Genomic DNA, 72089 nt, shown 5'->3' with positions numbered 1-72089 from the left:
CTTTATTTCTTTATTTATTACTTTAACAGTATTTTAAAGTAAGATTAAAATTATTTTAGGTCACCTTTAAGAGTAATTGTTCAGCTTGGAAAAAAGGAGGATAAGGGGAGACATGATAGAGGGGTACAAAGTTACACGTGGTGTGGAGAATGTGGAGAGGGAGAGATTTCTCTCTCTCTCCCATAATACTAGAACCACGGTCATCCCATGAAGCTGATTGGTGGGAGATTCAGGACATATAAAAAGGAAGTACTTCTTCACACAGTGCATAGTTAAACTGGAATTCACTTCCACAAGTTGTAGTGGTGGCCACCAATTTGGTTGGCTTTAAAAGGGGGTTGGATAAATTCCTGGAGGAGAAGGCTATCAGTGGCTACTAGTCCTGATGGCTGAGTGAAACCTCCAGTATCAGAGGCAGTAAGCCTGTATACACTATTTGTTGGAGAATATGGGTGGGAGGGTGCTATGGCATCATATCCTGCTTGTGGGTCCCTGGCCGACAGCTGGTTGGCCACTGTGTGAACAGAGTGCTGGACTAGACGCACCCTTGGTCTGATCTAACAGGGCTCTTCTTATGTTCTTAAGATCCTTAAAAAAAACCCTGTGTGGTCTAGTGAACCATAAATGGCGTTCAAGGCAGCTTAACAGCAATAAATGTGGTACATCGTACAAAGACCTGATTTTGTACATACACAAGGGGTTTATAAACAAAACCAAGAAAGGATAATATGATGCACCAGAATAGAAACCACAAAAAAGAGAGGGGGGGGGGGGAGAAGAATAGAATCACAGACCTGAAAAAGTCCACCAATGCACTGAAAATGAATTTGATAATCTTTTCTGCATCTGTTGACAACCTTTATATCTGCAAAGAATACAACACTCCCTTCAGGCCTAGTGAATGAAGCACGGCCCCTTCCAGCTACATCGCTTACGTCATGGAGGTGGCGGCAGCCCACAAGACACAGAGAGCCCTTTTGCAGTCCACACCTGAGAACTGGACCATGTTACATTCTCCACAGGAACTGGCACTTTCTCAGTAGTTTCCCCATCCCTTGGCTATGTCATTCAGGAGGCCTCCCCATGGAAATCCTCATATCATAACTTGTTGGCTGTGGTACAGGGATAGGGCTCCTGGGATTTAGTCAGGGTCAGTACCAAAGGCAAGGTTATTAGGCAGTTCAAACACAAGAAATTCCAGAGACCAGCCAGGCTAGGACAACATCTGAGAACTAGTGAACAAACAGTGCTCCACCATTCTGTGCCTGGAATGGAAGGCTTTTAAGCCTGTGCCTGCAAAACCTCACCCAGAGCAGAGTGTCACACCATCAGTTTCACCGGAGGAATGGGTTACTCATAAGCAGGGTCTTACTCACAAGGTGGGCACCTGGCCAAGCCTGATCTTTTCAGATCAGGCTCGGGACTCTTTGAGACTAGGTGGCCACTTAGCATCTGCTTCTGAGTCTGGAAGGCGGGTAACTCCATCTTAAATGGAAGGGGCATGGCCATCTCTGCTGAGTGCCCAGGATCCCCTAGATCTGCCCCAAGGTTCCAGACACAGGTATCTTCTTTGTAATGTTTGGCTTGGGCTTGGGCTTGGGAGGTCAACTTCTGAGGAGACCAGAGGGGACATGACATGTAGCGAGTTTCTCCCTCCCTGCCAATAGCTGCCAATGATATGGAGTGAAGTACCAAACTCTTTGATGGATTTCACAAAGTAGGAACTCCTAAACCTGCTGTGCCCAATCTGGGGCTCTACAGATGTTTTAGACAACAACTCCCATCACTCCTGACAACATTCAAGGTGCTGGTTTTAATCTATAAAGCCTTACATGGCTTGGGACCACAATACCTGATGCAACGCCTTTCCTGACATGAACCTACCCATACGCTACTCTCATCATCTAAGGTCCTCCTCCGAGTGCCTACTCCAAGGGAAGCTTGGAGGATGGCAACAAGAGAGAGGGCCTTTTCAGTGGTGGCCCACCAATTATGGAATGATTTCCCCAATGAGGCTTGCTTGGTGCCAACATTGTTATCTTTTCGGTGCCGGGTCAAGACTTTTTCTTCTCCCAGGCATTTAACAGCATTTAACAACATATGCTAAGTTTGTTTGTTTTTTAATGGACCCCAGAACTGTTGTTGTTTAAATGGATACTGTTGTTTTTATATTTTTGATGGTTTTAAATTTTGTATACTTTTTAATGTTCACTTTTTTAACTTTTGTAAATCGCCCAGAGAGCTTTGGCTATGGGGCAGTATATAAAATAAATAAATAAATAAATAAATAAATAAATAAATAAATAACATGACTATTGGCCATGTGTAATGGGACTTGTAGTCCAACACTTCTGGAAGGCACCAGGTTGTCCAAGGCTGCCCTAAAGAATATGGCAGGGTAAACTGCCCCAGGAAGGACATTCCTTGTGGTGGTTGTAACACGAAGCCCAGGGTAGAATCTTATGGGGTTGTACCAGGAAGTAATTTGGTATTAAGAACAGGAATGTCCGGGTTTTGTGAAATCTGTCACACAAGAGTTTCATGGATTGTGCAGTGTCATTCGTTCCATCGTCCATTTACAGATGGATTTGATTTTTTCCCCATTGTGCGGAAAAACACACAAATCATTCTGTAAGAAAGCTCACAACAATTCACATCATTGAATTGTTAGTACGTAACATTTAGTGTATTGTCCCCCCATTCCATTCAACTTCTCCCCGCATATATTCCTCAGCTGGGCATATGTCTCAGCAGAAACGTGCGCACGTTCGTAAATTTCATAAATTTTGGAAAAAATAAAATTTGCCTAAATTTTGGGAAAGCAGAAACAAAACAAAAAAAATCTGTGCACTTTGCACAGCTTTGGAAGGCTGGTCCACAGTGAATTCTTTTGCAGGTTGGCTTCTTAGAAACCTGAACTCATTTTAGCCTGTCTCAAATTTCTCTGGCATCCCTACTTAGCAACATTGTTGTTTCTTTATGTTTCATTTTGGTATTTTACTATAATGTTCTTTTGGTAGGCAACAGTCCCCTTCCCCTCCTCCTTTTGTTTGTTTTGATCCTCACCCTTTAAACACGTAAGAAAAAGCACATTTCTTTCTTGAAAAAGAAAAGAATGATTCACCAAGGAAAATATTCCAATAACCCCTGAGTTTGATCGAACAGCACTTCCACTTGGCAGGTTGCATATACAATTTACTTGTAATAATAAACTCTTTCCCCAATAAGTGCAGTTGTGGCACCCCCTGCTATTAGCGCTGCTATTTCATGCACCTAATGATAGCTAAGCAATGGAAATAATAAGGCAATTTACAAATACTAAAAACAAAATAAGAGAAGTCGGTGTGTTTCTCCCCATCTGTAGGGTCTGTTCTGATCCATTTAGGTTTCTACTGAATTCTGCTGAAGCATGAAAAGGGTTGTAAATCATATTTGACATACATCCCATGGGTCAGCCACCACTCTTCTAAGATAACTGAATGGAATGGGAATAGCCATGTGGGAGACAGGCTATGAAAGAAAGAAAAGGAGAAAAGGAAGAGTGATGTACTGTATAAGGTAGAAGGGGAAAAAAACCTTCCCGTCACTGAAGGTGGGAAAAAGCAATTAGCAGTGATACAATTAAGCGGTGGCATTTTTCTTTCCCACTTTATGGCATGATACAGTGGGGCTACATGGTGATGCTCCTAAATGAACCTTAAGCATGTTCACGGAAGAGGCTAAAACAGTTAGCTTTAGAATAAATGTGTCAGGATATATCTATTCTCATAAAATTGTTCTCAGAAATTCCTATATTGGGGCAGTATCCAATACTGCCTCTGCACCTCTGGTCAGTCTGTTGGGCCTGCAGGACCGACCACCATTTCAACAGGAAACTAATGCTTTATAAAGCAACACCCCAAAATGATGTGAAATGTTCATTTCTGGAATGGGAGAGGGCTGTGGAGCTTCCTTCTGTGAGATCCCCTGGCCTGCCCTGTTCCGGAAACGAACCATGTGGCTCGTATCCGGTTGCTTTAGGAGCCAATAGCTACCCTTTGCACTAGTGGTGGGTCTTGCTGGCTTGTGGGAAGTGTTGGACACTGTCTTTGGGAAATGTTTCAAGCACGGTCACCCATTAAATGTGGTAAATGTTGGTAAATGTGCTCTGTCCTTGGTAAATTTTTAGTAAATGTTGGTAAATGAACCCTGTACTTGGCAAATGTTTGGTACGTGTTGGTAAATAGGCTCTGTCCTTGGTAAATATTGGTAAATGCACCCTGTCTTTGGTAAATGTTTGGTAATGTTGGTAAATGTGCTCTGTTAGCAGGTAAGGAGACCGGTGGAGGTGGCGTCTTTGAAGTGCTGAGGCGGCCCGAAGCTTCGGAGCCAACTGGCTTCGTGCTGCCTCGGCCTTTGCCCGAACCGCCTCGGATCCGGATCGGAAGGGTTCGAATCACCCTGATCCGCTTTGGATTCGGGGTTCGGATCCGAGGCAGTGCACAGCCCTAGATATCACTATGCTGGTGACTTCTAGCTTTATGTTGCCCTTTCATCTATTTCATTGCGAAGATTAATATTCTGAACAGGTCCTTGTGGCCCATAATGGCTGGGATAGGGTTAACAAACTGAAAATCCATCTGGACAAGATGGAGATGCTGGTATTCAGACTCTTCTGGGTGGGATTTCACTCCTCGTTAAAGATCAGGTTTGCAGCTTAGTGGCATCTGTGAGTGTTTTTTTAAAAGAGTACCCCTTTCATTATCCTTGGTTGGTGCACCATCTATATCCTCTGCTGGTGAATGAAGATGTTGTCACCACCATCCATGTCTTGGTAACTTCTAGATTAAACTACTGCAATGTCCTTTACATGAGGTTGCCTTTGGAAAATGCTCCAAAACTATAGCTGGTTGAGAATGTGGTAGCCAATTCTTTGACTGGGGCACTCTCCATTGACCATAATGCATCTGTGCTTTCACTGTCTCCCAGTTGTTTTTTGTGCACAATTCAAAGTACTCTTGTTGATCTTCTGGGACAAAGATACTTGAAGGAAAACCTACCCGAGCCTGATTGTATGTTAAGAACATCATTGAAGGCCTGTTCTGCATCTGCCCATCAGAACTGGAGCAAGGGGCAATGATGAGCAAAGCATTTTCTATAGCGCAGCTAGATTTTGGATTACCCTTCCCAGAGAAGTCAGCCTAGGCTCCTATTAAATAGCACCATTTTAAGGTGTTTGTGGGTATGTTGTTGTTACTTTTTAAAAGCAGACCAGTCTAGCTTTATTCTACTGTATTATTCTCAAGTCCTTGAATGAATTGAATTACCCTGCCATGCCAATCAGAGGTAGGGATGGATAAGAAATTTGTTCAGTTAGAATCTTTCTACGAAGTTATGCAATTTGTGACTCCTGAACTTACATGTGAATCAGAACACACTTGCTCTCTGAATTCTGCACTTTACAGAATTTTGTGATGCAATCTACAACTCAGAAAATGTGCACAAAATGTGTATATTAAGGAAAAGTGACCACACACACAAAAAACAAAAATTAGGGCAACATACGCACGGAAATAGAGTATATTAGGGCAGAATTGCTTTAAAAAAAATGAGCACGCCACGAAATGTGCATATAAAATTACATATTAGAAGAAATGTGCACTAAAATGCACAAGAATGTTAGTGTGGACTTTTTTCTTCTTCGTAAAGTAATGTGAAAATGGGCGAAAATGAAGTTATGGTTGGGAATATGAGAAACTGAATGAAACTGAAATTGACAGATTCACCATCTGTAATCTGAGCTGTAGTATTGTTTACATTGTCAATTACACTAACTCTGTTTAGGGATTTTATTATATTAAGTGGTATATAAATATTGCTAATAAATAAATATGATGGAAATAAAGACATAGGCAGTACAAAGTCCTTTAACAGCTGAATCTCAATTCTGTCCCTCAAATTGACAGCAGATTAAACAAGTTATGTCTAGGGACAGCACTCGTGAAAACTAATCCTTATGATCAGACTTCATTTCTGATGAGGTTTATAATTTTGAAGCTTTACTAAATAACTTAAAAACTCCTAGTATGCTTTACATTGGGGATAGAATTGTCTTGCAGAATAAGGTAATTAGAATAGTCACATTCATTTTGTATACAAAAAAAAAATGGGTGGCAGGTTCTTGGTTTTTATTATTCTTGTGCTGGAAAGGATGAGGTAGCATGAAATCCTGACAAAAGTCCCAGCCATTGGAACATGATGATCTTCCATATGCTAACTGTAGAAGCATATGACAAATGTGTTCTCACGTAACAAATCAGACATTTTATGACACGCAGAGCCAATTTTAAATGGCTTGGAAGTGGTGTTCACCAGCTCACTTGCCTTAGCTGCCTTTTCCTATTTAGATGAAGTTCCATCCATGCTGACTCTTACACAGGAAAGAAAAGCAGAATAGTTTTCAGGTTCACCCAGAAGTCCCTTATTCAACCAACCCACTACAAGCCAACTCCCCCAAAATCTAATCCGGTTTGGCATCTGGTGAATTGAAGAAAACCTTTGAGATGGTTACAAGATGTAGCTTCTTCTTCTTCTTCTTCTTCTTCTTCTTCTTCTTCTTCTTCTTCTTCTTCTTCTTCTTCTACTACTACTACTACTACTACTACTACTACTACTACTATGAAGCATTAATACAATTGTAGATGAAGGGTAATCACCAATGTCATGACGTCACAGGGGGGCCATAATTGCCCATCAATCTATAGGCTCTTTGCCTTGATCTGCAAGTTCTCATTACTGGCAATAACGTTGCTGGTGTAATCATGCATATACTTGGTATTCCTCTGGCCAGGATGAAGCTGTAGGAGCTAATGTATTCTGAGTCAGACCAACTGCCGCTCATGAAGGGGGAAAAAGAGAGAGAGAGAGAGACTTGCTTGAGTAACCGTAATAATTGGAAAATTATTTTGATAGCCTGAAACAATCTAATATATTACAGAATTTTATTAAAATAATATCAAATCAAATTAACTGCTATTCCATAATGAATTAGGTAACAAGGTAGGCAGATATTAATCGGCCTTGGCTTCCAGGCAGGGGAGCCAGGAATTTATTAGCTCTTGCAGGTTGTAGGAAGGCGAAATCAGGAATCAGTATCACAGGCAGTGAAGGAAACCCCTGAGACAGGCAAGCTTCTCTTTCTCTCTCTCTCCCTCCCTCCCCCCTCTCCCTCTTCTTTCCTAACTTCCACTTTATAATCCATCATTAAACACTTGTATTCCTTTTATGTAAGGCCTGATGCATTTCTTTTAATAAATTAATTGCTTTGCGATTTAATCATTGTACAGTTTAATAGTTGTATATATTTTGCAGGAAGATCATGCTGGTATTGGAGGCAATACTACTCTACTGCCCACTTATGATTAATCTCTAGGAATCTCCCTCCTCCCCCTGCTAGTGTGATTAGCAGGAAGATGATTGTTGCCAAGATAATAAACTAGAGCAGTAGAGAATGAGGAGGTGCATCAAGCTGACTATGCCAAGGGGTGTCTGAAATGTATGCTAACAGCGCAATCCTAGGAGTGTCGGCTCAAAAGTTTGGGAACTTAGGAAATGGTCTTGTGCCATACTTTTAGTCCAGTCTTGTGAGGTTCTCATGCATAGATCTTCTCCATCAGGTCCTCTTTGACTGGAGATGCCAGGAATCGAACTTTCTGGATGCTAAGGATATTCTCTACCAGTCCTTTCCTTTGTTGCAATGGGCATTACTGCCATGTAAGAGTGCATAGATTCGCAGCTCTGGATTTTTTGATTTTTTTTTAAGATTAGCACTTTTGTGGTATATCTGCCCAAACTGAAAACAAAACTTAACTTGACAGCCAGTGTGGTGTAGTGGTTAGAGTATTGGACTGGGAGTTGGGAGACCAGGGTTCTAGGCCCCGCTCGGTCATGAAGCTTTATTTATTTATTTATTTATTTATTTATTACATTTTTATACCGCCCAATAGCCGAAGCTCTCTGGGCGGTCCACAAAAATCAAAACCACAGTAAAACACCCAACAGGTTAAAACACAATTATGAAATACAATATAAAAAGCGCAACCAGGATAAAACCACACAGCAAAGTTGATATAAGATTAAAATACAGAGTTAAAACAGTAAAATTTAAATTTAAGTTAAAATTAAGTGTTAAAATACTGAGTGAATAAAAAGGTCTTCAGCTGGCGACGAAAGCAGTACAGTGTAGGCGCCAGGCGGACCTCTCTGGGGAGCTCGTTCCACAACCGGGGTGCCACAGTGGAGAAAGCCCTCCTCCTAGTAGCCACCTGCCTCACTTCCTTTGGCAGGGGCTCACGGAGAAGGGCCCCTGTAGATGATCTTAAGGTCCGGGTAGGTACATATGGGAGGAGGCGTTCCTTCAGATAACCTGGCCCCAAACCGTTTAGGGCTTTAAATGTCAATACCAGCACTTTGAATCGGGCCCGGACCTGGACTGGCAGCCAATGAAGTTGTAAAAGGACTGGCGTAATGTGATCTCGCCGGCCAGTCCCTGTTAATAACCTTGCTGCCCTGTTTTGCACCAATTGAAGTTTCCGGACCGTTTTCAAGCTTGGTGACTTTGGGCTAGTAGTTACTGACCTTCAGCCTAAACTATTTTACAGCATTGTTGTGAGGATAAAATAGAGAAGAGGAGGACTATGTAAGTTGCCTTGGGGTCGCTGCAAGAGGAAAAAGGCAGAATATTAAATTTCGTAATAAATAAATAAATAATAACAGCAAGCACTTCAAAATCAGCGATCCCTTGGAATTCAGAATCTTTGATTCTTTTGCACTCATGGAACTCTCTTGCCTGGGTAACTTTTCCTTTTGCTCTGAATTTGGACCTGGTGGGTGCATGGTTGGTACGTTGTGCTGGCCAATAGGGTTACTGTGACTTTTCACAAATAGAGACGCTGAATTTGATGCATAGAAAATAGATACAATGAAAAAGAATGCTGTCCAAGTAGAGCTGGATCCCAATGCATTTTGAGAAAACTCTTTATCAAGGGAAAATGATGATTGTTCCTTAATAATAATAATAATAATAATAATAATAATAATAATAATTTTAAAAGTGTGTGGGACAAATTTTCTGCTCCAGTTCAACTAACCAGACTTGATAAAGGCATGCTTCGAAACAAATTGGGAATCATATCTACTTGTGCAGCTGTCTTTTTTTGTTCCTCCCATGACCCTTCCTATGCATGATTTCTAGCAGGGCAGCAAGTCTTAGGGCACATCTGCATGCATGGCAATTTTGTACGGGTTGGCCAGATGGATGGGAAAAGTGTCTTGCTGGAGAGCAAATCAATGTTGTGCATTTTTGTCAGTTCAGTCTGATTAATTTCACAGATGCCACTAGAGTAAATTCTTATTTGGGTATTTTCTAATTGTTATCTTTCATTTTGGTCAAAGGAAACATACTTAGGTTGGATTTGCCAGCTTGAACAGGCTAGATTGGTATAGAAAACCTGGAATGCATTACGTTGCATACTGTGAATTTGAATAGAGAATTTATTAAACGGGGAAAAGAGATTTGAAAATGTTGAAAACACTATTAATTTCAGGATTATATTCATTTTTTTGTGTAATTCCCAAATTATATCGTATATTAATGGAACTGTGATTATTTATACAAATTTCCAATTCAGAAATATAAATGTTTATAGTTAGTTGGCACAACATTTGGGGTGCCTTTTAATGCTTAGAGTGTTAATTTATCCAAAATGAAGCTAAACTGCTCCATGGTAGATGACTACTTTACATAGAATGATCTTTTATTAAGTACTGTTGCTAGAGACAACCACAAAGTTCTTCAATCAGAAACAAGCAAAGGTAATAACATGCTAAATTGGTTTTTGGCATGTTTTTAGAAGAAATATCACTGTTAAAAATCACACAGGAGTTGGGTTATGCTGGGCCATTCAAAAGCAAAACTGAAACAATCAATTTTACCAGTATGACAATTCAAATTCTAGCTTGTTGACCCAGTGGTAAGTGATTTTTGAATAATATTCATACCATTGTTCCTCAGTGCTGAAACCAAAAATCTGGTCTTTAACCTTGAGTTTCAAAATATCTATGGGACAGACCAGGCAAAGAAATCAGGGCATTAAGGTGTCGTTCAATATGTAAACCGCCCTGAGAGCTTTGGCTATTGGGTGGTATAAAAATGTAATAAATAAATAAATAAAAGGTGAGAGATTAAATAGAATTGGGGGTTCATCTGCAGTTAAATCTGGGATCTATAGGAAGAAGTAGTTAAAAGGTCATGGTAATATGGGTTATGGACATTATCATCATGGTGCTTCTGCAGTATGACAAAAATCTTGTCTTGCATTGGGAAAAATTAAACAAAAGATACGGAAATTCAGGTTCACCATATAGAATCCACCTTCAGCATCTATACAAATGTTTAAGATTTCTCTTTTCTTGGTCATTAATATTGTATTTGCACATTTCTGTTGCCCTAGAATGAATCCTGGTCTCAAAAATCCAATTGGCTTTTGCATAGGCGTTGGACCTAAGTGGTAGGAATGGAAAATACTGCTTTAATCAATATTATTTGTGCTCTGTGGGGGTCTTTAACAGTTGGAAAATGTAGTTCCTTTCTCAAAGGTCTGGCACTGACTGAATGTTGGAAGTTTTGGAGAACACCAATATTTCCCCCTCTTTGGAAATAACAACAAACTATTGGATACAGAAATGTTTTCAAAGTAGTCTTGGTGGACATGCATTTTTGACCAATGTTAGTTGAGATGTTGGATTTCAAGCAGATATGGAAACATTTAAGTTTAATCCTCACCAATCAAATGCTCAGTTTTCTATTATCTACGTTCATAAGCCCACTTGCCACATCTCTCTACCAAACTCATTATCTTCTACTCTTTGTGTAAATTAAAGGAATGGGCTCCTTCAGTGTGTGTGTGTGTGTGTGTGTGTGTGTGTGTGTGTTCTGTTATATGCTGATGATGCCCTTCTTCTGTCCTATACCCAGTTGGGAATGGATAGTCTGTGCTACACCCAGTTGGGAATGGAGCTTTAAACTTATATTGTACTAGGGAACTTTTACAAGTTAATTATTTTAAAACTAAAATACTAGTGTTCTGGAAGAGAAAGAAGAACTGGTCAATCAGTTGCTGAACTAAGTTGATTCATATAAATATCTCAGCTGACATGTTTAAAAACTCTGGATCTTGGTTCACTTGTTTGAAAGCTTCAGTACTGGTGGCAGCTAACGTAACTGTGGATGCTATTCCTTTCTCAGCCAGACCAGGTGGGAAGTTATCAATGCCTCTGCTTGAGCTATATACAACCAAATAATTGCCAAGCTTTTAGAGGGGGCTTCTGTTTCGAATCATTCAGAATATTGCAGTCCTGGAATCAGAACAGCATAATTTTCTGTCTAGAGCCCTGGGTGTGCCTAGATCCACCTCCAAGGCGATTGCCCCAAAGGAGACAATCTGTTGTTTAGTGAGAACTTTAGCTCAGAATTTCTGGCTTATGGTAAAATATTTTTTCAACAACCCCTTTTTTGTCTTTCTGGCATATGAAGACATGGGGTGGTGGTGGTGGGGGGGGGGCAGAATCATGAGCCACCAAATACATGAAATAATTTCTAAACTGGGTTTTTCCATGTGCTATTTGATTGCAAAGGGCTATGATGATGCTCATCTGGAAGTCTCAAGACATCTAATTGATGTTTTATTGCTGAAAGCCACTTGGGGAGGGCTTCTGCCCAGAAAGGTGGCCAAGAAATGTTTTAAATGAATGCAAAAAGGATGCTGATTTTCAGATTATTATTGTCCCAGTGAAAAAGTGTTGCAGCATCTCTCAGGAAACTGCCCTCCCCCATATTTTTCTTTTATCTGCCCATATGGTTTTAGATGGATCTTAACTAAATGCAATTAAATAACCTGTAATTAATGGAGGTTCGGGGATGCTATAGTGGACAAGATAGAGCAGATAGACATTGTACAAGACTTTCCTCTTCTCCCAGGCATTTAGCAATATGTAATTAGCCTGGGTTTGTTTTTGTATGTTTTTGTGGTTTTAAATTGTATGTTTTTGTGATTTTAAATTTTTGTATATTGTTTTTAAGTGTTTTTATCTTATGTAAATTACCCAGAGAGCCTCGACTATGGGGTGGTATACAAATGTAAATAATAATAATAATAATAATAATAATAATAATAATAATAAATACAAAAAAACAGAAGACAGAGGTTTTAGTTCACTTTCTTTGGGGTGCCCATTGTACTTGAGGATTTGGTATCTTGACCTCTTTATTATTGGTACTAGAGTTAACTCTGCTTTCAACAAATTTTTAGTTCTTTGACTGGGACAGATTATTTTGTGACATATCACACTGTTCAACTTGCTAAATTTACTCTAGGGAAGAGGAAGTCTTTTGTTTTGATAACACGGAACATTGAGGTATTTTAATTAGTTTAATAATTTGAGTATACAAATCAGTTGTCATTAGTTTATTTTTTCTGATGATGATGATGATGATGATGCATAGTTTGATTTCTTTATATGTTGTCATTTTGTAATCTTTCTCGTATCGTTTTGAGGTTGATGTATTTGTAAGCAACTGGTTGGCTATTGAAACTGAAACTTATCTAAATTGTACAAGGCAACATCAAAATTTTGATTTTCATTTTTAATTGTCATTGTGTTCTTTTTATTATTTCATTCTAAAGAGAAATTTCTTTAAAGTCAACTGACAATCCCGTAGGGTGAGTTTCCATAAGTGTGTTCATCATTTGATGCATCATTTGATGGTGCAACATTAGGGTGATTTTCATCATACGACAAGCACCACAGATGTAGCTTATGTATCACGTCCAACACAATGTCTCTTGATGGAGGCAGTTCAGTCGCTACTCATGGAATGATGAGAAACCAAATGTGATCAAGGCATGATCCATGTGTGAATCAGCTGCTACTTGCAGTTATAGAGGAAATGAAGGGAACTATGTGTTTTCCCCCCAATTAGCAATGAACGTTGCAGAATGGGAAAAGAGGTCAGTTCATCTGAGTTCCCCCCTATCCCAAAGCATCTTTTGTTACCCAGCCAGATCACATTTGCTCTGTCAACTCCTATTTCCTATAATATCCATCTTTTTCGGGCTCTTGTCTTCAAAGCAATGGGTGGCAATGAGCATCTGATGCAATGACTACAAGAGTTAATATTAGCTTTAGGTTGCTTTGCTTGTTAAAGCTAACTTACGCAGAGCAGGAGGGGGCAGGGAAGAGGAGAAACTTTTTGCAAAGTAAAGCCAAGTTGTTTTAACTTTTTTTTTTTTTGGCTTCTTAAATTAATCAAGTGAGAATTATTGTTTTAAAGGACGAAAGAGTTCACCACGGCTCCAGAAAAAACATCAAGTACAAGAGCCTCGATTATGGCAGGAGACATGCAACAGCCCACGCATTAAGCTTGAAATCTGTGCTCACACCTGCCCCAGCTCATTTTTTCCCCATTGCGTTTATTGAGATGACACAATGTCAGTAGAATTTTACAAACTTTATGACAAAATTGTGACAGATCTGCAATGGCAGAATGACTTTATGGAAATGTTGGAGTGGCTTCTCAATCAAGTCTCTGGATAGTTTGTGATGCCATTGTCCTGTAGGTCACAAGTCAGACGCTACTGAGGAGACATCACTTGGGGCTCTTCCAAAGCCTTGCCATCTGCTGGAAGCGGGGGAAGGGGGGAGGGGGGGAGTTTTGAAATGTGAGTCCCGATGTCTTCAGATCCAGGCTACTGGCAGTTGCTATCACAAACTCAATTCTTCCTGGCTTTTTTCTTTAAATGGTTCTTAAACTATAAAAGAGTTGCTATTATTGCAATATATGACATCCGTTTCACCATGGCTTCAGTCAGGGCCAGCGTCATGGGTAGGTATGGCTGGGCACCTGGCAATGGCCCACATCCCAGTAGGGGCCCATTGACTTGAGCCTCCTGAGCTTGCTCCTCCTCTTCACCATTGTTCACCTGCCTCTTGTTCTGGGCCAGACAATGGTGGTGGTGAGAAGGAGGAACAATAGATGCCACTGCCTCCTTGCTCACTTGGCTCCCTGCTTGTCAAGCAAGCAAATAGGAGCAATGATGAGGAAGAGGACAAGGACCAATATCATCTAGAGACAATCGTGGCGAGAAGATAGATTCACCCAGGGAGGCATAGGGCTAGCATCAATTGTAGACATGGTTGGGCAAATGCCAAGGGTCCATAGCACAGCAGGGCCCATTGAAAAGAAGTTCTTGAAGTTGTTCCCTCTCCCCATTGCAACTTGCTTGTTCACTTGCCTCTTGCTTTGGCCCAAACAATGGTCATGGTGAGAAGAAAGAGCAGTAGATGCCACCTTGCTGACTTGCTCACTGGCTCTCTCCCTGTCAAGCGATCAAGTGGTATCAATGATGAGAAAGAAGATGAAGTGCAATAGCAGGTGGAGACAATGGCTGTGAGAATGTAAGCTCCCTGAGGGAAGGGGCTCATTGAGGGTGCCTTGCCCAAGGGTCCTCCAAACTCTGAAGCCAATATAGGTCTCAGCTCTCTCTCTGTAAAATGGAAACTAGAATGAGCTAAACAGTGTTATCAGAATGAACCCAATGAAGATAATGTAAAAACCCCTTGGGCAGTATTCTATGCTGCCTACACACTAGCAGGAACTACCACTAGCAAAATGGGAAACTAGCAGTCCCTGAAACAATTTCCCTGAAAATGAGTGGAAATGCTCATTTCTAGAAGGAGGCAGGACAGTGGAACTTATGGAAGAGAGCTCTGCTGACCTGTCCTGTTAAGGAAATGAGCTTTTCCGCTCATCTTTAGGGTTGCTTTAGGAATCACTGGTTTCTATTGTGCTAGCAGTGGCTGCTACTGGCTCAACAGAAGTAGCAGGGGTGCAGCGGTAGTCTAAGATACTGACGCTTGTATGTTCAAGCTGCTGTATAATTGCTACAATGGTTTCTAAGAAGACTGGGCATCATCCTGAATGGCATCTTCTGTTGCAATGTTCCGGATGTCAGCAAGCCCAAATGTGTCTGCCAAGCCCAAACTATCTGCCCAGAGCTTATTCACTAGCATGAGAAGGGAATATAGTATTAGAGAGGGACTGAAAGGTATTGACTTTGGAGAATTAGAACCCTTTTGAGATTGGACATCCCCCTTATATGTTCTGCTTAACTAGGAACAGCAGTATGGAAATTATCCTCCCAATGCAAAATTAAGGGGCACTGTGACGTCAGCACCCAGTACACCAATCATCTCCCTTTGACTCTCTTCTGTAGATGCATGTTTGAAAGTTCTGCACTGACTATGTCAGCCTAGGCCATACTTCAAATTTCAAATGTTCTCGCCATTTTGTGGGCATCTCGCTGGTGTTACCATGCGAGATATGAGTCCTCTAATAAGCACCATTATAAGAAGGAAAAAAAGAGAAAGTATCGTAATTCAGTAAATATTCAAGGAAAATGGATCTGCAAATTATAGAAATGGTCCTCATTGTGATTTTCTGCTAAAAGAACCATGCGGCTGGAAATTCTACAAAATATTGAACAGATCAAGATGCAAGAAGCAGTCCTGTCCATCTTGGCAGGATTATGCTTTGAATTAGCAATAATTAATGGGGCTTGAGAAAGGGGAAAAAAACTCTGTCCAGCCGTTAACTAAAGCTCCAACATTGGCTGAGAATAATTGTAATATTGAATAATAATATATCATATTTGATTTTTGCCTCAGTGAAATATAACATCAAATTTGAATCCAGGGGAGGAAATCAATGAGACATCCCCCCAGTTTCTGTTAAGCTGAAGCAAAGTTATGATTCTCTGAGCTGGTGACTCTGCCAGATTTTCTTATTCTCTTTCCCATTTGAACTGTGTGTGGAAATTTGTAGTCCAATTGTCAAAATGGATGATATATATATATATATACATACATACACACACACACACACACACAAACACACACACACACACATACTCTGGGGGCCTACTCTTGAAGGGATTAATTAGTGAGAGGCCACAGGGCTGATTCACAATCTGACAAATGATATAGTATCATACCTATTATTATTATTATTACTATTATTATTATTATTATTATTATTATTATTATTATTATTATTATTATTTATTAGATTTCTATACCACCCCATAGACGAAGTTCTCTGGCAGAAGCAAGCTGGAATGCATGTCCAGAACAATCATGCAAATGATGTCATACTTATATCATGTGATGTACATGTTGGTCTAATTGCCGCAACAGCTTTCACCTCTAGAAGAGCAAAAACAATGGCAGAAACTGGGCACAGGTTCACACAAAGGTACATACACGTGTGCTGCCTGATACATACATGGATGTAAAAAGTGTGACTGCAACCTGTCATGCATTCAATACTATTGCATCATGGACTGTGAGATCTGGCCTATACAGGGCTAGTCCAAGACACTGTGCTGCCTGAGGCGGACAACAAATTAATAATAATAATAATAATAATAATAATAATAATAATAATAATAATAATAATAGCCAAAGCCAGCCACATTATTTGGATATGATGCAGAAAATTCCATTAGCACCTCTCCCCATCTCTGACAGTGGAAATACAATAATAACAAAATTAATCACTAATAATTTGCTGCCCTTTAATGACACCTAAAACCTGCTGCCTGAAGCAACTGACTCACTCTGCTTCATTATAGGGCTGGCCTTGGGCCCATAGATAGGTACAGCTGGGAATTTTGTTTCAGTTTGGTTTTGATGAGAATTTACCAAATTCATAAGGTTAAATTCAGATTTTAATTTTTTTTTGAATGAGGGATAAATCAAAACTGACTGATTGACCCATCCAAGCCTAGGTTTTGTGTGCTTGGTTGAATCCTCATCTTTCCAATAATGTTAGTGTTTAATCAGGGTTGCTACCTTTATTTTCTAACAGCCTCCTCGTCTTTAACAGCTACATGGCAAGAATGTATATTATGGCCCTTCCGTGCTGGGAATAGTGGTGCCTAATACATTTGGCAGGTGCTCATTGGTGACAATTTGTTTCCGTTTGTTTTTATTAAAAATCTGTTGTGGAAAGTTCATATTCAAGAGAAAAATAACATGAGTTTTTTTTTTTAAAAAAAGATAATTGTAGCAGAAAGCGAAACTGACAATTTCACCCATCTCTAATAAAAAAGATTATGTCCATTCCATTAACGTGTCTGCAGGCTTTCAGAACACATAGAAATAATGTTTTCTTTTAATGCTATTATTGTTTGCCTTTGTGCCATTTCATTTGAATTTATTAATTAATTTATTACATTTCTATACCACCCAACAGCTGAAGCTCTCTGGGTGGTTCACACCATTTAAACCCGTATAATACCGCACATTGAAACATAATATAAAAGCTCTAAAAATAAAAATAAAACTACAGTATAAAAGCAAAGAAAAAAGTACCTTGTGGGTCATTCGTAGGCTGAAAGGTAACTAGAAATGTCTGTGCAAATAAATAATTGTTATTGTTCAGGCTGAAATCTGCTCAAGGTAAAGGGTCCATAGATGCCAGCACTGTGTTTACATCCTATTATGCCAGGTTACACTATTCACTTGCCTTTTTTAAAAACAACAATAAACCCTCAACATCTGTGTTACCTATAGTGAAGGAGTGATATGAGCTGAGTGAGATTTGGAAATCCATTGGGAAGATATATCTATTTTATTTTATTTTTATTTATTTGTGGCATTTATATACTGCTGAGTATAGTACCATCTCATTGGTTCACAATATGAAAATTATATGGATTTAGGAAATCCTTTGGCAGTTTTCAGGAAATGTCTGTGGGGGGTGGGGGTGGGGGAGGACCTAGTGGTTAATGGAATTGGGAAGGCCATTATGATGTTACTGAGGCTGCCAAATATTTTGGTTATCTGCATTTTACAGAGGATGCTTCCAGATGAATGGCTCTTAGTGCTACCAATTAGAGATGCCATAGATCTGTAGTCGAGTACATGTTTTGCATGCAGGAGTTCACAGGTTTAATCCTCAGCATCTTCAGGAAGGGATAGGAAACAATTCCGCCTGAAACCTTGGAAAAACCCTGCCGGTCAGATGACACACTAAGCCATGGTGGTTGAGCATTTTGAGCGAAGCATTATGGCTGAGTATGTCGTGTGGACCATGACTTGGCAACATAACCATGGTTTAAACAGGTTCACTAACCATTTGCTGCAAAAGGGTTAGTGGCCTAACCATGGCTTAGCATGTTGTCTGAACAGGCCCAGTGTTAAATGGAAAAAGGGTCTGACTCAGTATAAGGCATTCCAATTTTCCTAAAAAGACATTGTGCAGGTATTACATCTTCCCCTCCTTAGCACTATTTTTTTTTTTTTTTGGTGTGGGGAGTAAGAAAATGAAGTAATTTGTGAACTGGGGTAACTGCATGTTTAAAAAGCTTCAGAGAGGAGTGAAAGGAATGGGAGTAATGTTAGAGATCCTTCAAGCTAAGGTCATAAGAGCAGGACACCCAGATAGGGATAGTATAGGTGAAAATAACACACTCAACAACACCAGGAAATTGAATGTACTTACATGAGGTTACTTTTCCTCTCTGTTTGGATGGGGGAGACATTCATTCATTTTTCATTTTCATGTGAGCTTACCTAACTTCACACTTATGAACTAATCTTTAGCATCTGCCAGGACTTAGGGCTCATCTACACCAAGCAGGATATTCCACTATGAAAGTGGTATGAAAGTGGTATATAAAAGGCAGGAGCCACACCAGGCAGAATATAGTGGTATGAAAGTGTTATATGGCATGTGTCAATGGGCCCAACAGTTGTCAGTGCACTTCAATACCACTGTAAAGCAGTAGTGTGGCTCCTGCCTTTTATATACCACTTTCATACCACTTTCACAGTGGAATATCCTGCTTGGTGTAGATGAGCCCTTAGACTCTATTGTTATAGCTGGTGAATGGGGGACTTCAATTACCCTGATATCTGTTGGGGGACAAATTCTGCCAAAACTGGTCCTTCCAAGAAATTCCTGACATGTGTGGCTGATAACTTTCTCCTACAGAAAGTGGAGGAAGGAACTAGAGGATCGGCAGTCCTTGACTTGATATTGAACAATAGATATGACTTAGTGGATAATGTGGCAGTTACGGGAACTCGGGGGGAAAGTGACCACGTCATACTTGTATTCTTCATTTTAAAGGAAGCAAAAACTGAGTGTAGCCATACACATACTCTGGATTTTAGGAAAGCTGATTTTAATAAACTCAGAACTATGATAAGGTCCCATGGCAAGTAACCCTATGAGAAAAGGAGTCCAAGATGGGTGGGAGTTTTTCTTTAAAAAAGAAATGTTAAAGGCACAATTACAGAGAATTCCAACAAGGAAAAAAGATAGAGGCCAACAGAAGAAACCAATGTGGTGGTCACAACACCCAGGGTGGCTTCTCCTGGCAGGAACCTTTCTACAATTTGGGGAAACAATGCCTAGGAAACTCAGATAAGCCTTCAACCAGCTCAGCAGAACAGCCCAGGATAGCATGACTATAGCTAGTTTATATTTAATGACAGTAACATTATGGTGCTATTGGTTTATTTAAAGCTGAACTTCGGAGCTCAGTCAAACTTTAGACACATTATTTAAATATAAGTCAATTTGCCAGTCATGTGTATCTGGCTATTTCCCTCCATAAATAGTTAATTATTAAAGAGAAATGTTTGCAAACAAGAGCTTTCCCCCCTCAACATTCATATTCTTCTCCTGCTCATTCATACCGTGAGGTCAATATAGACTTCAGTTCAGTGTGCCTTTAAAAAAAAAAAGAAGTTGTTATAGCCGTGGGGATGTCAGCATTCAGATCTCAGAAAGAATAATAACGTTCTGTCAGGATGGACTGGGAGAACAAGATGAGTGAGGATAAGATGGAGACCACACCTCCCAAATAGTTTTTCTTCCTCCTTTCTGTTCATGCTTCCAGACAACATCTCCTCACAGACAGAAGCAGACAACCTTTGTTGAGCAACGTTTGTAAACTGAAAACGTGACCTTTCCCACGCCACAAAATTGCTGCTGAAATTTGGTGGTGACAATTTTGTTGGGATGTGTATGTGTGTTCCAGGGCATGGAAAATGGCCTCTAGATCTTTGGAGGTTACCCACCCTGATGAATATGAAGCTATTTGGACATTTAAAATGACCTGTATCAGTGGCAACTATTACGATATAAATGAAATTTGCATTAAGTCAAAGCAGAGCCAGATTTATTTTCTACATTGTTACAGAGAAGCTGAATTACACTGAGAAAGGATTGATGTGATTGCAGAGACTTTTATATATTGCTCGTTTACAGAACAGGTCTTAGCCTATATGGATCTTCCAGGATTTAGTGAGAGTACAATATAAGCCAAAAAAACTTTGAAAACCAATAGATTATTTCTCTTTTCCACAAGAAGTCATATAACTGTTCCGTCTTAATTTTGTACCATAACAGGGACAAATTCTTCCAAATCCTTCCCTACATCTTGCTCAGTCAACTTATGTTCACTAGGTGTTGATTTAATTCACATGTGTGAATTAGCCATCACAGATTAGATGTGCACTGACAGAATTTTCACATTACCCCAGAAGCACCTCAGACATGATGCTTTGTAATGGAGTCAGTTCACACATTCAGGTATGAGTCATCAAGTGTTGAGTAGTAATCAAGTGACGTGTACACATGTGTGAACTTGTCTGTAGCCACCTGATTATTATTCTAAATGTGTTTGCCTTACAATGAATATGCTTAGAACTATGCACATACTTTTTTGGGTTGCTTTACAGCATTTAGTTTATTCATTCTTATCGCAGTTTCATGAAGCATATCACTAAAATACCTATTTTACAGATAGAGAACTGAAACTGGGAATTCCTGATTTGTCCAAATTTGCACAATGACAATCCAAAAACAAAACCAAAAAAACAACAACAATATAATAAAATCACAGGGCAGTATTCAACTGTGTCATTCTGCTACTGCAAATAATGTTGCTTTAGCAGAAACTAGGTTCCAAACTATGTGCAAGAAGAGAAGCCAACTAAAGTTGTGTTTGCACAAGTGCAGTTGTGCAAGTGATTGCGCAAGCATAATCTGCAACTGCTTGCACAACTGGAAGATTTAGTAGAGCTCCACTACCATATTTAAGTTTGCAGAATGATACTGCCCATCATCATCATCATCATCATCATCATCATCATCATCATCATCTTTAAATACCTAGTCATAGCTCAAAGTTGATTTTAGATGTATGTTGTCTTTTGTATATTGTCTGTTGTCTGTTTTTATGTTTTTAAATTTCATAAATAGTCTTTAATGTTTCAATCTTTTGTATAGTGTCCAGAGAGCTTCGGCTATGGGGTGGTATATAATAATAATAATAATAATAATAATAATAATAATAATAATAATAATAATAATAATAATTTTAATATACAAAATTTTAAAACAATTTAAAACTGCTTTTTTAAAAAAAACAAACCCAGTTACTAATTAATATTGGGACCTGATAAGACAACTGGCATTAAAAGCTTCCTTCACATGTTGTGAAATGCCTGAGATTAGTGGAAAGTCTTAAACTGTTGCTTAAAATATGATAATGTTGGAACTAGGCAGACCTCTATGGGGAGAGCATTTCACAATCGGGGGGCTACTGCTTAGAAGGCCCTCTCCATTGTTGCCAACCTCGGGGGAAGACAGTTGGAGGAGGGCTTTGGGTGTTGATTGCAGTATCTGGGTCATTTCATATTGGGAGAGGCACTCCATCAGGTATCGTGGTCCCAAGCCATGTAAGGCTTCTTATATTAAAAACAGCAACTTGAATTGGGCTCAGAAACATACAGGCAGACAGTGCAAGTGGGGCAGAACTGGTTTTTTTTTTTAAAAATACTATTTTTTATTGATTTTCAAGTAAGGACAAATACAATAAACACAGAGAGTAAACGAAAACACTCAACATATGCTCAGACTCTCTGATTCCTGCTACCAATTGGGCTGCAACATTTCTGCATAACCGGCAGCCTCTGAACAGTTTCCAAGGGCAGCCTCACGTTGACCACATTGCAGCAATCTAACTTGGAAGTTACCAGTGCATAGACTACTGAAGCCATGTTATCCCTATCCAGAAAGGGATGTAGCTGGGCTACCAGCCCCTGCAGAGCCTGTTGTAGCCTTCTCACATCGAAGTTACTAGAGCACAGACTACTGGAGCCAAGTTATTCCTATCCAGAAAGGGATGTAGCTGGGCTATCAGGCAAATCTGGTAGAAGGCACTCTGTATCACTGAGGCCACCTGAGAGTCAAGGGACAATGATGGCTTTGGGAGAACTGCCAAGCTATGAACTTGCTCCTTCAGGGGGAAGTACAACCTCATCAAGAACAGGATGACCACCCTCTATCCACTCAGAAAAACCACCCACTCTCAGCATCTCAGTCTTGTCTGGGTTGAGCTTTGGATAGGGATATATGAAAATTCTGTTTGGGGGATGAAAGCACGATAATACTTGTGGTTTAGTCCTGGCAGATTTCATTCCATTCCCCCCTGCTGGGGTCGACTCAAACTGTAGTGAGTCATGTCAGTACATGGATTCTATAGGGTTTCATAAAGACAATATGTGCAAATTGGATTTGCAGGGGGAGATATTTTTAATTTGCGGGAAAGGGGGCAGTTTTTTTAAAAACAAAACAAAACAAATGATTGTCCCTCTTGCAGAAATTCACACAATTGCAAGTCTGCTTGTGCACTATGTAGCTCCGCGCGGGCATATTCCTCTCTTTTAAATATCCTCGACAGTTTCATCCTTTGGACACACTACTTTGCTTAGCCCAGCAGAGATATATTCCATACTTTTCAAAGAACTTGTCAATTCCCCATTCCCTGCTTAGGAAGTGGGGTTGGGAAGGGTGAAATTGACAAGTACATTGACAAGCATGGAATATGGTGCCCCTGGGCTAAATGAAGTAGTGTGTGGAGTGGCTGAAGCTGACAAGGATATTTACAAGAGGGTAATACGCCTCTGCAGGGCTACATAGTGGACAGGCGGACTTGCGATCGTGCACATTTGCACACAATCGCCAATTACATTTTTTGGGGTAAAACTTACACCCCTATTTGGACAAATTTAAAGCCCCCCTCCCACCAAAAATCCAATTTGCGCAAATTACATTTCCGTAAATGGTGGGAGCCAGAAAGAAAATGTGTGTGTGGGAAAATTATAGAATCAGAAAAAAAAAATCCACTAAAGTCTGCTGCCACTTACTGGAATGCAATCACTGCAGAATCATATTGTGCTTAAATGGAACAGAATCCCCAGCATTGTGCATCCATAGCTTCAGATTAGACTAGTTGGTCTATAGTTCAAACTCCACTATTGTAATGTCCCTGGTCAATTACACCGTCCATCAGAACACATAGAATCATACAAAAATTGATTTCTCAAAACCAATTTTGAGTAGGACTGTCACCGCCTCGGGCTGAATCCCAAAGCGAGGTGGGCTGATTTGGCTTCAGTGCCGAGGTGAGGCAGGCATTCCCCAAAGCGCACCTAGTTGAATTGGGGCCATTTCGGAGGCTCCAAAATGGCCTCTGTGGTGAGCCAGAGCGGGGCTGTGCACAGCCCTAGTTCTACGTGGCATCCACACTCAACTCACAATGATGGTTGGTGAAACGTGGCTGCTGGTTACCTGAGTGGATCATTGCCTGCACATATGACTTATCCTATAGAGCCAATTAAGGTATAAAGTGTAAAAAACCTATCAGTGTTCTATAAATACCTTCCCCCCATCTATTAAAGAGAATCTCATTCAAACACTTGCTTTGCAGTTTGTTCAAGCCATGGTCTAGAAATTCAGAGCAGAGACATATTTCTTCACAAAACGACATAATGTACTACAGTAAAGCTAGAAATCCTATTAAGTTCCATAGGACTTTAGCAAGGGAAATATATCTTCCTTTTCTTCTCCAGTCCAACATATGAGTGCACACACACAGAGAGACACACACCGCAACATACAGATATTCTTAATAACCGGCTATTCTTTGCCCACGTAAAAGGGGAAACAGGTTGGAATGAAAGGGACAAGTTGAAACGGAGCTGGATTCATGTTATGTTTTCATTTCATTTCAGACCAAGCTTAAAGGTTAATATTAAAAGCATTAGCACAGTCTCACCATTGCTTTCCCGGATACTTGAGCAAATTGCCAATATATGGAATTACAATGTACAAGTCAAATGATTTTTCCCCAAAAAGGAAAATAGAAATCATAGCTGTGAGTGCCTAAAATGAAAGAAAGAAAATACAGTTGTTGTTTTTTAAAAGGAAAAACAATGCTAACATTACTTATGAAATTGGCTAGCAATAACTATGGGAATACAGACAGACAGATATGTAGGGTGACCATACGGAAAGGAGGACAGGGCTCCTGTATCTTTAACAGTTGTATAGAAAAGGAAATTTCAGCAGGTGTCATTTGTATGCATGGAGCACCTGGTGAAATTCCCTCTTCATCACAACAGTTAAAGCTGCAGGAGCCCGGGTTCGACCATTCAGTCCTTGGCATCTCCAATTATAAGGACCATAACAAGAGCCATGGTGGATCAGACCAAGGGTCCATCTAATCCCGCACTCTGTTCATACAGTGCCCAACCAGCTGTCAACTGGAAACCCACAACCAGGACACGAGTGCACCAGCACCTTCTTGCCCATGTTCCACAGCAACTGGTGTACAAAGGCTTACTGCCTCATACTGGAGGTAGCACAGAGGTATAAGGACTAGTAGCCTAGCCATTGATAGCCTTCTCCTTCAGGAATTTGTCCAATCCCTTTTAAAGCCATCCAAATCATTGGCCATCAGTAAACCTTGTGATAGCAAATTCCACAGCTTAACTATGCGCTGTGTGAAGAAGTCCTTTTTCTCATGTCTCCTGAATCTCCCACCAATCAGCTTCATGGGATGACCCAATGTTCCAGTGGCCTCTTTACTGTGCATTCCTAACCCCAGATCATTGATGAATAACTTTAAAAGCATTAGTCCCAATACAGATCTCCATGGGACCCACTGTTTACAGCCATCCATTGGGAGAGTGCACCATTTATTCCTACTCTCTGCTTTCTGTTCTTTAACCAGTTACTGATCCATAGGAGAACCTCTCCTCTTATTCATGACTGCTAAATTTGCTCAGGAGTCTGTGCTGAGGGACAGACGAAAAAAATCCATCCAGCTTCTCTGTTTATCTTCTTTCAATACTCCTCTAACTTTGTTGTCAGCCAACGGTCCAACTGCCTCCCTAACTGGTTTTCTGCTTCTGTATATTTAAAGAATTCTTTACCGTTGGCCTTGACGTTGTTAGTGATGTACTCCTCAAAATGCTTTTTTACAAAATCTTTTGTTATCTGCTTGCATCTCCTTTGTGCAAGTTTGTATTCTCATTACTTTTCCTCATTTGGGCAAGACTTCTTCTTCTTGCTGGGAGGGTCATGGAGCCATGGGGGTGGGGGTTCAATCCCACCATGATCTCCATTCGAATTGGGGCTGGGTGCACTCACGCTAGAGTTTTCTCTTAAAAAGGATAAACCTCAGCAATATGCTATGCAGTCAAGGTAGCATGTAGTTTGGCCCTGCGTTTTGTTTTTAATTTGGTGTGAGTTTTGTTCCTTGTTTTGTGCTGCTTTGGATGTTACAGTATTATGTTCGAAATCTAAACTGTTTTTATGCTTTATATTATGGGCCGTCATACAGAGGACTACATCTAATGTCATGTAAGCACAGGTAAGCAATCTAGCACACATCTGAAATCTATACTCCACACACGGCACATACTTAAACTCTGAAATTTGATACCACAAGATGTAGTATGAGAAGCAGTGCGCCTCTCAATAACTATTTATTTATTGAATTTACACCCTGCCCTTTTTCCTCCAAGGAACCCAAGGCAGCGTACATAATCCTTCTCCTCTCCATTTTATTCTCACAACAACAACCCTGTGAGGTAGGTTGGTCTGAGTGTCTGTGACTGACTCAAAGTCACCCAGTGGGTTTTCATGGCTGAGTGGGGATTAGAACCCAGATCTCCCAACATTCCACTAGTATAAGAGATCTGTAGCTCAACACAGCTCGTGTTAGTTGGCATGAGGGTTTTTCAGGGAACCCTGTCGTGCCAGCTAATGCTACAGGCATTGCACTAGAGATCCCTTAACACCAGCATAATATAATTTACATTATTGCTAGTATCCAATGTGTAAACTGGGCTAGAGATTTGCTGAAAGCTATCTTGGCTGATGGTGAATATGATGTCAGAGCCTCAACAAACCTATTCAGGTGTAATTGAAAGAGGTTGGGGTGGAGGGGTGGGGCAGGCATGACAACCCCCATATTCCGTCCATGCTTAGGATTTTACAATGCATGAATAGGACTGAGGTCTCTGCTGAATGCACTCACATACAGTGGAGGCTAGTGGCTCCAAAGTCAGTGGGGCAGTGAATCTGCTCCAGGTTTCAGTCAGAACCAGTTGGAACTATCTCAGGTGCACTTTGGATAACACCTTTAGAGTTCTGACTAGTTCTGACTGAAATTCAGAGAGGATTTGCCACCCCACTGACATCAGAGCCACCAGCCTCCACTGCTCAATTACTAGGTCACACTCTGATTTTGTAGCCATTTTTGAACTGGATATTGAGTTCATATTTTTTTTTTAAAAAAAAGTATCACACTGCCATGTGAGAAAGAGTTAACCATTTGTCCCTAATTTTCTTTCAGAAATGTGTGATTAGTCTGAATTATTACGAAGACACAATGGCTTTATTCTTCCTGTCAACTCTGTGCGAGGAAGTATGGATTAGCGATTCCTAGGGATCAGCGGCAGATTCGATGCAGGCAGGCAGGAGGACGGCTAACTTTTTGAACCTAAGAGGGCTTTGCTGGGCAGGGGTGACAGTTGTAGCGTCTTTAGCATGGATTTGAATTTGAATCCTATCTGCCAGAGCAGCCGATGCTATGACTTGGCAATATGATATAATAATCTTTGTGACACAAATGTCGAATGTTTTTGTTGAACGTCCTAAAAGAGATTTAGGTAATTAATGTTAAATTGATGATATAAAACACCCCATTCTCTCTCTCTCTCTCTCTCTCCCCCCCCCCACTCCTCCTCCACACACCCTAATTTCTTTCTACAGTAAATATGAGAAAATATTCACAGGACGATTTCCTCAATGCTGCATGGAGAAGATTTGGATCTGCATTAAGTTTCAGCCCAACAGGAGTAAGCTTGATTGCAACTCCATGGGGCTCACTTTGCAGAAAGCATGCTTTGGAATGAGAACAGGGCCATTGTCCAGCATGTTGTTCACACAGTGGCAAATCAGCTGTCAATGGGAAACCCATAAGCATGACATGAATTCAACAGCACCCTCCTGCTCATGTTCCCTGGCAACTCTGTGTGTGTGTGTGTGTGTGTGTGTGTGTGTGTATGTATATATATATATATATAGTGCCTCTGATACTGGAGGTAGCATATAGCCATCAGGACTAGTAGCCATTGATAGTCTTCTCCTCCAGGAATGTACTCCATGACAGCACTTCCTTGCCTTGTGGTCCCATTGGGAACTCTTAGATGCACCTGAGGTTATGATCTTTGTAAAAGACCAGCTTTTCCATGAAGTTTTCGGCATATCTCCTTAGAGTTGTACCCAATAATATCCATCTGCCAGCAGAATGGCCACCACTGGTGGAACGTATTCCCAGGCCGTTGCTAGACGAGGCATTAGCGCGGTGTGAGGCCTGGTCTCCCTCCTGTGCATCCAGATGACGCACAGGGGATTCTGGGGTCAGGCTGGGCTAAGACCTCCCTTAACCCGGGATAAGCGGATTTGCTTATGGCCCGGCTTTTCTGCAGCCCCAGCCTGAGGCCAGGGCTGTGGAAGGTCTAGCAGGGTCCGTGGCTTTTCTCGGCCGCTCGCTTACTCGCGAGTAGCTGGGAGAAGCCACGGACTGGGCACAGCATTCCATAGGAGCGCTGTGCCCATTGGGCCAGGGGGGGAATCACAGGGGGGGTAGATGGGGGCTGGGGGAAAGAGCCGAGCCGGCAGGTGAGATGGGGGGGAGAGCAGAGCCAGGGCATGGCGAGTGGGTACAGGTGAGCGGGCAGGGGACAAGGCATGGCAAGCAGGGATGGGGGACAAAGAACGGGGGCAGGGGACAAGGCATGGTGGAGGGGGGTGGGGAGAAGAACGGGGATGGGGGAGAAGGCATGGCGGAGGAGGGGAGGACGGGTGAGCGAGCGAGCGGGCAGGGGGGGCATCAGACATTGTGGGGGAAAATCAGGGGCAGGGGGAGCGGGGAACCCATTATTTTTTTAGAAAAAGACTTACCTGTTTCGGCGGTGCGCTCCTGCGCACATGCCCCTTTAAGGGGAGAAAACGCGGAGCACGCGACGGGGCTTTCCCTTGCCCCGTCGCGTGTCGACGTCTGGAAAAGGCAACGGTGTGCGCTAGCTGTAGCACGCTGTCTCCCCTTCTCCCAGACGGATTATCCGGTAGGTCTAGCAAGGCCCCCAATCTCCAGTGCAGATCTCTGCTGTGTTCCCCAAATCTGGTCCAGAGAGTTGGAAGTTAGGAATGTTGTCAAAACTGTCTTCCCCTGTTTTGCTGTTTTATTGGTCAGTGCTGTGTGTTTTCATTGTGTTTTATTGGTTTTGTAACACCCTTTGGGATTATTTTATGATGAAAAGAGGGTACTATATTTCATAAATAAACAAATGAACAACTAAATCAATTCATTTGGTTTACATTTTAGTGCAAACGTACCTAATTTAATTTCAGACTTCTGAACCAATAGCTGAACCAAACTCAATTCTCCTTTGAAATTCTCAGTTCCCTGGATTTTGTAATGGTGTTATCCAATCAAAATATCCATAGAGACATGCATATATTAGAAGAAAGTGCACCCAAAAATGTGTGTATTAGTGAAAATAACATTTAAAATGCATTATATTAGGAAAATTCCCTGGAGAAATGTGTAGATTAGGCCATCTCTATGTGGAGTCCACCAGGGACACATATGCATGTATTAGGAGAAACGTGCACAAAAAATTATGCTCAAGTAGTGGGATGAATTAACATTAAATTTGGAAAATTTCTGTAAGTGTGGTGCTAAATTGAATTTAAGACTGGAAGAAACTGACCATAAGTGGAATTGATTGATGTGCCCATGCCTCATTGGGGGATTTTCTGGAGCAGATCCAGCCTAACTCAGTTTCCCCCAGATTGTGGGAACATCGTGGTACCCTCCAGATGTTTTGGACTACACCTCTCAGATTTCTGCCCTTTGGCTATTCCGGTTGGGACTGATGTGAGTTGAACTTCAAAACATCTGGCGAGCAACAGGTTGGAGAAAGTTGTCCTAACCACTAGCTCCATTTTGACAGACCATCCAATCAGCAATCGGCCTAACAAAAACGAAGCCATAACAATATTTAGGGTGGGAGTGCATTTGCTAACCATGTATGTGCCCTGCCAGCTGTGCCCTAACTATAAAATGATTTATTTCTTTTTAAGATAGAAAGGATGCTGCAAAAAGCAGCATCAGCCATGGTGGGCTCCACATAGAGATGTCTGGATTTTGTGAAATCTGTCCCCTGTGTGTTGAATGGATTGTGTGGTGGTGTTAGTTCCAGCATCCGTTCACAGACGTATTTGATTTTCCCCCTGTTACATGGGAAAATACGCAAATAATTCCCTAAGAGCGTTCACAACAATTTATGTAATTTACCTAACATTTAGGGCATGTCTACACCTACAGGTGTAGAGGGCCAGAAAGGGGGCGATCCTGGACTTACCTACTTCCAGGATCGTCACCCTGTGTCTACACGCGGTGCGCGACGTCCCTGGAGGAAGAGGATGTCCATCGGGAGAACACGTACTTTCCATGCAGAGGGCCCCAGTTTCAGTTCCAGAGGTCATCTCTAGATAAGGTTTGGAAAGCCCCCCACTGCCTGGTACCCTCAAGACCCTGGGGAGACGTTGCCCATCAGTATAGACAACCCTGAGCTGGAAGGACCAATGGTCTGTTTCTGCAGAAGGGACATTCCTATGACTATGCACTGGGCAAATCCTCAATGTGTATGCCTTTTTTTATTATATGTTTAATGAAATGTGAGAGGACTTCACAATTTAATAAACAAACACCATCACTCATTGCTAGAAGGGAAGGGGATCTTGCATTCAAATGCGTTGCGTTGGAAAGAGCTTCAGTAAATAAATAAGTGCCCATGGCAGAGGTGGCAGTTAAGCTGCCAAGCTCCTTGGGTGATGAAAGCGATAATTTGAATATCCTATTAAGGAGTATTAAATGCTTCATGTTCCCAGCCAGTCCAAGCAATGTACCTAACTGGAAATCCCTCTCCTCCTTTCTTTTAGCAGCTCTAGATTTTTGTAGTCGATGTGTCCTGTAACTTTCCTATTTCCCGTTTGATTGCGTAATAAATAAAATAAAACAAACACCTTGTTTTTCCATCCCCCTCAGGTTGCTTAGCTGCTCTGAGAGCTTTTGAATTTAACAGGGGGGAATCTGCTAAATAGATCTGTAAATATATAAGTATTACAGCTGGCTATTAGATTGTAACTTCTGCAGGGCAGGGACTTGTCTTTCTCGCTTGCATTACTTTTTCTCCATTTTATTATTCAGCACTCTCCCTGTAATAACCAAAATTATGCATCCTGGTCGATTAATCAAGTGCTTGGTATTAGTCCTCCTGTCCTACTCCCAGGTACTTTTTGAACAAATCCCGTGAGGATACGCGAAGGCCTCTTCACTTCAGGTTGCATGAGAAACAATGCAATTCAAGGGCAGGGGGGCGGGGAGTAAATGTTAAAAGCTGCTATCAGTGTTCTCATTTTCCTGACATGGCAAAACCCCTCAAATACCTCCCGGAATAAAAGATTCTCCCTGTGCCAAGGAGGGATTGTCAAAGAGAACAGCTCTGGTTTACCTGGTCTCCCACGACAACAGACTTGATGGCAGCCAAGGAGATCCCAATGCAGTCAAGCGTGACAGCCGACATCAAAGCGGGAATGCCACACCTTGATCCAGAGTTTGCTCTACCTGCCAGGGCAAACCTATTAACATGACCACCCTGAGAATTCAAAGGAGCAAACCCACGCACGCACACACACATACACACACAGCCCTACCCCATCAAATCTCAAAAACGGTGGGTTTTTTTGTTTTGTTTTTTGTTGTTTTTAAATCCAGTCTAGACAGACTTTTCTTCAGAAATCACCAACACTGACCTAATTATTCAGATCATGGGCTTTAGCAATTCTCTTTCCAAAAGACCCAAGAAGAATAGTTAATTTCACTTAATGGAATAATTGAATGTCATAATTATGTCCCCCCCCCCCGCATTTCAACAATAAGGTTTTAGCCAAGTTGCTGTCCCTCTTTGTAAATCTGTTAATAAATAGGCTGTTCAAACAATGCTTTGCTTCCTGCATTGTTTCCCTGGTAGGCTATTTGGACTAGCTCAGGCTGAGGGGGTGTGGATGAATGTGTGTGTGTGTGTGTGTGTGTGTGTGTGTGTGTGTGTATTTCTCTAATGACTGTTTTTGTCTGCGATTGTCGGGGGTGGGGATAAGCTTTTCTTTTTCTTCCATGAATTCATTTGCCATGAATGGGGAATGGGGAATCGGGGGCTGGAAGGTGGGGAGAGAAAGCACACCATAATGGGGATTCCAAATATAGTGCCAACATTCCAACCAAAGTTGGTTTCTGGATATGTCTTCAGTGGAAGGGTGGAATCAAGAAAAAAAATGACTGTCATCATGAGCACTGGCCAGGCAGTATCAATCAGTAGAGAATGGCCTGGGAGCTCCTATGGCAGGCCCATCTTTGAAGCTAATGAAGCCTGGATCTCAGTGAGAAGGCACCTGGGAAGGTCATGTTGGTGGGGGAAAAGTAGATGATAAGATGATGCGGTTCACACTTAATGTGAACAATCCGATGTCCCCAGGATCATAGGATGCTGAGGATGTCCTCCTCGGTGCCTATAGACAGAGCTGTGAGTGTAGAAGAGGAGATCCAATCATAGCTCTCTCTCCCCCACCCCTTTTAGCTGCTGTAGAAAGCTCGTCGATAGCTCCTTCTTCTGAGGTCACAAGAGCAACCTTGGAAGAGGATGAGGAAGGTAGAAAGGGGGGCATTGAAGGGTGAGCGGGGAGGCCTGGGGAGAAGGGAGGCCTGGATCCACTTCACTGCAATATTTGGGGGGAAACCAGTGGTGATGCAGTAATGCCCATTTGCCATGCAAAGTGTGGGCCCTTGGCCCTTTCTCTTCTACCTATCCTTTGCATTTCCTCTGACCAGGGCTGGCGCTGCCATAGAGGCCAGTTAGGCGGCCTAGAGCGCCAAGGTAAGGGAGCGCTGAACGGCGTGCCCGGAAGTCGCCCTCCCACTCCCAGAGCCGCTCTGGCCAAGTGAGGGCAGCTTCTGGGTGCGCCGTTCCGTAGCCTTCCCCCCCCCCCAGTGTCCCTGGCTTAGCTTCAGCTGGGCACCTGCCCAGCAGCCGAAGACAACCCGGGACACTGGGAGGCAGGGGCGGGCGGGCAGCTCAACGTTCTGACTTCTGGCATGCGCCGGACATCAGAACGTGGAGCCATCTGACCGCCCTCCCCCAGCTTCCCGGCATGGCTTCGGCTGGGTGCTCCCAGCCAAAGCCAAGCCAGGATGCTGGGGGGCAGGGTGGGGGATGAACAGACGGCTCCAAGTTCTGACTTCTGGTGTGTGCCAGAAGTCAGAACGTGGAGCCGTCTGACTGCCCTCCCCCAGCTTCCTGGCTTGGCTTCGGCTGGGCGCTCCCAGCCAAAGCCAAGCCGGGACACTGGGGTGGGGGTGGGCGGGCCAACGGACGGCTCCACATTCTGACTTCTGGCGCACGCCGGACGTCAGAACGTGGAACTGTCTGACTGCCCTCCCCCAGTTTCCCGGCTTGGCTTCGGCTGGGCCCTCCCAGCCAAAGCCAAGCCAGGATGGTTGAGTGGGGGAACGGACGGCTCCACGTTCTGACTTCCGGGCACTCCAGAAGTCAGAACATGGAGCCGCCCGCCCACCCACCCCACTGCAGTGTCCCACCAAGCCAGAAGGACTTCGGGCGAGGGATAGGTAACGTGGCCTCATCCCCGCCTGTCTCCGCCTACCTGGGGTGATGGGGGGTATGGTGGGGTGGGGTGGGGTGAAAGCAGCTCACTTTGCCTAGGGCGCAAAAAAGCCTGGCACCGGCCCTGCCTCTGATAGCATGTGGGGGGAACTCTGTTGTTACCATCTCCATGGGGAGTGCATAATCTGATTGATTGACCCACATTTATCTTTCCATGAGATCTTTCCATTTTGAATCCCTAGCTCTCCCTTCTTAATGAATTGTTACACACACACACACACACACTGATGACTCCTTTAGTTCAAACTGGCTAGCAACAAGGGGATAAAAACCTCTGGCACGGTAACAGACTAAGCGATCACAAATCTACTATAAAATCCCAGGCACCCTCTGGCCACATTTGCATAGAGCCCATGTTTGCTGCAGATTTTAAACATGAAGGCCTGCTTAATGCTGTGAAGTCCTAGGCTTATTCATTTCCTGACTTTAATGTGTTCATATGGCATGTAAAAACTTCTGAAAAGTGAGCCTGAAAAGATCACAGGCCATGTTGTCAGCATCTGGGGGCACTTCCTTGCTCCTTGCAAAGTGCTGAGAACTTCCCGGGGAAGGTGCGTGCATAAATGCCATGTATTATTACTATTGATATCGAGGAATAATATTCACCAATATGGAATCAGAAGAGATGTGCATGAATAACACATAGATACTTGTGTATTAGACTCCAAAACAAATATCTTCTTTACAACAGGATGCCAATGGACTTTGGGGTAGGAAATTGAAATGGCTATAAATATTATACCCATGTAGTGTCCAAGACCGATTATGTGTATCCTAGATAGATATCTTATAATCTACAGAGGAGCGTGGAAGGTGAGAAAGGGGCTTGCCTGTATTTCCTTTATTTTTTATTCATTTATTTATTACATTTTTATACTGTCTAATAGCCGAAGCTCTCTGGGCAGTTCTGGGTGTAGAGGAAGTGCAAAGATTAACTGGACCATCTGTAAAGAGTTAATTGAACTGGACCATCTGTGGAGAATTAATGTGCTTCCAGCACGCTCATAGAGGAGTGGATTACAGGCAGCAGGCGGGAAGCTTGATCAGGCAAGTAGAACTAAGAAGGAAGAATATCTGGCAAGAACAGAAAAGGGTCAGGGAGGCCTTCCAGTTTGTTGTCCTGGAGCTGCAGTAAGAGAGATTATTTGAACGTTTAGAATTTTTCAGGAAACTCCTTTTCCAGGGAGTTTGCCATGTCAGAATGCAGGTAGATGATTCTACGTTTGAGGGCAGTAGCCTTCCTCAAACTCAAATAGCCCTAGCAGAGCTCTGCTGAATCTTTTCATTGCACAAGCAATTGCCCCTTATTCACCCAATGTGTCCTCCAATTAATACTGAATTGTGCTGTGTGTGGATCTGCCTTGGAAGACATTTGTGGAACTGCAATTATCTCACCAGTATTGAAAGAGCTTCACTGGATTCTGGAACAATTCTTGTGCTTACCTTTAAAGCCTCATACAATTTGGGACCCAGGTACCTGAAAGAACATCTTCTCCCATAACCAACCTGCTTGCACTCAGGTCCTGCTTGTGGGTTTCCTGTGGGCAGCTGGTTGGCCACTGTGTGAACAGAATACTGGACAAGGTGGACCTTTGGGCTGATCCAGCATGAGTCTTCTTACGTTCTTTTGTGCTTTGAGATTGTCTTTGCTTTGGAGACTCTCCTCCAGATGCTCCTGCCATTTGAAGTGAGGCGGGTGACTGACCAGAGAGGAGACTTCTCAGTGGTGGCACCCTGTTTGTGGAATTACCTCCCCGGAGAAGCCCACCTGGCACCAACAGTGCTACCCTTTTGGAGGCAGACAATGACATTTTTATTCTCTCCAGGTTTTAAAAGTGTTTTTCTGTTTTAATATGTCATTATATTTGACTTGTGTGTTATGTCTTGGTTTTGAACGCTGTCCTAGAAGCTCTGATGAAGGGTAGTATATCAATCTTTCAAATAAATAAATTTCAAATAAAATAAAATCTCAGACTTGACAGCCAGCAGCCCGAGCTGTCAGCACAGCTTTGGTTATGCCTCTATCGTGTGTGTGGGGATGCTGATGCAGCAAAATCTGGCGTCTAGGTAGCAATGATGTTAGACAGTTGTGAAATTCACAGAGCAGCCCTATTTTGACTTAGGCAGGCACTCCTACAGAAGAGTTTTCATGGATTTGTAACCTCCAAAAAACAGAGGAGGAAAAATGAGGGTCACACCAAAAACATTTTTAAATTGGACTTCAGGAGAAGAGAGAGAGAGAGAGAGAGAGAGAGAGATTTGATATTCTTGGATAATTACTAATGAGAGCACTTTCCCTTTAATTATCTTGTGGTCACCATTTCAAAGGTGATTAAAGCTGTTCTTCCCCAGATGCGGTTTCAGATTTAATGCAAACCTGGTCTTTCTTGTGGTTTTTATCACAGCAATTAAATCTGGCTCACTCACAGACTTTGTGTGGCATGAGGGATTTCACCAAGCAAAATGATTTTCCCCCTTCAGGCAATGTTAAATTTGGGGAAAAATATAATTAATTATATCAGACAGGTATCTATTATACATCATGCACACATTCTTAAGAGACTAGGGGCCCCCATTTGAAAACAGAAACCCTCATTCCCTTCCTCTGCTCCGTATGATACAGTAGCTGCCAAAGCCTGTCTTGACAAATCCTTCTATGATTATTGTTTTCTGCAAAAAAGAAAAAGAAAAGAAAAAGCCCTTTCCTTAAAACTTAGCTATGTCAAAAAACAAACGAAAAAAGTCATCCAGGTTTGGCATGTTGCTTCCTTTTTGCATTCCTTTGAATATGGAGCTGGAAGGGACCACAAGGATCATCTAGTCTTACCCTCTGCAATGTGCAAGAATTAAACCATCCATGAGAAGTGGCTGGCCCGCCTCTTCTTAAAAACCTCCAGAGACGGAGAACCCACAACCTCCATAGGTAGACTGTTCCACTGTTGTACAGAACCTACTGTCAGGATGATTTTCCTTATATTTAATCAAAAACTAGGTAGCTGTAATTTATACACATTATTTATGGTCCTAATATGTGTAGCAATGGAAAATAGTTCTTGACCATCTTTTTTATGTACCTGAACACTGCTAACATGTCTCCCCACAGGCCTTAGCTAGACCTACCTGTTAGTGCGCGACAGAGGGGTGAAGATCTTGCAATGGTTTTATCAGGAGATCCCCCCTCTGTTTACATGTGGCGCGTGACAACCTCAGAAGGAGAGGTGTTGCGCCTGCCATAAAATTTTCTTAAAGGGGAAGATGCGCATGAGCGCTCGTGCGCAAAAGGTAAGTGGTTTTTTTTAAAAAATAATTATTTTCCCCACTCCCCCCACCCTACTCCTGATGGGCGCAGTATTCCTGAGGAGCTCTGCCCCCGTGTGTGGGTCCTGGGTCCTCGCGAGGAACCACGGCACCCGGCCACACGTTCTGCAGCCCGAGATCGGGGAAAAACCGGGCCTAAAGGGTAAGGCAAGATCCCGGGGCAAGGGAGGGATCATCCCTCCCTGATCCTTGGATCCCCTGTGCGTCATGTGAACCCACAGGGACGATCCCGGAATTTCGCCCCGTCTAGCTATGGCTTCAGTCTCCTTTTTTCCAGACATCCCAAGTTCCTTCAGCCTGTCCTCATAGGGCATGTCCTCAAGTCCCTTCATCATCTTTGTTGCCCTCCTCTCAATCTGTTCTAACCCATCAACGTCCTTCTTACATGCTGACCCCTATTCAAACATACTCATCTATGTGATGTCTATGAATTGAAGTTCCCTGCATGAACTGAAGTTTGGTTTAGACATGCAGCTGAGCTGAGCAAAGTGGCAGAATGTGGTGGTGGTAGAATGGACTGCACCAATTTAGCCTGGCATTGGGAGATACCATTTCTGAATGTTTTGTCCTTTCCCGGCAAGATGACAGCTAAGACATCCAAGAAATTACTTTTAGTCTTGCAGTGATCATTTTCCATTTACAAGGGGCTCTAACCAATGCTACATGAGCAGGTTTCTGCTCAAGCAATGGGACTTTCACTCTCCCTTGCACCCCCACTGTGAATCAACTCTGGAGAGTCCCCCAAATTTCTGCAACTGATTAGAAGGTGTGGAGCGCAGGGGAGGTAGAATCCATTCTGCTAGCAGATGCTGTTCCCCAGAGAGACAATACTGAATACAAGCCAGGAAGTTTATTTATGGAGGGGAGCATTCAAAAATGTCATGCTTTAGCTGCAGTCTGAAGTGGTATAGTCCTTGCTAGCTCATCAACATTCTACCACCTAATTCTGCAGCACCTTCTACCCCATTTCTGGACTTTCTCTTTCACAGCTTTTAAAGAAACAGTCAAAATCTCTGGGTGTCAGCAGGAAAATAGTCGTTAACCACCCCCACCCCACCCCACCCCACCCCTTTGTGGGCAGCACATAGCAGGGGAAGGTAATTCATCATGAGCAAGTTCGCTTTAAGAGAAGCACGTCTGCCATCATCACTGATCTTTTCACTGAGAAGCCACTTGATAAGGTTCCAAAGAACCTCAAGTTTGATGTCACTCATCCAGCTCATTGCAGTTAATTTGAGTGACAGCGGTTCTCCTGGGATAGAGCAGAGCCTTCCTTTAGTCCTGTTGCAATGAGACTCTACAACTGGAACACGTGCTCTAACATTGAGCTATGGCCATTCTCTAGGAGTACTTGCTTCTAACTAGCCGTGTTCAGATGGGCTCTGATTCAGCTCTTGAAAACCTTTTGTTTCCATTTTTTTAAAGCAAGCCTTTGATTTAGGTATTACTCTGCCTTGACGAAGGTTTTTAAAAAGTCATTGCAAGGACAAATGATACTGTACTGCATAAAAGTGTTTTTGTGGCTGAGATATGAAAGGAAGAACTAAGTCCTATTCAGGTGTTCTGATTCTGTGTAGAGCAAACCTGCTAGGAAGATCATGCTAGCTTCAACCTCTCCACTGTCACTTTTGTTGCCTTGAACTTGTGGACGGTGACTCTCTGAAGAGGACTTGCTTGTAAGGATTGGGACACTTTGGCCCAAAGCAAACAAAGTGCTTTGGGCTGATTTGACCCAACGGCCAGCCTCTGCACCCCTCCTGCCCCTCCTGTGGCACTTACTGGAAGACTCTACACACACCGGTGAGCCGCCTGTCCTCCATGAAATCCACTCTGTCCTGCCATAGATCTACTGTTGTAAATTAACATGGCTGGAAAAGTCCATTTCTGGGGCCATAGTTTACTACCATAGATCTATGGCAGGATAGAGTGGTTCTCATGGAGGAAGGATGATTAGTCAACATGGGCTGAGGCTTCAGGTAAGTTCCATGGGTGGGTAGGAGGGGAGGGGAGGGAATCCTATGGCCTCCTGGTTGGCCTTGCACCCAGGAAACTGCAACACCCAGCCTGCTTTGGATCCAGAACCAGGGCTAATTTGGAAGCTCCGAATCGGCCTCCAAGTCGATCTGGGGGTGGGGCAGCAGTGCACAGCCCTAATGTGTGGAGGTTCTCTGCATGGTTCAGAATGCTGATTTTCCAAGTGTAGAGAATGATGCATGCAACAACCGGGGGGGGGGGGGGCAGGGGGGCTAGCTCACTCCCCTTCGTTGAGTGTTTATACAGAATCAGGACACCTGACGAGGGCTCTAGCGTTTGTGTATTTGTGCACGTGTGTGATCATGGTGAAATTTTAAGGGGAAAGGGGGAAAGGGGAACTGATATTGCCAGCACCACTTGGGAAAATACCTGTAAAATCATATAGTTAAAAGTTTTCCCCCTCTCAATATTCTCTTTTCTTCCTCTTCCTTTCTTTCTGGCTCAAAACCACCAGAACTTGGAGGAATCTTGGCGGCATTACAGCCTTCATAGCCTGTGACATTGTAAAATATGGGGTACTAATCGCGAGGAAGCTGTGTAACATTCAGCCTTTTCTGTCTGTCATATTTAATAACTAGACTATCATATCATATGATTCTCAGGTGCCGGATTCAAAGCCCTACCTCTCAACGATTTGGAACCGTGACAAAAATAATATCGGCCAGGCAGTCTTGCGATTTGAGTGACCTTGGCCTTTGACCCAGTCAGATCTTATCAGCTCTTCACAGGGTCACGTTACACCTGTTTTCAGTATATTAGCTTTGCTTTTTTAGCCCTAAGCATGAAAGGGCTGCAGGGGACAGATAATGTTTCGAGGAGGTGGCATAAACTACATGCCTTCTCCTTTTGGTGCATTTTAATTATGCAATATGTTCTTTTTTAAAAGTGTCTTTTATCTAACGCCTAATGAATGTTTCATTCTTATGTAAGGAATACCAATTGACTTTAGTGTCTTACTAAATCGTTATATGTGAAATGCAAACGGACTGCATTGTTTTACTGAGTCACACTTTAATTCAGACTATAGTCCGAGGCCCAGAGAGACCCAAATGGTTGACAAGAGCTCAATGGGGCCGTCTACCACTCTCCCCAAAAACCCCACACCATCACAGTTTTAAAGCAACTACCACTGTGACACATGGGCGGGATTGAACGCCGAGTATCCGGCCCTGAAACTTCGCAGCATAGGGTTACACCATAAATGTGCAGTAAATTGCTGCTGTAAATGTGCAATAAATAGTGATTAATGATGGGGCTCTCTAAGTAATTTTCTCTCTCTTTTATAATGAAACTACAGACTGTTGCATCCCACAGTGTTGATGGAGGTGGGATCTGCCCCCAAAGTATGCCCACTGTCCTAACCCGCATTCACCCCACCCATGACACACACGCACTGGAGAACTGCAGGGATGCCACACCGAAATGAAAATATGCAGTAATATGTTAGAGCAGCAATGAACAGCTTTGGGAAGAAATGATGTGGCTGCAAATTGACAACTGTGGGCATGCCTATAACCTTGGTTTGTCCCGGGATCGTCCCTGTGCATCCAAATGACACCCAGGGGATTCCGGGAGCAGGCAGGGATGATCCCTCCATTTGCCTGGGATAATCCTTAGGTGTAGAAAGGGTGAGCTAACATTAGAGCTTAGTGTGTTGTGTGAACCATTCCTAGCCATGGTGGCTACATAACCACGGGTTAAACACACTCACTAACCATTTGCGTCAAAAGGGTTAGGGGCCTAACCATGGCTTAGCATGTTGTCTGAACAGGCCCAACATGAAGCTGCCACCTGGCATCTCTGGGTGAAATATACTGGGTTGTAATCAAGAAGAGGACATGGCAGGTTGCAGCAAGACCTTGTCTCCATCCAGGCATTGTTGGCTTCAACGGACAGGACTTGCCAACACTTCAAGTGAAGTCACTGGCTGGAATCATGTTTCTTGCTTTCATTCAAAACAAACAAGACAACAACAGCAGCAGTAAAAGCCATTCACTTCAACAATTCTTGAATGGTTGGAGCACTGTAGAGCAATGTGAAAAATCACAATATTACTACAACTTAAAAATCACAAATACAGTAAACTATAAATATAGAGCACAAATTTTATTCAGACTGGGGGTGCAATCTCCAATTATTTAAAAGATAATAAAAAATAACAATGAAGAACAAATGTGTTCTGTCTAAAGTAATATATGACAAATTCTCATAGAGCCCAGCACCAGCTATGTAGGAATGGGGGGAAAATAGTCCATAAGCTGAAAATGATGGAATAGTGGTTCAAATCATTTTTTGCTGGATGCTCAATGAATTAAGAGAGGAAACAATTTTTGTTGCAATGATCTCAAAGTGAAGCAAAATGCGTTTTGGCCTGTATGGTCTTCCTCAGTGGCTTAAATCAAAACAAAGGGTTTTTTAAATAATAATAATAATAATAATAATAATAATAATAATAATAATGATGATGATGTACATTATTAAAAAATAAAATAAAATTATAATATTCATTAGTACATTACAAAATCTATCTCACCAGATTAGATCTCGATGCTGCTTGTGCAATTCTTAACATGCAGCCTAGCTCTCCAGTTTTTATTAGCGTAGCAAATAACCACAGTGCTCTGTAAGAACTCAGCTGAACACAGCTATAGGGCATAGCTAGACAGGGTGAGAACCTGGGTATCACCCTGGGATTGTCCCTGTGTGTCCACATGACGCACAGGGCATCCTGGGAGCAGGGAGGGATGAACCCTCTCTTGGCCAGGGATATCGCCCTACCCTTCTGTTGCAGGTTTTCTGCGGTCTTGGGATGATCCTGAGACTGCGGAAGTTGTGGCCGGGCATTGTCAGTAACCGTGAGCAGTCGGGACCCGGGCACGGGGCACAGAGCTCCTCAGGAGCTCTGTGCCCATCCGGGGTGCTCGTTTTATGTTTGAGCGCTCTTGCACTCCTACTCCTTTAAAGAACAAAACAAAATGGCAGGCACAATGTCCTCTTCCTCCTAGGACGTTGCGTGCCATGTGTAGACAGAGGGGGAGATCTCACAATAACCATATCACGACATCCTCCCACCTCCGTCGCTCTAGACCCGGTAGGTCTAGCCATGGCCATAGTTTCCCCTTAGACCTTCCCCATGAAGGGGGGGTGGGAGTGGGTGCATCTCTGTCTTCCCTGCATGCTTGCAGTTGCTGAACACTAGAACAGGGCTTATGTCTTCTCCTAATCTTGAATGTGTGTGGGCGTCCTGTCATAGTGGTGAAGGAAAGGCTTCCTGCACATGCTCAGTGAAACTCTCCTTTTTATCACCTCCCTTTGAATTAAAAATGATTCCTGGCTCACTCACACAAAAAGCTTCAGCTGCTGGACCTAGACAATATAGGGCTGACACTGAGCTGAGTGGACCCTGTTTCAAATTTAGTCTTCCCTAGAATATCTTCCAAGTAGCTGTTTCTTCCTAGGTTCAATTCACAACATTTTTGTTGTTGTTGTTTTTTTAAAAAAGTGGTGGTTACTTAGTTAAACCAGCATAGTCTGACTTTTGGAAGACTTGGCATGGTAAATTGCTTTTGTGAAGGTTCCAAAGATCACGGCTGATCTCATCTTGAGAAAATGTAGAAACATGGGATTAGGGCCAGATGATGTGCAAGTCGGAGCGTTGAGCTTTCTCAGAATATTCAGTGTGTTACTGTACTACAGGCTTAACTGGTCTAAAGCCATTCCTAATCTAGACCTTGTGATATCCTGATTGCAAGAGCCTACCCCAGTGTGCACACAAGGCGTGCAATATCCCTGGAGTAAGCAGGGATGTTGCGGGTGCCGCCTTCTTCTTCTTCTTCTTCTTCTTCTTCTGGGCTGGTTGCACAAGTGTGAGGCCCCACTCCACTGAAAATGTAAGTTAAAAACAAGCAAACCCTGAAATTGCCCCCCAACCCCTCCCTGCCATCTCAGGGGTGGTGAAATTGCTGCCACCCCCTCCCCTGATGGGCACGGAGCTGTACCGCATGGCTCTGTGCCTATTTCTGGTGCGAGTAAGCGTGGCACCAGGCAGGACAGGCGCTCACACCTCCCACAGTCTTGGGACGATCCCGAGACCACAGGAAGAATAGTGTTTTCCAAGGGTTTCTTTATCCCTGGGAAAACCTGTGCCCATCCCCCCTGCCCCCGGGAGTCCCCTGTTTATCATTTGGATGCACAAGGACTCATCCATAACTAGCCTGGACTATCGGGCTGGGGCAGAAATGGTTTTAGCCTGTTATGTGAACCATTCCTAAGCATGGTGGCTCCATAAGCATGGTTTAAACATGCTCACTAATCATTTACTGCAACTAGGTTAGTGACCTAACAATGGCTTAAGTGTGATGTCTGAACAGGCCCAAAATGTCACTCTGCCACCAACTACCCTGCTTCACTAAGGTTCAACTGCACCAAACGGTGGGGAGAGTCCAGCGGCCCAATGGCATAGTGTGGTTGTATCAGTTAAGTAGTTTCAACTATGAACATTGTATGAAAATGGGAACGGGATGTCGTTCAATGGTAGAGTACATGCATTGCTACAAAAGATCCCAACTTCAATCCCTGATAACTCCAGGTAGGCTTGGGGAAGTCTCATGCGTGAAATCCTGGAGAGCCGCTGCTAGTCAGTGTAGACTAGGGGTCCCCGTCCTATTTGGGCTGTTGGGCACATTTGGAATTTTGAGAGAGTGGCATGGGTGCTCTCACAAAATGGCTGTCATGGGACGTGGAGCTTGCCCATTCATGATAGGACTGCCTTGGTGGGCATGGCCAGTCATGAAACACTCATTTCCCAGAAGGTAAACTGCTGAGACTAAAAGAACTTGCCCAAGAATCTAGGTACAAGGCAGAGGTGGAGTCTGAGGCTAGACATGGCGAAATCCTGGGGTGATCCCCAGGATCATCCCTGTGTATCCACATGATTCACAGGGGATCCCGGGATCAGGGAAGGATGATCTCTCCCTTGCCCCGGGATCTCGCTCTACACTTTAGGCCTGGTTTTTCCGCAGTCTCGGGCTCAGCCTGAGACCGTGGAATGTGTGGCCAGGCACTGCAGTTTGTCCCGGCTCCTTGTGGTTACTTGCGAGGAGCTGGGACCCACGCATGGGGCACTGAGCTCCTCAGGAGCTCTGCGCCCATCAGGGGTGGGGTGGGCAGAGCAGGGGAAATGATTATTATTTTTAAAGTACTTATGTTTTGCACACGAGCGCTTGTGTGCTCTGGTCTCTTTAAAAATTAAAAAATGGCGGGCGCGACGCCTCTCCCTCTGAGGCCATTGCGCACCACGTGTAAACAAAATTATGAGACCTTCACCCCTCTGTCCCACTAGACCACTAGGTCTAGCTAAAGCCTGAGTTCCAGAATGCAAAAGCACTGTTTTGAAGCCAAATACAGAGGGTGCTGGAGGGCAGCCTTTGACCTTATAGCATGCCAGACTCCCAATTAAAAAAATAATTAATTTTAAAAATCTAAAGGAAAAAAAGGGGAAAAAAGAACAGGAGATGCACTGAGTCTTGTGAGCACCAAATGTTCAAATGTTGCACAGTGACTTATCTATTCTAAGCCCTGCTGAGAAAAGTCAGGCTGGGTGGGAGGAATGACAGAGGCATTTTCAACTTCTATTCCGCTGCTTTAGTGTTTTTAGTTAGACAGGCCTCTGAGACCATCTGGTTTGCTTGCCTTGCTTTGGTGGGGCAACCTTGTAGTTCTGGGGAGCCATAGCCTCTCCTTCTCCCTTCCTGCCCTCTGGCATGGCCCCTTTCCCTCTTCCCATCCTCTTCCAATGTCACAGCAGCAACCTCAGATGAGGAGCTGCGGCTGAGGAAGAGGATTGCTCTAATAATCAGAATTATTAATAGTAATCAAGGTAAGCTAAGGAGGAGCCTAAGCGTAGGGACAGGAAACATGCGATGTTCAAGTTCATTGAGGTTCTCCAAATTCTTCTTTGACGTTGATTTCAGTTAATTTATTTGTATGTTTCCGAGCCTGATTCAAGGTACTGGTTTTAAAGCCTTACATGACTCGGGATCATGGAGCACCTTTCCTGGCTTGAACATACCCATGCACCACGCTTAACATCTAAAATCCCCTTCTGGGTGCCTACTCCGAGGGAGGCTCAGAACATAGCAACAAGGGAGAAGGTCTTCTCAGTGGTGGCCCTCAATTATCAAATGATTTCCCCAATGAGGCCAGCCTGGCACTAACATTACTAACTTTTCAGTACTGGATCAAGACTTCTTTCTTTCCCCAGGCATTTAACAGCATGTGATGAGTTTTTAATCTATTCTGGATTGGTTTTTATGGTTTAGCTGATTGTTGAGATGTTCTTAGATGTATGTTGTCTCTGTGTGTCCTGTCTGTTGTGTGTGTTATAGAAATGGCAATTATGGAAATGTAATAATAATAATAATAATAATTTATTTATTTATTTATTTATTTTATTACATTTATATACCGCCCCACAGCCGAAGCTCTCTGGGCGGTTTACAACAATCAAAAATAGTAAACATTAAAAGTATACAAAATTTAAAAAACATAAAAACAGTATAAAAACAGTATCCATTTAAAAACAACAATTCTGGGGTCCATTAAAAACAAACTTAACGTTGTTAAATGCTGTTAAAATAATAATAATAATAATAATTTATTTTATTTTTTAAAATATTAATATACTGCTCTCTATCTGAGGATTTCGGAGCAGTGAGCAAATGAAATAACAGAATAAAAACATCATTAAAATACATTGTAAATGAACATATACACATTGAACCCTGGGAAAGCTTCTTGCCAGAATAAAGAATACAAGGTTGGTGCCTGCCTGACCTCAAAAGGCATGGAGTTCCAAAGGCAGGGAGTTCCAGAGTTCCACACTGAAGGCTCTTCTCCTGGTGGATTCCAATCAGACCATAAGTCCATGATAATAGCAGTAGTAGTAGCAGCAGTAGTAGTTTGTGCTCCCAAATGCAAGCGCCTTTTTTTCCATCAGGAAAAATGTGATTTTTCGATAAGCATTTTCAGAAGTGCGCATTTCCAAAAGTGCACACTTTCAAACGTGAATGCAAGTTTGGGAAATTGTGAAAATTCCCTGAAAATTCCATTCCCTATCAGAGGCAGTATGCCTACATACACCAGTTGCTGGGGAACATGGGCAGGAAGACGTCTTTGCACTCATGTGGGTTTCCTGTGGGCAGCTGATTGGCTGTCGTGTGACCAGAAAGCTGGACTGGATATCTCTTCTTATGTCCTTAGGAACGGAATTTTCTTACGTTCCCTACCTAAGTGGGAGTCCTATGCTGCATTTGGTAAGAGAGATGAAGCCGCTTTGATTCTCGGCAGCACATGTTTTCAGTTTTATAGCTGGCTAGCCTTGGGGAGTTGCAAGGGTGCGCTGCTGTTTTCGGGGAACAGATGCTGGGCGAAGGACTGCTACTGCCTATCCAAGTGCCCACCTCCTCCCACTGTTACCTTGCATGGTTGCAAGTAAAAAGCTAGTGGAACCCCTCTATCCCTCCACAAATACGAATGCTCTTGCCTCGGGATGCTGTAAAAGGCTGCCTGTGGAACTTCCTACCATACAGGGAAGTGGGAGGCGTGAAACAATAGATTAAATGGAAGCACATCAGCAGATGTTATAAAATGCAGGCAGGCTAAAGAATGAATCTGCAACTAATAGAGAAGGAGTTGCCTGAATCGGTAGTCCTCTCCCAATCTATCTTTTCCTGCCTATTAGGCTGATAATGGGAGCCTGTGCAACACAGTCATTATGCACTGTTGTCATTCTTGAGCCAGTTTTATGACCTGTGTCCAAGATGTACCCTCATTCTCATTAGAAAGCCTAAAATGATCCATTAATCTTTTACACTGTCTCAGATTGTCAGGGGTTCTTCTCCCCCCCTTCCCCCCCCCATCCAAGTGGAGCTTTAAAATAAATGCAGTATAGATTAATGTTAACCATGTAACACAGGCCTGAGAGAACATCTTTTCCCTCATTTCATTTTCTAGCCCACTCCTTCTCCAGGACTCAGGAGAGGTAGTGATAATTCAAAAAACAGATAATAAAAATAAAATGCCCAACGAAAAACATTAAAGATCTTTGGTTGGATCTGGAGGATCACACATTAGTCTCATTAAAATCAATGGGATGGGTTAGTCAGAACTTATTTAAGTCCCATTGCTGTCTGGGAATTCGTCAATTTTCTGATCATGTTAATTGTGTGTGTGTGCATTTACCCATAATTCTATTCTATTCTGTTTCTGCATTGCTCTGCATTTTTTAAAATATGGCAACCAAGCCCAACATTTGGCCCTTACAAAAAAATTCTATCAACTCACCTAGATGTCTATTGAGGTCATTTCCCTTCCTGGTTGGTTGTCAACCCTACGTGGTTTGACAACCAACCGATATTTAGTTATTATTTATGCATTTATTTATTGCATTTTTAAACCACCAAATGAGTGAGGTTGTTTGGGCGATGTACAAATACATCAAAAACACAAAATGCTAAATACTAAAAAAATAAAAACCACTCCCTGCCTCTGGAAGTCAGGCAAACGCCAATACTGTGTTGTTTCCAGTGCCTCCTGAAAACACTATTATTCCAGGAAGCTTTCCTTGACTGACCAGCCATGGTTTTTATTGGTAGTCCATTTTTTTTAAAAAAAACTACCGTATTTCTTTGATTCTAAGACACACTTTTTCCCCTAAATAAACAGCTCTAAAAATGGTGTGTGTCTTAGAATCAATGGCGTCTTAGAATCGAAGCAATATGGTAGATGCAAAAAGACTCTATCCTATTAAAAAGGGGTCTGAAACATCCATTCTATCTAGGTTTATTGGTTTTAGAAAGCTGAGCAAGCAGGGCTTTTTAAGATTGCTTTGCAGGCTGATTGGGGCCTACAGCGCGCCCCGTGCAGCGCCGGTCCTCGTCAGCCGCGCCGGGAAGACACGTGGCTCCAAGAGTCAGGAGGCTCACCCCCCTCCAACCACCGGGTCCCCCGCCAGACGCCGTGCTGGGAAGCACGCGTCCCGCTTGGAACTCCTCACGCCCGCGGAAAAACTTGTGCCCAGAGGTTAAAGAAGTGCTGCTCCACCGAAGCTGCTCTCACGCGGCAGCTCCAGCTCCAGTCGTCTCTCTCCTCCTCGTGCAGGCAGGCCTCCAAAAGAGGAAGTTCCTGCAGCAGCCGCGAGCCATGCGAGCAAAGAGGAGCTGGGAGGGTAAGCGCCTGGTTTTTTGCTTACCCCCAAGTCTCTTCCAGCCCAGTGGCACCAAAACCCAGCTCTTTCTAAGATATTTCTAAGAAATTTCTAAGAAATTCTACTCATATATTCCAAGAATTTTTTTTTTCTTAGAATCAAAGCTTTTTTTGTTGGTGGTGGTACTGAAATTAGTGTGCGCCTTAGAATCGATGGCATCTTACAATCGAAGAAATACGGTATTTTTAAAATGGTGTTTTCATTTGTTCTATTCTGTTATCATTTAATCTTTTATTGTTCACCACCCCAGAATCTGTTTATATGTGGAGTGGTATATAAATGATGTAAATAAAATGAAATAATAATAAAAAAAACAGTTGAAGGGGGAAGGCTATATTGCATTTTTAGACTTCGTGAAAATTGCTGCAGGAAAGTCCTGCTGATGAACCAGGCTTTTTAACCTTGCTGGAACCCCTTCCAAATTCAAGAGTGAAGGTGGGCTCTGAGGGTTTTTCCTTATGAGTGGGAGCATCTAATCCTACCTCCTTCCATTGGGAGTTTAAGTCTGGTATAATGTTTTAATTAGGGTGACCATATGGAAAGGAGGACAGGGCTCCTGTATCTTGAACAGTTGTATAGAAAAGGGAATTTCAGCAGGTGTCATTTGAATGTATGCAGCACCTGTTGAAATTCCCTCTTCATCACCACAGTTAAAGCTGGAGGAGCCCTGCCCTCTTTTGTATCTGGTTACTCTAGAATAGTTCCTGCAGCTTTAACTGTTGTGATGAAGAGGGAATTTCACCAGGTGCTGCATGCATACAAATGACACCTGTTGAAATTCCCTTTTCAATACAGCTGTTCAAGCTACAGGAGCCCTGTCCTGCTTTTCTTATGGTTACACACTGCTGTGATATTTTTGGTTATTCATTTTTCTTTCATTGTAATCTGCTTTGAGAACAACTGCTGAGAATTGGGCTACAAATCTGCCCAAAGATTAAAAAAAGGAAGAAAAAAAGAAGATTGTACCGTGCACCTGTGTTTAGAAGAGTGTGAAATTCTGGCAAAAACTACCTTCATTAATGGTGGGCAGGGTTAATATCCTCAAGAGGAAAATAACGATAATTTCACAGGACCATTATTTATTATTATGAAAAAAGAGGTCTTATATAGAACCCTGGCCTTTTAAGAGGCAGCAGCCCAACTGCACTGCTTGTGTTTCACTATCCTGCGAAGAACACTTAAAGAAAAAGAGGCTGTCCAGCTGGCAGACTGCTTTATAGCTGAACCAGTAGCCTGGTTGAAGACTGGCTATGAAAGGGAACAGACAGCCTTAGTTCCTGGAATCTTGGCCAGAAAAGGAACTTGAGCCAGGAATTCCAGGGGCGGAAATATGTCCTTTAGTGCAATCCTCAAGCATCGTAAAGGACTAATGGAAAGTCCTATTGAAGAGCAAATCGAAAGAGTCAAGATCCTGTAGGATCGTTCCTTTGATATCCTTTAATGGGCCCTTCTTTCACCACTCCTATTATTTCCTCCTCCTCCTCCTCCTCCTCCTCCTCCTCCAACAGCATCTGGGCCCCCAAGGTTGGGAACCACTGATTTAAAGGAGAGTAGTCAAACATGAGGTTGAGGGCCCTGAATTAATGCAACAGGGAGAGGGCTTGGCTGCAGAAGGGTGTCATAAGAGGTCTACCTCCTAAAGATCTAGGTCCCTAAGACATCCCCAAGGGCCATCCCCCATGTCGATACAAGATTGTACTGCCAACCTCAGATTTTGAAGACTGAAGCCATGAAGATATTACCATGCTGCAGTGACCTCCATGTCATCACAGCCAGAAACAGGCCAGGCTCCTTTAAGAGAGGAGGCCTCCATCTACATGGAGGCAGTGCTAACCAGAATAAAGGGTGCCAAAATCATACTTAAGGCTCAGTGATAATGTACAGTTTGTTGGAGCAATATATAGGCAAACTTGCATGGCTTCCAAGCCCAGTATCACTCATTGAGGTCCTGCTCTGTGTTTTGTCTCTCTGATTCCTTACTCTGCCTGCTTCATTAGAATCCTCTGAACCTGACTTGCCCCCAAGTCCTCAGGATGAACCAGACTTCAGTGCCCAATGATATTAGGCCCGTACATCAACAGGGCTTGTGGGCTGAATCAGAACACTGTTGGACTGGATGGCTTACAAGTCCCCCTGCAACTCTGATTCTAACAGCAAATCTTCTGTTCTTTATGGAGGAACTTTTCATATACTTTCAGTCCAGTTCTGAAGCAGCAATACTAAAGCAGCAATCTGAAATGTGGGAGATGATCCCATGAAAATGTACCATTATAATCATAAAACCGAGAGTCACCCAGTGCAGCTATGTATTCCATCCCACCCCTTTAATAGGCCTCCACACCCCATGGCTACAGGGCTTAATTGGGGAACCATTTTATGGGTCTGAGGCTGAAACTAGAGCTGCCTCTAAGTGACAGGTCACAGCATTGAGGATTCTACTGCTAAACTGGACAAGGAGGAAAGGTACCTCCTGAAGAAAGTACAGAGTGCACGTAGACACTGTTTCAGAGAAGGTGCCAGCTGGGTTGGTCCTGATTTGTCACTTAAATTGGACAAGAACTGAAACCAATTTATAGTTGAATTCTCAGGCAAATCTACACTATTCATATCGATATTCTCCTAATTTTCAATTTCCCTCAAAGGTCTGTGTTATGGATGCTGTTGTATTTACGGATTTTAGCCACAAAACGAGGTGCAAAAGTATTGCACTCAGGAAGTAGATATTTAACATGATTGCCTCAGATACCATCATCAAAAGATTTAACTTTTTTTGTTTATGCTTTAAATTAATCACACACACAGACACAGACACACACAATTCAAAGTGGGGAGATAGTTGATCATGCCTTTTTGACTAACTTCCCAGTGACCGATTCTCATGAAACATCCTTCATTGGAAAGCTCTTGACATGCAGATCCTACAAATAACAACACTTTTCATTATAATTCAAAGTCGGGAGTTTATTTATGTCCATAAATCTTTCTTTTTAAAAAGAATTAGGCTGTTGTCTATAACAACATAGTATAAAATTTTTATTTTTAATATGAAAAAATAACAAATATAATTAAAGAAACATAATTAGTTGCAAATTGGAGCAAAATGAAATATGAACACACTTAAAGGTCTCCATACAACTTTATAAACACAGCTGCAGGCCAGAGAGCTTCGGCTGTGGGGCGGTATATAAATGTAATTAATTAAATAAATAAATAAATAAATAAATAAAGTACAATAATATGTCAGTAAGATACGGCCTGTAAACAAATCATGAAGGGATCAAGAGATACCTATAGTTAAGTGTAACCCAGTAAAAGTTTAGTTTACGCCGAGAACATTGCATTTAAGGAAGTTTTGTAAAGATAAATGATATAACACTTTGAATGTTCTAATAAACACAGTTAAGTTAAAGTTTTTGTTACATTTGATTTTTGTTTGATTTGATCTCACTTAAAGAAGAATTTCAAAATTAAAATTTATATTTCCATTTTGTCTTGGACTACCAGTGTTCACTACAGGGTTTCTCACAGTGTGAGAGGCTTGTATCGTTCACTGGGAAGAACCTTCCCTTTGGAAGCGCCCTTAGATGACCTATGAAGTGCATTCCCAAACCATGAATCTCTGGTTTCAGTAACAGAAAAACACACTAGAATAAATGTGAGAGATGGACAATGACACAAAAGAATCTCACCTTTAAAACTGTTCCCCTTTTGTGGTTCCTCTTCTATGAACCGTAACGATATGGGTAAATACAGAAAGAAATATAGGGGCTGGTATTTTGTGTGCCTGCTTGCTAGCCACAACCTGCTGACAGTGGAATTAGAAACAGCCTGCATACACTGCTTGCTATTTGGCTGGCAAAATACTAACTGAGCAAATGATAGGTTGTTATTCTTTTGCAACACGGCCCTCGGGAATTTGTCTTTTGAAACAGGGTCTGTCTGCCCCCGAAGTCTCTTGACAGTTTGGGCATTGGTCAGTGTTCCCTGCAACACAGGTCGAGAAAAAGAAAATGAAGGAGTTCAGGAAGGGAACTTTGTATCTTTCCTGACAGCTGGGTACTTAACTTGCCATTTTCCTGGAGTGCCTGGTCATTAGGATGATTGCTATCTCTAGCCCCAACATTCCTACCTGCTGGGGCTGCTGTTCGACTAAACTGGTACTCTGACTTACGAAACTGGGCTACTTACTCTGGGCATGGGAGAGGGGAATAGTTCATATTCTGTGAGCCAACATTAACACTAAATAGTGGAGTGTCTGCTTTGTAAAGAAATACGCATCGTGCTCACTGTGCCGATTTATTAAATTGACTTATCTATTTAAAATTTGACACATACACCCGGGGCTGGTTAGTGAAACATTAAAGAAAGCAGTGCAACAAAACCCGATCAAAATGCCCTGATCTATATGTCTATCGGAAACTGAAACTCACATATGGGCCTTAGTTAGACCTAGTGGTCTAGCGGGATGGAGGGGTGAAATCTCACGATTTTTTTATTGCGAGATCTCTTCCTCTGTTCACACGCAGCACGCAATGACCTCAGATGGAGAGGCGTCGCGCCCACCATTTTTTTTAAAGAGACCGGAGCGCATGAGCGCTTGTGCACAAAAGGTAAGTACTTTTTAAAAAATAATTATTTCCCCTGCTCCCCGCAACCCACCCCCGAGGAGCGCAGAGCTCCTGAGGAGCTCTGCACCCCATGTGCAGGTCCAGGCTCATTGCGAGGAATCACGAGGAGCCGGGACAAACCGCGGCACCAAGCCACACGTTCGGGCAGACGCTCAGCCCGAGACCGTGGAAAAACCGGGCCTAAAGGGTAGGGTAAGATCCCGGGGCAAGGGAAGGATCACCCCTCCCTGATCCCAGGATCCCCTGTGCATCATGCACAGGGACGATCCCAGGGATCACCCCGGGATTTTGCCCCATCTAGCTAAGGCCCCAGATAATGTTCTGGAGTGTTTTACAGTGACAAGAAGCATCAAATTAGAGCACAAAACACACTTAGACAGTAAAGTAGGGGCCAATTTACCACCCCAGTTAGATAATTTCAAAGTGATATTAAATAAATGTAGGCCACAGTAATGTCAGAAAAATATGTTTCTGGGGCGCTGTGGAGTTCAACGAGTTTTCCTAGGCTCAGCCACTTGGTCTTGTTTCAGTTTGTGCTGTGGTGCCTGACTTGATTTGCAGCAAGTTGGGCTAGCCTATGGTTTTCCTGAGAATTTTACACATTTCGATGGGGTGGGTCCTGCATTTTGCGCAAACGTCTGAGCAATTTGCAGAAATTACAAACGAATTTGTGCAAATTATGCATATTTGGCTTTAATTTGTGCAAATTGCTCAGAAATTCGTGCAAATGGCAGAACTTCCCTCTCAAAAGATGCGCAAAAGCCACAGCTTGGCTTGCAAAGTAAGTCATATACACCACAGAATTCCTTCAAGGCTGCTCTGGTTGGACCCCCCCCCCCTCTCCTCACAGGGCTAACTGTCATCATGAGCCTGTGGGGAAGAAGAAGGAGTGAGGGAGATTGGAGCGGGCAAAGGGAATATCAGGGCCCTGCTCCAGTTGGTCTGCCCCTCCTTTGGGAGATGGAGGGCATGGCCATCCCACCAGCCCTGCTGACAGTCTACTTAATTCTCTCTCTCTCTCTCCCTCTCTCCTTCCATCCCCTATTCCTTGCGAGTCAGGTCTTTTTTAGACTGTAAGCCTGTCTTCTTTGACACTCCAGGAACCTTTTTTGGCTGAGGAGCAAGATCAAAATAGGGTAAACAAAAAAATAATAAAATAAGCCAAAATAGAAAATGAAAAAAACAAAACCAGATTTCCCACTGATGGGCATCCCTGCTATGAAACCTCTCTGGTCATAGGTCACTAGAATTCTGGCTTCTGCTGATTAAAATGAGATAATTTACTGTTTATTATGTTAATATCCAGCTCCTGCTCCAATGAGTTCAGGTAATGTATCCTCACCTCAACCCTATAAGGTAGGCTGAGATGAAGGAGAGAGGGGACCAAGGTCACGCAGTGAGCTTCACAGCTGAGCAGAGATTTGTTTCTGGGTCTCCCCAGGCCTAACTATGCAAGTCTTCCCCAAGGGGGTACCATCCAAATGCATTAGACTCCAATTCCTATGATCCCCAGTCAGCATGGCCATGGAAAGCATCGGGTTCGGGATGGCTGAGCTATGTCTTTAATTTATTTAATTTATTACATTTTTATACTGCGCATTAGCCAAGGCTCTCTGGGAAGTGCACAGTTAAAACCATAAAATACAGCAAGTATGAGATAAATTTTAAACGTTAAGAGGTTAAAAAAAGACAATATAAAACTAGCTAAGTTGAAATCCGGGGAAAGCCTGTGTGAAAAGGTATGTTTTCAGGAGGCATTTAAAAGATGTAATGTTTTCTGCCTCCCAAACCGCACGAGGGAGCTTTTTCCAGAGGGTGGGTGCCACTACAGAGAAGGCCCAATGCCGAGGTTCTTCCTGGCGACATTCTGTTCATTTAGGAATGGCCAGCAGGACCTCCTCTGAGGATTGTAGTTGTCATCTGAGTGTATATAAGGGAAGGCGGTCTGCTAGGTATCCCACTCCCAAATTATTTAGGGTACAAATGTACCAGATGTGCGTGCGCGTGCACACACACCTCGAATGTAAGTTGATTTCTTCTTATCAAAAAATTAAGAGACAGAGGCCTTAGCTAGACCTACCTCTTAGTCCGCAACAGAGGAGTGAAGATCTCGCAATGGTTTTATCGCAAGATCCCTCCTCAGTTTACACACAGTGCATGATGACCTCAGACAGAGAGGCATTGCGCCCGCCATTTTTTTACAGTTAAAGGGCCATCAGTGCATGAATGCTCATGCGCAAAAGGTAAGTTATTTTTTTAAAAAAAATGTTTACTTCCACCTCTCCCCTACACCAGTCCCAATGGGCGCAGGGCTCCTGAAGAGTGCTGCACCCCTGCGTGGATCCCGGCTCCTCGCAAGGAATCGTGAGGAGCCGGGACAAACTGTGCTGCCTGGCAACATGTTCCACGGTCCCCAAGACGGCGGAAAAACATGGCCTAAAGGGGAGGGCGAGGTCCTGGGGCAAGGGTGGGATCATCCCTCCCCGATCCCGGGATCCCTTGTGTGTCATCTGAACACACAGGGACGATCCCGGGATTTCGCCCAATCTAGCTATGGCCAGAGAAGGCAAACTTATCAGAGTTTCCCCACAGCAGCTCAGCCCCAACAGCTGAAAAAGCAGCCCAAATGCCAACAAGTCTAACTGCGTTTCGGGACAATATTCTGTCTCAAACTTTAATAGATTCCTCCTCATCCATTTCCCTTTCTGTATTCCTGTAGCACATCTTTTAAAATGAGCTCTTCACATGGCAATTGTGGAAAGGTAAATGAAGGGAAGGGCTGTTAGCCCAATACATTATAGAAACATATTACACAGATAGGCTGTTAACATCCATTCCATCGCAAAAAAGAAAAAAAAAGTTACGAGATGACAGCAGTCATCGACGTATCCCAACGCTGGAATGAGGGCACAGGATGAAAATACTAATTTCCAGCTATCTTGAAACCATAGGTGGTCTTGGCATGGAAAAGAATTGACTGCCTCCAAATATGAATCTCTACAGCATAGCAGGAGGCAGGTCTAACCAGTACTGTCACCATATGTGTTGGGGATTTCTCACACTGTAATTAATATTCATTCTGTAGAAATAAATTATTTAATGCAACATTCTGCGCTAGGAGATGCAGACGCACACTAGGAGAAACATATTGCTGTACCAACTTCATTTTAATCTAGATCAGCTCCGCATAATATGGAGGTAACTTTGAAGCAATTGGAGAACAAATAAAAGCGAAAGAGAACAAGTTCCAACTTTAGCATCTTTAACACATCCTTTGATGATAGTGTGTGTGCATGCGTATGTGGGTGCATGTGTGTGACCTCCCCTTTTTTTCCCTGCCTTACATTTCCCACGTTCCCTCCCTCTCTGTGTCTTTCTCCTTCTCCCAACTTTATCTTCCTTTATTCATAATAACGTGGATGTTTGTGGTGAGTGTTAAAGGAACCCAGTTCCTTCAATAAAGGGATGTTTTTTAAGTCAGATATGATTGTGTACTTTCTGATACTTTCTTCCTGGTACTTCCTGGTACTTTCTTCCTGGTTCTTTCCCACTTAAATATAAATTAAGACAGCATCTCTCTCTCTCTCTCTCTCTCTCTCTCTCTCTCTCTCTCTCTCTCTCTCTCTCTGTCTCTCTCTCTCTCTCTCTCTCTGTGTGTGTGTGTATGTATCAGGTGGGGGGAAATAGGATATTTTGGATTCATGGATCTGAGGTCAGAAACAGCATTCTGACCTCAGATCCAGGAATCCACGTACCCCTCCTTCCCCACCCCTTGTGGCTGGAATGGAAAGAGCAATGCCATCTGCCTCTCCGAGATCAGGAACTCAACCTCAGAGAGGGGGTAAAGGGGGTGTTCTGTGGCAGATGGGGAAGGAAGAAGACTGGAGAGGCTGGGATATGAGTGCCTCAGCTAGATGGGCAAAAAAAGCCTATCTAGGGACAGTTTGAGGAAGATAACGACAAACTGGAACATGATTAGAGGAGGGAAATAGAGGTGGCAAGGGTCTAAAAGACCAAATCCTAATCTGAGGAAAGATTGACGGAGTTGGTTATGTTTACCCTGGAGAAGAGATTATTAGGACGCAACATGGAAGCTGCCTTATACTGATTCTAGTCCTGTATTTGTTAACAACTGACTGGAAGTGAGTCTCCAAGCTCTCCTTCTGCATGCAAAGCATGTGCTGTACTACAGAACTATGGCCCATCCCCTCATATGGCACCCAGCTCTAAATATTTGAAGGGTTGTCACATAGATAAGAAGCAAGGGTCCATCTAGTCCAGCACTCTGTTCACACAGTGGCCAACCAGCCATCGGCCAGGGACCAACAAAACAGGACATGGTGCAACAGCACCCTCCCTCCCATTTTTCCCAGCAACTGGTGCACACAGGCTTACTGCCTCAGATACTGGAGGTAGCAGACAACCATCAGGGCTAGTAGCCATTGCTAGCCTTCTTCTCCAGGAATTTATCCAACCCCCTTTTAAAGCCATCCAAATTGTGGCTATCACAAATAATTTTTTGGTGGTTCCAAAGGGTAAGACCCAAGACAATGGATTCAAAATAGAAGAAAAGAGATTCTGGATCAGCAGAGGGTTGGACCTTTGAGATCCTGTCCAGCTCTTATCATTCTATAAGCAGGGCATGAAGGCAAGAGACCCCTCTTGTGTCTGTTTCCAACATCTGATATTTACAAGTAACCTGCCCCTGAATCAGCCCACCTCACTTTTGTGCCCTCCAGATGTTTTGTACTACAAATCCCATCACCCCAACCAGCACACCCATTGATGTAGCCTAAAACATCTCCAGGGCACCAGGTTGTCTGTGCTTGATATATGCTCGCACAGTATATATTCCCTGTGATGTGTGAGTGTGTGTCTATTTCTATATGAGGCATAGAATCACCCAATTAAGCCAATATACTTGGATTAAAGTCTATATTCAGCAGTTAGCCAAGTTCAGTTAGACCAAGCAAGCTGAAGTCCAATTAGGTTGTTTTAAAAGATACCCCCAATACTGTTCCCTTGACATCTCTTGATATTTGATAGTTTATGTAAGCCCTTATGCAGAGAAATGCAGAGTGATATATAGTGTACCAGGGTGGCGGGTGGGGGTGGGGGACCTCCACATTCTGCGAGGTCTCCTATTTTCTGCCTTGACTCCTGCAGATGAAGCTTCAGGCTGCTCTGTCTGTCCCTGGTTTCCTGTGTCTGGATTGGTTTGAGGTCGCAAGCGGTTTCCTGTTTCTTTGAAGCTCAGGGTTAGTCTAATTGAAAAGACATGTCTTGCGAATATGTGTCCAGTATGGTTAAAAAAAAATCTAGCCCTGCTTTTGGTGCTGATAGCCACTATGTAAATGGAGAAGGCTCTGAAGGATAATTAATTAAAGGAAATGTCTGAGTTAATGTCTGAAGTGATGTACAAAATTCCTCCATTTCTCCTGAAATGGCTTGGATGCATCACTGGCCTTTGCTAAGAAGTGAGGCAAACAGGGACAAATAGAGAACATTAGTAGGAGCTAAATAAAGTAGTAACTTCTTCCCGTGTTGTTTGTGGTAGATGTGACTACAAGGAGAATGAGAGGATTAGTGTGGACCTTTTAGTGTGGAGGGCCATCAAGGATATCTCCCAAGTTTTACCATAAGTGGAGAGGATTACTGTGAAAGGAGGGGAGATGAAGGTTTCATAAATGCCTAAGAAAGTTATCACTGGGAGGGTGATGTGGTCTGAGTGCAAGCCCAGCAGGAAGTAAGTCCGCTGTTTGGATCTGGAGGAGATGGCCACAGCTGAGCAACCAATTGGTCTGAAGTATGAAGCTCTAAGAACAGAGAATATGTATGCATGCGTGTTTCTGCACATGTACTTGGGAATAGGGATGTATGAGAATTTTGTTACTGTTCCCAAATCATGAGAATATGTTCTATTCGCAAACCTGAATGCGCATATGAGGAATGCTTTTTTCCAAGAAATGTTTGCAAATCTCTGAATTTGCGGTTTTCAAAAAAATGCCTATTTTTTTTTTTAAAGAAATGTACTGTTTGAAATTCACATTTCCCAAACTACACATTTTCATGCTTTATTCAGTAGGGGGAAAGTGCACACTTAAAAAAAATATGCTCAGAATTGTGCACTTTTTCTGTTTGAAATGGGCACTTTTCCTGTTCTGAGTGGAAAAACAGGTCAAAAACAGGAGTGAGCTGAAATGAGCTTTGAACTGATTTTCAGAAAATTTCGGTGATCTTCAAAACCAGTGGCTTTCCCATTCTTACTTGGGAGTACTATTGATAATCTTCATTATTCTGCGGTGACGAAGTCCTTAGTTCTTTCCCCATGCCTGGCACATTGTACAGCTATCCGTCTCTTCCGCTGACCTAACTTTCCTGTGGTCTTGACTCAGAAAGAAATCTTAACACTTGATTCCTGTGGGCATGTCTACACCATAGGGTATAGAGGGAGGGTGGGGAAGGATCACGGACTTACCAGCTTCTGCAATCCTCTCCCAGTGTCTTGAAGGCCCCACAATGTCCCAGAAGGATGTCACAGATGCCATTTTTTCCCAAAGAAGGGGAAAAGGCACAGTTGCGCTCCTCTGCAAAAGAAGGTAAAACACACACACACAAAAAACCCCAAACCCGCTCTCCACCCCCACCCCCGATACGCACAGAATGCCCCTGTGCAGCTCCGTGCCCATTTTACAACGGGAGAACCCAGGAGCAGCAGCTACATGGCCCACGCTCTGCGGGATGGTTCTGGGACTGCGGAAAAATAGGGTTTTTTTCTGCAGTTCCCTATATCCCAGGGAAAGTCTTTACTCATCTGGGGTCGTCCCTGGGATCCCCTGTGCATCATTTGGATGCACAGGGATGATCCAGGCACTACCCCATGATATAGGGCTGGTGTAGACATGCCCTGTGTTTTACCCCACCCCCTTTTACTCACATACATTCATAGACATTGGAAATGTCCTGTTTATGTGCTGGTTCCCTCATTTCGTCTTTCCCTGCTGCTTGAGGATTTCCTTATAATTGCGAAAGTCCTCACTCTATACTACTAAGCCTAGGAGGCCTTCCATGTTGGCGGTTATTCTCCCTGTTGCTTAGGGGATTTCCCCACTATTATTTATTTAGCAGCCCAACCAGCTGCGGTGCCTTTTTAATGAGAGATATAGAGGGCAAAAATGAATCATCATTCAGGAAGAAAGTTAGCAGCCAACCAGGATTTTTGGAACGCTCATGAAAAATGTAAGTAGATCAAATTTCCATGAGCAAACATAGAACAGGGAACTACTGCAACTTGCAACCCTGTCTTCGGCATTTAGCCATCCCAAATGCATTAGCTAGGCCTCTTTTCTCTGTACAAGAGAGATGACGATTAACCCCCTTATTTGAACAAAGATGATGATGATGATGATGATGATGATTAATAATAATAATAATAATATTTATTTATATAGCACCATCAGTGTTCATGGTGCTGTACAGAACAAAATAAAACAGAATACAAAACACTTTGCCTTACTACTAGTTAGTAGTCTACATACTAACATTCAATAAGGATGAAAAAATGAAGGGGTAGGATACCAATGTTCTTTTTTTAGGGAAGGGTGCCCATGTACCCCTTCCCCCTCAAAGGAAATGCATTACCAAGAAAGAGCATAAAAGAAGACTGAGGGATGCATAAAATTTGAATATCTTTATATGTGTTACCTGCACATATTCTCTCAGATTTGCTATTGTTCCCAACTGAACAACAACAACAACAACAACAACAAAAGGACACTGATATACTTGACAGAAAGGAAAACTTCTGGATCTACAGACTCTGAACTCTTAGTTCTTATGGCCTTAATCTGGAGGAAACTTCATAAACTTGATGCCAGTCATATCTGTTTTTCTCCTTAGAAATGTTTATCTCCCTGCACTCCAAACTGCTAGTCTTGGGCCATAGCTACACGGGGCGATATCCCAGTGTTTGCCTTGGGTTCGTCCCTGTGTGTCCAAATGACGCACGGCACATCCCGGGAGCAGGGAGGGATGATCCCTCCCTTGGCCCGGGATGTCACCCTACAGTTGTAGCCCGCATTTTCTGTGGTCTTGGGATGATGCCTAGACTGTGTAACATGTGGCCCAGCATTGCGGTTTGTCCTGGCTCCTCGTGAGTAAATGTGAGGCGCCAGGACCCAGAAGCTCCTCAGGAGCTCTGTGCCCATCGGGGGTGGGGTGGGGGGAGCGGGGGAACTTAGTTTTTTTAAAAAAAATACTTACGATTTGCGCAAGAGTGCTCGTGTGCTCCATCCCTTTAACCAAATAAACAAAATGGCAGGCGTGATGTCGTGCACCATGTGTGAACCACAGCAACCATCTCACGATCATAAAATCGTGGGATTGCCTCCCTTTGACCCCTCTCGTCTAGCTGCGGCTTTGGTATCCATTTAACAACACAGCTACTGGTGGGGGCAGAAACAGAAACATTTAGCTCCAAATATATTTCGAAATTATTTTGTTGTTAGTCTGTCTGTCTTTTACACACACAATCACACAGATATATGAAAGATAATAATAATAATAATAATAATAATAATAATAATAATATAGTTATTTATTTCTTACCCACCTCTCCCTCTGGATCGAGGCAGGAAACAACATTAAATACAATATAATACATAAAACTTGTTAGAGAGACTAACAACACAGTAATAGGTACACACATTTAGAAATAATATAATTTGAATAGCAGTACAAGGTATGTTATCGTAGTGGATAAGACTAACTGGGTAGCCTGTGTGCCTTTTCACATGCAAACTGGGTAACTTCAAGGTCTCTGATCTTCCTTGTGCTTCTTTGACTTTGAAACAGATTTTGACTGGACTCCACTTCGCAAACACACACATTCAGAAATGGATAGAACCAACAGGAAGTTCTTCCTTGAAAACCAGGTGTCCTGTATTTATTTTCTGTGGCAGTGAGGGAGTGTTCTAGTCCACCAGGAAGTCTTCACTTAGCTTATATAAAGGAATGACCATGGAATCAAGCCAAATGAGATCACTAGCTTGAGAGGACTGTCAGTAAAGAAACATGTTCTCTAATGGGAACCTGTACGTGTGACTGAGGATGGACAGATCAGACTATTTCTGGTCCGTCGCAATTTCACACAAGTTAATTTGGTAAACCCATTCCATCCCATTTCTACATTAATCTGTGAGGGCTTTAAAAAAAATGCATGAAAAAATAAATAGCATTTTTGAACAACAGTTCTCACAAAATATACATTCCTAAATGTATTTTATCCTAAAATACACACATGTATAGGCACATTGGTGCATTTCTTAGCCAAGAATTGCATCACAAAATTTGAAGTGTGAAATTTATTTATTTATTCTTTATTATCACATTTATATCCAGCTTTTTTCCTCTTGCAAGGAACTCAAGGTGGCTTACATAATCCTCCTCTTATCCATTGTATCCTCACAACAATTCTGTAATATAATATAAGAAGAGCCCAATATTCAAACCTGATTCAAACCAATAGTCCATCCAGTCCAGCACTCTGTTCATAGAGTGGCCAACAAGCTGTCAACCAGGAACCCAAAAGCAGGACACGAGTGCAACAGCACCCTCCTGCCCATGCTCCCCAGCAATTGTTGTACATATGTTTACTGCCTCTTATACTGGAGGGAGCACCTACCCATCAGGACTAGTAGCCATTGATAGCCTTCTCCAGTAATTTGTCTAATGTCCTTTTAAAGCCATCCAAATTGGTGGCCATCACTACATCTTGTGGTATTGAATTCCATAGTTTAACTATGTGCTGACTGGATTTGTAGTGGCTTTTCTGGCTCTCTCACTACAATCCCGAAGTCTGCGACTGGTGTGCCCCCCTCCTTTGCGAAGCTGTTGCTGTTCGGTGTGAGCTCCTGACACAGTGAACAGCCAATCCACTGTCAGGAGAGTGTGCATGGGCATCGGCTCGTATCTGGTTGCAGAAAAGGGTAACCAAAATGATCAAGGTGCTGAAGAAACTCCCTTATGAGGAAAGGGTTAGAATGTCTGGGACTCTTTAGCCTGAAGAAGGAGAAGGAGAAGGAGGGGAGGCGTGATAGAGGTGTATAGAATTATGCATGGTGTGAAGAAGGTGGATAGAGACATACTGTCATCATCTCTCATAATATTAGAATCCATGGTCACCTCATGAAGCTGTTTGGTGGGAGATTCTGGGCAGATAAAATGAAGTACACAGCACATAATTAAATTGTGGAATTCACTAATCCAAGGTGTGGCGACGGCCACTAATTTGGATGGTTATAAAAGGGGATTAGACACATTCACGGAGGAGGAGACTATTGCTGGCTACTAGTAATGATGTTCTTATGTTCTTATATCCGAGCCCAAGTGTGCTGCAATCTCTACCGGCAAGCCTACATCCCATAGCTGTTGAACTCTAAATAAGAGAGGTGCTTTGGGACAATCCAACTGTTGGGAAGACAGAATTTGGAAGGTATCCCTAAGGGGTATCCAGGTCATTTAGTTGAGCACATCACAAGGCTTCCAAACTGTTGTTACCACAATGGCACACTTGGCAGGGCGTTCATGTGAAGACTTTGCTACAGCCACCGTTGGTCAGCTAAAAATGGTGCAATCTAGGTGATAACGCTTAAAAAAAAATTGGTTCGTCAGTGTTCCAGAGAATAGCAACTCATTTCCTATGGTCCTAACGCTCACAGTGTGCTAGAGATGTGGTGTTTTCATTTTAGCAGTGCTTGGACCTGAAGTACTTTTGCTAAGATACAAGTTTTTCATTTGCTTGGGCTGCCAGAGTTTTAATTTCCATGTCTCTGTTTCTCCGTTGCGCTAAGTTCACTCTCTGCTTGCTAGCCTAATGGGCTTTCACAAACGTTCCATAGATTTGCTGCTTATGATGAGTGGCCTTCTGAAGGTCAGGAGAGCCCTTCTCCGTGTGTCTCTCCATCTCTCTCTCTCTCTCTCTCTCTCTCTCTCTCTCTCTCTCTCTCCTTGTTTTCCATGAGAAGCGGCGAGGAGCAGGTGCATCTCTCTCAGCGTGGACTCCACAATGTTTCCACACAGTGCATCCAGAAAATGCATGCCTGCAGGGTAGAACAAAATTATCAGTGTTCCCCCATGAGGGCCCTGCACCTCGAGAGGCTGCCGTCAACTACAGAGCAGTTAGCTGCATGGCTGAGCACTGGCAGTAAATGCTTACTTCAATTGTGGCAACTGCCACTCAGAAGGTATGCATTTAATCTTGAAGGATAGATGTCTCAAGACGTCCTCCCGGAGTGACACACAGGCTGGGGATGTGCAGGAAGCATGACTGGAGGGTGACCATGAGGGGGAGGGAATCCCTTCTCTTAAAGGGACGTGGGCGCAGTTGGGACAATTAAATAAAACAAAACACTTTTCAGCCTAATGCTTGTTTTGTCCCTGAAGCATCTGATGCGTTTGGAAATATTACTGACGAAAGGGAATGGACAGCTAAATTATGCCCTGGCTATGGAGGGTTCTTTTCCTTTTCCTTGCTTTTATGGTGTATCATCACTACATCTATAAAAATGAGAGAGCTGTAAGCATTTCTGTTAATACCTGTTACCCAAATACTGAACGGTTCTTCAACGGGTAATTCGACGAGGCGGAGAGAGAGGGAGAGAGGGGGCACTCTGAAATCAAGGCAGGGAATCACCTCTTTGGAGCGCCAGATTGAATTTCGAGGGAGAGAAGACCCACGTTGCACACCCCTATTAGATATTATACACTCAAAACACACCAAGCCAAAATTGGTCTTCAGGACATTTCTAACAATGTGGTTAAACACATGTTCTTCTAAAAGGAGAGTTGGGGCAGGAAGAGGACGACAGAAGAGAAGCCAAGATGTTCAGGGTCACATCTGTACAGTCAGTTCCTGCAGATCTGCCCTGGAAGGAAATGTGACGGTACCCCCTTTTACTTCCTTCAATCCCTCTCCAATCACCCCATTCTGTGAAGCCTTTGCCACACAACACCTTAGATCCTTTTCTCTACTGAAATTGAGGCTATTTAGGTGTTACTGAAATAAATGTCTATTCTTGCCCCCTTTAACCTAGCGACTTTCCCCTCCATTTGATTTGTTGTCTCTCCTGTACCGAACGTTAGTTTGTAGGCTCCTCAGGGGCAGGGACCTGCCCTCTTGTACTTTGGAAAGCATGGTGCACATGTGTGGTACATAAAATAATATTTCGGTAACCAACGCTGCCAGGAAAAATTCCACAGCACAGCTCTTGGGACTAAGCACAGGTTGAATTGAACTCAGGATTGCATCCATGGGTCCTGCAGACAAGTATGTGAGTGTGTGTATGTGTGTATAGTTCCTAATGAAATCAATTAGAGTTATGGAGATGCAAAACTAGATGCATGTTTGAAGCCTGTGACTATTATCTTTAAGCCTTAGAAATTTCATGCAAGGCAAATTTTCTAAATGACAGTCCTGTTCAGGCTAAAAATTGCATGAATCCCACATGACAACCAGTGTGCTGTGGTGGTTAGAGTGTTGGACTGGGAGATCTGGATTCTAGTCCCCACTCGGCCATGAAGCTCACTGGGGGTAGGCATTCAGATGACATCTTTGTCCACAAAAGTGGAAATAGTCCACTCCACAGATGGCTATTTGCGTGGCGCCCTTGCACAACACAGAAGTGCTGCTCCATGGAGTGGACTATTGCTTTTGCTGAGGCAGGAGGGAGGCAGGGGAATCAGATGCACAAGCATCATTCCTGCCTCAGCAAAGGATTCCCCTTCTGTTCTCGTGAATGGGGATGGGTCAAGATGCAGAAGAATCTGCTCTGCTCGTCACAGCAGCAGCTTGGATCCTTGTGCACCCCCTGCCCTGATATTGGCAGATGAATTTCACATCCAGCCATGGGAGGCATCCTTCACCCTGCTGCCCCATGATCCATTTGGGGATCAGCTCCAGAGGATGGAAGGGGCTCCTATCACCTTCAGCCTATCTCCAGATGGATTGGGGGAGCAGATGGTGGCGGCAAGGGATGTGCATGTCCCTGGGAACACAAGGGGTGCCACAGTCGGTGCCAGCACACCCAGGAACGGCATGTGCTCATGCCAAAAAGCACATGGGGGGCCGAGGATCGTGTCGCCCCACCCAGGGACAACAAGATCGGGGCTGCTGGAGTGCTTGCGGGCACAGGATTATCCCCCCTGCCAATAGAGCCCAGCTGTGCTAGAGTGCCCAGGGTTTCTGCTGCTCTTGCCACGTGACTCTGTTAACAGGGGAAATAATTAATAGAGCCTACCACATGACATGATAATCAATGGTTGTCAATGATAATCAACATTTTTTTGGAAATAACCAAATGTGGTGTGGTTTTCGCCCGACAGATGACACAATAGTCAACGGGGGACTATTTAAGCAACTAACATGTCATCCAAACTGAGCCTGGGTGACTTTGGGCCAGTCACTGAATCCCAGTCTAACCTCCCTTGCAGGGTTGTTGAGGAGGATTATGTAAGCCACCTTGGGTTCCTTGCAAGGGGAAAAAGGGTGGAATATAACTATAAAGAAAATAAATAAATACAGTATCTGATAAATGCTAATATCTGATAAATGCTAATATACCAAGCAAAACACAGTCCACCTACCATGTATTTTGTAAAGGATTTTTTTATACTTATAAAAGCTATCAGCCTTTTTTGTAAGCCTCTTTGAGTTTATTGTAGTGCGATAACGTGGGGTATATATTTGTAAATTAATAAAAATAAATGAATATATCATGGTGCTTGAGGGTCCTCCGTTTTTTGCTGTCCCAAACTGGCTGAAAAGGGATCCCAGGAGGCTTACTGGGCCCTTAACATCCTGCCTACACGGTAGCTTATGTGTTAAAAGTTTTGTAGCCCCATGTAAGGGCATGCCACCAAAAAAATGTTACATTGGGATCAGTTCTCCACACAACTTCCCAGAGGGTGTGGGGACTCTTTGCAGAAGGCAGTGCAATTCATGGTTCTTACTACTGGAAAAATCACATAACTAATTCCAAATTTTCCGTGCGTTTTTGCGATACAGGATCACTTCAACTAGACATCCCCCGAGTGCCAAATATTAGGTCAGAATTGGCCCACTATTGGTTCAAACAAACGAAGTAGCCAGCGGAAAAGAAAAAGACAATGCAGAGTGCCAGTTATTTAGGATTGTAAAAGGCCAGCCTGAAAAAGCAATAAATGCTAGAGCTGCCTGACTTTAGATAACTTACTGTAAAGTTTCATATATATATGATTTCCCCCCTAAATATATTGGTCTATTTACTAGGGTACTTACCTGTTTAAGACCTGCAGTTATATTAAGTAAAACAGAGTGCCTGAACTAATACATTTACTGAGAGCCTATTTGTTTTACTGAAGAATTTATTGCAGCAGTAATAACTGTCAGAGAGAAAGCGTGGTTAAAGTGCTTGAGAAGGGACCAACGGCACAGGGTATCTATCACACTATCGACTTCCTGACAGTGGTGTTGTGAACTCCTTTGTCATAAACTCAAGCACCCAGAGTCGAAACCTCGATCAATGAAAGGGGAAACTGGTATCCAGCTTTCAGAGAGGGCATCTTTTCTCTTTGACCCATTAGGACACAAATAACAGAGGTTTCTCCCCCCCCCCACCCCACCCCCCGCCACACACATACACATCTCAGTGCAGGCTTGATTTATCACCAGCCTTCCGGATAGCTGCTAGCTACTGTTTATATTTGAAATGACAGCAGCAGTACTTAACAAGGGAAAGAGTTAATATACGGAGTTCCCCGATTACAGCCCAATAAAAAAGGCCTACCTCTGGAAGTTACAAACTGAAATTCCATTACATTGTGTAATTACTTACTATGCTGGTATTTTTTCCTCCTTTCTTATTTCTCTTTTCCTTCACATCCTTGGACTCTGCCATAAGAAACAGAATGCTGCCCTTGAAATTAATGTAGTGATTTTGAACTGCATTTCCCCCCTCTGGAGATAATTCGTTGTGAGTGTTATCAAAATGCAATTCATCCAATAAAACTTTTCCAAAACACTTCCCCCCCTTTTCTGCCCACTCTTTCATCACGTACGCACAAATAATAGTAATATTAATGACAGTATAATCACGACAATGTAAATTCAAAGCTTTAGCACATATTCCTACCGATATATGAAAAGCTGAGAGCTAGATTTAAGTGCTTCCTTTTCATGTAGAAGTCCATACAGTGATACCTACAGCAGCCAAATCAAGTGGATCAGATGTCAAAACACTGGGATCCAGGATGGTATGGGATTTCTTCATATTTGATGGTAGAACAGATACACCCCAGTTGAGCCTGTTCATTCTATGTCACTAGGAAGTTGAGAGCCAGTGTGGTGTAAAGTGTTGGGCCAGGAGTCGAGAGATCTGGGTTCTAGTCCTCACTTGGCCATGGAGACCCAGGCCTTTGCTAGACCAGGCTATATCCTGGGTTGATACCCAGGATCGTCCCAGTGCATCCAGATGACGCACAGGGGATCCCGCGATCAGGGAGGGATCATCCCTCCCTTGCCCTGGGATACAGGCCTACCCTTTGGCCCCAGTTTTCCCCACGGTCTCGGGCGACCACGAGCATGTGGCCTGTTTCCGCGGCTTTACCTGGGTCCGTGCGATCAGCATATCGTGAGATCCTCCCCCTTCCCTCCGCTGGTGTAGACGTGCCCATGCTGTGCCTGATCCCACAACCACCATGACTAATAGCTATTCGTAGCCTTATTCTTCAAGGCATTATCTAATGTTCTTTTAAACCATCTAAGTTGGTGGCCATCACCACTTCCGGTGATAGCAAATTTCATAGTTTAAACTATACACTGTGTGAAGATGTACTTCCTTTTATCTGTCCTGAATCTCCTGCCAATCAGTTTCATAAAATGAATCCATGTTATAGTATTTGCAAGTTGGAGAAAAATGTCTCACTATCCACTTTCTCCACACCATGCATCATTTTTTTTAGACCTCCATCATGTCCTACTAACCGTTTTTCTAAACTAAAGAGACCCAAATTCTGTAGGTGTTTCTCATAGGGCAATTGCTCCAGCCCCTTGATACTTTTGGTTACCCTTTTCTGCCCTCTTTCTAGCTCCACAATATACTTTTTTTAGTATTCCAAGTGTGGTCATTCCAAACATTTGTATAAAGGCATTATGATATTGGCAGGTGTTCCCCCCGCCCTTTCCTAACGATCCCTAACATGAAATTTCCCTTTTTCACAGCTGCTGCACAGTAGATTGATGTTTTCATTGAGTTATCCTCCATGACCCCAAGATCTTTTTCCTGGTCAATCACCCATCAATGGGAGGGCAAAACTATACATTACATTAAATTCAGTGTGTAACACTCTGTGTGTGTGTGTGTGTGTGTGTGTGTGTGTGTGTGTGCGTGTTTTCATCGGGACTTCAGCACATGGGTAAGGAAGTTTTACTGTTTTCTCTCAAACCATGGTCTCTGCAGGAATAACCCTTAGAAAACAACAAACTCCCTTTGGGATCATTAGCCATTTAGGCGAAGGGGCCTTAGCTCAGTTGGTAGAGGCACATGCTTTGCATGCAGACGGTCCCAGGTTCGACCCCCAGCATCTCCAGGTAGGGCGAGGAACAGAATCCTACCTGAAACCCTGGAGAGCCGCTGCCAGTCAGTGTCACCAATACTGGGCTTTATGGACCAATGGTCTGACTCAATGTAAGACAGCTTTCTATACTCCTATTCCTATCAATGAGAGCTTTTATGCTAAAGGTAATTGCAGAGTAGGGGTAATTTTTGTTGGGTTTCTAACTGCGTCAGAAGAGTTAAAATTCCCCCACTCCCATGTGCTGTATTCCTTATGGAATTTCCCCCCATTGTGCTTAGTATTAAAAACAAAACCAGACCTCATTGTACACATTACATATTTAACATACAGTTACCAGTACTGCCTAAGAAAACAGCAATAAAAAAGCATGTACTTTTGTTTAAGTGCAACGCAGAAAGCATATTGCTCTTTCTAATCTATGGGGAGCCATAATCTATTTTACCTTTCCATCACAGATTATGCCAGGGGGTGGGGTGGGGGAATTAGAACAAGCAGAACAGAAGGGTGGGTTCAATGTAAATGCATCTAATAGTGTCATAAAAACGCACTTCATTTTTATGTGTTGCTATCAATGGCCACATATAAAGAATTATAAAAGCCTGAGCACCTTCCAGAAGAGTTGTAAAACCAACTTATTTGGTCTGGTTTGTTGGGTCACTAAATTAAGCTTTGAAAGGGCTGGGAACATTTCCATGGGTTTGGATGAAGTCCAATCAGGTACACAAAAACAAGACACCCCACCCTGCCCTGCCAAATATAAGGGCACTGCCTTATTCTGGCCTCAAAAGGTTGCATTAGTCTGGCCTGTTTTATGTATTTTCCTATTCAGGAAGCATTGCTGTCACTCTGAATTAGCTTTGCTTGCATTTGGTGATATAGGCCTTAGCTAGACCTAAGGTTTATCCCAGGATCATCCCGGGTTCGTCCCTGCCTGAGCGCTGGATGCCCTGTGTGGCACTTAGATGAACAGGTTTGACCCCAGGACAATCCTGGGATAAACCTTAGGTCTAGCTACGGCCATAGTCACATAGTCAATTCTTGATTGGCTATGTGATGAAACTACTGTTCACAGTAAGAAAGTTAACCTGGAACATTCAAGTTCCAGTTCGTAAGCTACAAGCGATAGGGTTCCACCAGGCCGATCCCCCATTGTAAACCGGGGCACTTTTTTTGGCTTGGATGCCTTGCCACACCATACAAGGTGTATAATGTCAACCCGCAACATGTAATATCAACACTGCAACATCAACCCTGTATTTACTTCAGTAGACAGAACAAAAGATAACATAGTAAACAAAACCTCACCCAATTCTTTTTACCCCAGATGTGGAAGAGCCTGCTACATTTTTAGCAAGAAAGCAGCTACAGCAATCCAGGTTACCACATCTTTTTTTCTGAGAGGCTCTTCATCTTTAATGCTGGGAACAGCTGTACCTCAATGGCTCAGCAGTCTGCACGTACTTATATTTCAAGAAGTTGGTCAGCTGCCCAATCTGGAGTATGTTTGGTAGCACAGCCCAAGGTTGTTGCAGTCCTAGGATTCAAAACCTCTGCAGCCAGGTTAAGATTACACCTTTCTCACCAGTAGTTCAGCAAATAATCAGTTTCTCTTGGGTTATCCTGTCACTCTACTCTTCTCGGTGCAAGTACTACACTCTTGAGAAACTAATTGACAGTTTGAAGAGCATTTTCTGAAGAAAACCCACTTTCCTTTCTTCTAATATTTCTAGACTTCTTCTGTCACTAGTCCTGAAGATTCAGGCCACAGCTAGACCTAAGATTTATCCTGGGATCACCCAGGGTTCGCCCCTGCCTGAGCACTGGATCCCCTGTGTGTCACCTAGATGAACAGGTTTGACCCCTGGACGATCCAGGGATAAACATTAGGGGCCTTGCTAGACCATGCTGGATAAGCCAGCAGGGAAGTGGGGCGACGGCGCGCTAACTTTAGCGCGCGCCGCCCCGCCTCCTACACGCACAACACACAGGGACTCCAGAAGCCCTGCAGCGTCGGCCATTTTTTTTTGTTAAAGGGGCCAAGTGCGCCCCGAAGACTCCGGACAAGGTAAGTGCTTTTTTTTTTTTAAAAAAAAAAATCCTTCCCTTGCCCCCATCCCATCCCCGGCTGTCCTTCCCTCACCCCCATCCCGTCCCTGGCTGTCCGTCCCTCGCCCCCGTGCCATCCCTGATGTCCATCCCTCACCCCCCATGCCATCCCCAATGTCCATCCCTCACCTCCGTGCCATCCCTGATGTCCGTCCCTCCCCCCCGTGCCATCCCCGGCTCTCTGGCTTCCCCCCGCCCGTGCCATCCCCGGCTCTCTGGCTTTCCCCCCACCCTGTGCCATCCCCGATGTCCGGCTTTCCCCCCCTCTCTCCTGGCGGGTCCGGCCTTCCCCCTGCCCCTCTCTTCCCCCCCGGGATCCCCCCCGCGAGTAAGCGAGTAGCCGCAAAAAGCCACGGACCCTGCTAGACGTTTCGCAGCCCCAGACTCAGGCCGGGGCTGCGGAAAAGGCGCGCCATAAGCGAATTCGCTTATGGCGCGTTAAGGGAGGTCTCAGCGCGGCCTGACCCCGGATTCCCCTGTGCGTCATCTGGACGCACAGCAGGGAAACCGGGCCTCACAGCACGCTAAGACCTCGTCTAGCAAGGCCCCAAGTCTAGCTACGGCCTCAATCAGGAGCCAGGAAAAAAATTAGTACCCTTCCCCCTCCAAAACTTCCAACAACTCTACTCCCTCCCTCCCTCCCCCCCCCCTCTCTCTCGCTTCTCAGAGCTAGCTTACAAACTTTAGGGGTTCTTCAGGCAGATCCTGTAGGAAACTGAGCTACATTCTGAACATACCAAATACAGTTTGCTACAGAAAAAGACTACAGCACATTCTTATATGGGCCACTTGCTGTTCCGTAACTGAACTCCTGTAATACTTGTGTAATAATCCCTCCCAGAATGCAATTCAAT

This window comes from Elgaria multicarinata, chromosome 2, assembly GCF_023053635.1.
Source record: "Elgaria multicarinata webbii isolate HBS135686 ecotype San Diego chromosome 2, rElgMul1.1.pri, whole genome shotgun sequence".
NCBI lineage: Eukaryota > Metazoa > Chordata > Lepidosauria > Squamata > Anguidae > Elgaria > Elgaria multicarinata.
Note: the sequence above shows the minus strand (reverse complement) of the source record.